The following is a 71093-nucleotide window of genomic DNA, read 5'->3' on the forward strand; positions in this document are numbered from 1 at the left end:
ATAACAACCCAAAGATTTGAATTAATTATTGAAACGGAAATTACGATTTATATAGCAACATCAATATATGACAGTCATCAAAACTTCTAACTCTATATGCGCAAAATAACAAAATTCAAGCAAAAATTACAAAATCTCTTTTCCGAGATTTAGTCTTGTAAGATTCCCTAAAATAAAAATGGTTTACAAAAAACTGACTCTACAGGTCCTTAGAACTAGTACTTAAAACCAACTTCAGAGAATCAATGAAAAATCAGACCAAAAAGGTAGAAACTGAAGAAAAATGGGTAAAAGTAACTCAGAAAAAATTTTTGTGGACGGCACTGGCGTCCAGGTAAGAAAACCACAAAACTGCACTAAACACTTTTAGCAGATCTAATGACTGAAAAATGGACAAAAGAAATACAAACAAAGACACGATTTGCAAAATGAAACCTTTTGAAAAAAATGGTACTTCACTGAATGAAATAGTTAGCTAAAAGTTGCAGCCGATATATTGATCAAAATTACGCTGCACTAAAAGGCCATCAGGAATTTATTTTTTTAGACAAAGCAATAAGATCACAGAAAGCAAAAACACATAAGACCAAATAGTCATCTTTTATGTTTTGGAAACAAGATCTCAAAAAACTTGAAAAACAGTTGCTATAAAAAGAAGCCACTAATTAGATCCACTGATCACTCAATAGTTATCGATAAAATTTGCCATTAATGAGATTAAGCGATAAAACAGCGACAAGTACATCAAAAACCAACAAAACTCATATATTCAGCAAATTTTTGAAAACGAACAGCACATGCGTCATAGAAAGCGATAGCTATGAACTGAAACTATTAACTCAATTGTTTTATGCATCCTTAGGAAACAATGACAATTGTCATTAAAGAGACGAAGAAAAAGAGCAGAAAAAAAACAAATAGACTTTAAAAAAATTATTGAAAACAAGGAGAGTCAAAGTCATAACAAGAACTGACAATGAGACAATTGAATTGGTTACTATGAGACGTACAGATTTAAAATAGGCTTATGAAGACAAAATGTCAGCAGTGTAATAAAAAAATGATAGTCAAATTGATACGGTAGTCTCCAGAAGCAATCATAGAACGGTTATTGGTAATCAAAAAGAAGAAAAATTTATTGCGGTATTTAAAGATTTCATTTCAAAACTTTAATAGCAAAAAAATTCCCAAAAAAATATGATTTTGCACAGCACGACAATTCTCTTCTTGATTGCCAGTTTTATGTTAGCTGCACCAAAATAATAGAAACTAACAAACTCACAACTCTAAAAGCGTAAAGAACAAAAAAATCTACAAGCGAATACATTTTTAGTGAAGATTCAGTGTTAAGGACTCCCTAAATTAATAATGATTTACAAAAAATACTGACTCTACAAAACCTTCGCACTAGTACATGAAACAAAATGGTGGCAATCAATGACAGATAAAGCATGAAAAGGAAAAATGAAGCAGATTGGCAAAAATCAACTCGGCAAAAAGTTTTTGTGGACGTCAGTGCCGTCAAATCTTAAAAACCACAAAACTGCATGTCAAAACAAAAAAACAAACTGTTAGCCATATTAAAGATTAAATTTTTAAAAGCAGGCCTAATGGCTGAAAAACGGACAGCAGAAAAACAAATGAGAGCAAAAATTCAAAAAGAAACTTATCGAAAACAAATTTTATATAATTAATTAAAATATTAGCTAAAATTTCCAGCCAACAAACAGATCAAAGATACGCTGCGATAGAAGGCCAACAAGAATTCATTGTAAAATTTGAGACTAAGTAATAAAATCATTAAAAAAAACAAAAACAGTTAAACAGGTAAGACCAAAAAAACAACTTTTGTTTTTCAAAAACCAGGTCAAAAGTTTAAAAGTGATCGCAATAAACTGAAGCGACTAATTAGATTCAATTTTCACTCAATAGCCTCCAATGAAATCTGTCATTATTTAGATTAGATAATAAAACAACAATTAATACAACAAATAGTAACAGAACCCAAAATCTAAGCAAATTTTTTGAAATCGAACGCCGCATACGTCATAGAAACCAATAGTTTTCAGCTGAAACGATTAATAAAACCCATGACAAGATTCATTAAAGAACCTTAGAACAATAAACACCAAGTTGGACAATCAAATCTCGTGGACTTCAAAAATTTGATTAAATTTCATGAAAATAATGAAAGTCAAAATCATAGTCATACCTAAATTTGTAACAATAAAATTGGTTAAAGTAGTTCAACCTGTGAGACCTGTCCCTAGTGACATTAACCAATAAAACAACAAAAAGTACAGCAAATACTCTCAAAACTCAAAAAAATCAACAACGAAATTTTGAAAATAAATTAAGTAATCGCTATGAAAACAACAAGTCATAAGATTGAAAAGGAATTTAGATTCATCTACGGCTCACTAGCAACCAATGATACTATCGATAGTGACACTAGGGGATGAGAAAAAATAATCGTAAAAAAAGTCGGAAAATTAATCTTTCATTAATATTTTATTACAAAAACTACCGTCAAATGATCAAAAAAAATTAGCTTCTCGTCAATGAATTCAATAAGTTGCAATTAGGCGTCAATGGAACACATTTAGATAGAATTAATAGCACTCGAAAGAAGAAAAATTAAAAACAGCAGTCAAAAAGTAGCATATGAAAAAAATCGCTTTCAAAAAGCTAATGTTTGTTCAAATATCAACTTTTCATTCCACTTCAAAGGTACTTGAACAAAAATTATGCTGCAAACCTACTTTGTTGCTACTCATTAAAATTACCACTACAATTTGGTTTCTCAATGAGGTGTATGAACCGAAAAAAAATGTGAAAATATCTCAAAAAAATAGCAGTTCAAGTCCTGAATTACAATCCAAAAACAAAGAAAGTCGTAGAACTAAGGTATCTGACCAGCAGATCAATAGAACAATGCCAGCGGAAAAGACAAAGCATCTCAAATTTGAGAAACTAAAATAGGTAAACCAACTATATAAAAACATTGCTAAAACTCTTGAAGCGTTAAACCCAAAGTCTAATTTTTATCCATTTAGGTAAACCCAATGAACCAATAACAACCTTTGTGGCCAATAAAGAAAAAAAATCGAAAAATAAGACAAATACTTTCAAAACCGCAAAATCTAAAGAAAGTTTGAAAATTTTGCAAAATTATTATTTTCAAGACCGTTTTTTGTCTATTGAGTTTGAACAGTAGCCCATCGTCAACACCTAAATAAGTTTCATTGGACCGCCGAGATCGATAGACTCAGAAAATGGCATATTTTAAAAAATTAAAAACTAATTCAAATTTATTTCAAATAATTCTAATTTCTTTAAATTTGTGATAAAATATAAAGAACCAATATATTATCTACCGAAAGAACCCAGTAACCCAATTTTTGGCTGCTGAGGCAAAATTATTATTTTCAAGACCGTTTTTTGTCTATTGAGTTTGAACAATAGCCCATCGTCAACACCTAAATAAGTTTCATTGGACCGTAGAGATCGATAGACTCAGAAAGTGGCATATTTTAAAAAATTAAAAACTATTTCAAATTTATTTCAAATAATTCTAATTTCTTTAAATTTGTGATAAAATATAAAGAACCAATATATTATCTACCGAAAGAACCCAGTAACCCAATTTTTGGCTGGTGAGGCAAAATTATTGTTTTCAAGACCGTTTTTTGTCTATTGAGTTTGAACAGTAGCCCATCGTCAACACCTAAATAAGTTTCATTGAACCGTAGAGATCGATAGACTCAGAAAATCGCATATTAATAAAAATTAAAAACAGTTTCAAACTTTCCAAAACTCTAAAAATTGGAAAATTACCAATGTTAGCTTCGCTCTTCCAATGAAAGCTAAATGCTTGCCGAGTTTTACCTGTTTATCTCGTTCGAAACTTCAAAACTAATGAAAATGTGTGATAATTCCATACAAAAGACAGAGCATCAATACAATTAAACATCTTTGGATTGTAATAATTGAATTGAACTCTAAAAAGTCGAAAAAAAACATGGAGCATCCAGAATCAGCGGAGGTCATTGTTGAGATCATTCTACAGATTAATTAACCTGTGATGGCATTGAAAGGACATCAAGAAACTTAGAAGAGTAAAATGTCAGAGGGCAAAGGAAAAACTTAGCTGAAGAACTGTAAAGTTGAAGTTGCCACCACGCTGCTCTTTCAAAGAAAACTTCAGGGAAAATCTGATAATCCAATTTATGATATCTTCTCGAGCAACCATGCATCCATTAGATGAAAAGTTAGCTCTCTCTCTCTCTCTACCACAATCAGGTTCCTGATTATCTGCAGCCTCCAGTGCAGCTCTGAGGCATATGTAATTGTATAATCTCCGTGAAGCTCTTAAATAACAAATGGGTAACAAAATGTACGAGAACCATAGAAATGGTCCCTTTTGTAAGTCCATGACTATGGATAAAATAAACCATCACGCTACGTCAAGCCATGTTCAGGGCGTTATGATTGCTCGCCAAGATCATATACAAAATTATTTCAGACTAATCGCTCGCACATTTGACACCAATCCGTCTGCAGAATGGTTTACCCCGACATCAACTCCACACAGGACGACAGATTCCTAACTACATGGAATGTGGGTCAGCCAGCAGTATTGAACGTTAAGGTCTATTATCACTTGGAACCTAGCCTTATCGCAAATGCGTCAGAGAACTGAGCCTTTACCCTGTCAGATTCAAAATTGTAGCCAAGTTGGAATTCATTTCGTTCCTATGGTTTTCGAGTTGTTCGGGGGTTTTAAGAGAGAGTTCTTAAAACTCTCAAACGGATCACCACTCTGGCTAATAAAAGACTTTTCCGGCCTGCTGGGTTTTCTCTGGTTTTCAGTAGGCCTTCTCAATCAATCTCTATTACAGCTATACGCAGGTCTGCAACCATACTTATTGCAAGAATTCCGAGAGTATAGACAGCTATCGAACAAGAGCAAGCTTTTGAATCCTTATCTCGGCCAATAGGTTGGGCGTCTTCCTCGAAATTTATTTCACCCAATGAGTGGGTACAATCAACACTATTGAGTTTTTTTTTGCTAATTTTCTGGGAAACTCATGTCCTATCGTATGAGTTTTAAATCAGTTGCGGAAAGAAAAAAATGTGGGAACAGGAGAAATAACTCATTATTTTCAAGACGGTGGCGAGGCTGAGTACAACTGATTTGAACTGAACTGATAAAGACATTAAAGATCGGTTGTGAACCAAAATTTTAATAATTTACGTCATTTGCTTCTTGAAAATAATTGGCAAAAATTTGAAAATAAATTGGGAAACAGAAACCTCAAATTTTATAAAAATCAAAAACGCAATGCAGAAAACAAGGTTGGCCATCAATTATCATAGTTATTTAAGACAAACAAGAGAATTGCCAAAAAGAAGAAAAAAATGGTCAAAAACCATTGCAGAAGGGCATCTTCACATTTTTGATGAAAAACTAAGAAATTAAAGTAGAACAACAGATAAATTTCATATTTTGGCCGTGATAGCTCACCGAAATAAACAAGCCATCTTTCAGTTAAATGAAATGCTGAAAAACAAAACCAATTTTTCGCTGCAATCAAATCTTTTGTGAAAAAGCAGAAAGCGTTAAAAACGAAAATTCGGAAACAATTTGCATTAAACTGCAATCAATTTTGCCAAAACGAATATTTCAATTATCAACAACAATAACATAATTATACGGATTTAGAGAAAATCTTTTCAAAGGTGAAATTTTATTTTAAAAAATGTTGAAAATTAGCTTAACAAACGGGGCCTATTTTGCCCTTGATTCTCATTTTCATGCCCCTAGAAACAAAATTATATCAACTGCCAAAGGTCACATAAAACCGACAATAGGAAAGAAAGAAAACGTTACAAACAACCTAACTACAACCAGAATAAATAATCCAAATCACTCGCACTCAACGCAACGTATATACAAAAAAACATTCACTCATCAAACATTAATTTCCACGGAATTTTCACCCTTTCACTCTTAGGTCAAAACGCCGCCTAAATAACACGTAGCACTTCGGTATAAAAACCCCAAGAAAATCAATACTCATCTCCAAATAGTAAAACCATGTAATGTAAACATCAAATTGACTCGTTGACCCGCTTGACGCTAATCATGATTGACACAAAAGAGCAAAAAAGAGATAAAATTGATAGAATAGAAATTATTTTCAGTTAACCTAAAATTTTCTAATTTGATGTGCGGTTTCAGTTAGATTATAAAATTTTATTTATTTCAAATTCTAACTTCAAGACTGTTAAGCTTAATACTAATGCCACCTAGCAATTGCCCCATTGAACTTTGACAACTTGCAACTCTATGAAATAGATACAGGGCTTTAACGGTTTACACCGTTTTGTTTGATTTTGCTTTTTGACCTTCGCCCTTTTCACATTATTTAACTCAATGAGTGAAAGAATTTAAAATCTATTCTGTTGAATCAGTAAGTGAAGGAACGAGTCAGCGGTGAAGGTTGAGAATTATTTAAAACGAAAGCAGTAATCGAAAGGTAAAAAGATTTAATTAATGGCAGGACCAGTCCTGAATTTCAATTCAGAGGATTAAACAAACTGAAGACAATACTATCAGACTCTTTAGAAGAGCAGCTCCCCAAATGAACAAATATTATACCAAGATTTCCACGAAAATGAACCAAAGGCTACAAAAATATTCAAAACAATTTTTTTTTAAATTTTTCTTTTATTTTTCAATATAAAAATAGGGGTTTTGAAGTTATTATATCCAGCAACGTAAACATCGAAAGTCCTTTACACAATGCTGGGAGTTGGAAACTTTGTAGACAACCACTGAAAGACAAGACAAACTAATATCAAAGTAATTAAAACCGTCAACTAAGAGGACACTTCAATATCAATTTTACTATCGTTACGTAGAAAGCGCGTATCAACTTCAAGGAGAATTTCGTGAATACGTAGAAAAACTGGCAAAAATTTCAGTATCCAGCAACGTAAACATCGAAAGTCCTTTACACAATGCTGGGAGTTGGAAACTTTGTAGACAACCACTGAAAGACAAGACAAACTAATATCAAAGTAATTAAAACCGTCAACTAAGAGGACACTTCAATATCAATTTTACTATCGTTACGTAGAAAGCGCGTATCAACTTCAAGGAGAATTTCGTGAATACGTAGAAAAACTGGCAAAAATTTCAGGAAAAAAAACAAACTGTCAAAAATTGTGGAAAACAAAGGCAAAAAATTACACAAGTAACTGGAACTTTTAAGAGAAATAACTTATGCCTAATTAGAGAGCAAATGAGACCTCTCAATTACGACAGAACAACAAAAATAGAATCTGGAAAAATCCATAAAAGCACCAATGTTTTTTTAAACAAGTCGTGCCAATTTCGTGAAAACTGTCAGCTATGAATGAAAACAATTGAATGGGTTCAAACATGACTCATAATTGAAACCAGAGATTATCAATGGTGTCAACAGAAAACGAACTGGCAGAAAATATTTGGAAATAGTACAATTCAATTAGTTCAAATAAAAGAAAAATGACAGTTTTATTTAGTCCCATCATAAATAAATCGACAGATTAAAAACAACGACAAAAAGTTGCACAATCCAAAACACTAACAATTTTTTTAAAACAAGTCCTGTCAAGGTAGTGAAAACCGTTATATATGAAAAAAACCTTTAAATTGATCAAATCTGACACGCAAGTGAGCAACTCAGAGCTCCCCATAATGACATTAAATGACAGAACAAAGAAAGAAGATTCAAAAAAAGATGAATAACAAGCAAGTTTTAATTTTTTCGAAAAAAAAGTATCAAATCCGCTAAACCGTTATTTCAATTCCAATCAGAGCATTGAGCATTGAGAACTATCATTGATGAGACTAAATGATAACCCAGCAAAAATTAACGCGAAAGCAAACAGAAACCAAAAATTTCAATATCTTCTGAAGACGAAACGCCTTTTTTGAGGGGTCTAAACAACTAAAACTACGTATTCTTAGATCAAAGCTGGCAGATTGCCGGAAAATAGCCGCAATAACTTTGTAGATCTGCAGTCTCAAAAAAAACGGTAAGAAAGAAGACAAAAAAATTGTCTTTTCATTGAAGGCTGATATGTTACATTTTGATTAAAAATCTGTATAATTTTTTGCGGCCTCTATTAGCTGCTCTCTATTAACCTTCATTTAGAGTGAATAACACATATTTGACCTTATCTCTTTGAATTAAAGTAAATAAAAGTTAATTTCAAAGTAAGGAAGTCATTGTTGTGAGTGAGGTAAGTCAAGTGTGACCAAAAATTTAATCACACAAAACTCGCTCCACTAAGAGCAAAAAATGATGTCGAGCACGCACTTCAGTTTAAATTTCATGAAAAAATGAACAAAAAGCAGATTTAAAGTGGTTGTGACGTCATATGGTCGTAACAAAAATCGCGACGACGAAATAAAAAAATAGCAGGACAAGTCCTGACGTACATTCAAAGAATTTTCATTGACTAAAAAGAAAACTAGACCTAGAACGGAACCAGAATGGATTGAGCAAACCATTCAGAAAAGTATCCGATCCAAAAAATAAAAAAGAAACAGTAAAAATCAAAGTGAAATTGCCGCATATGAACAAAAAAACCACTAGCGAGAAAGCGAAGTTTTGTTCAAACACCGTTTTCTCACTCAACTTTAGAGCAAAAAAATTTCACGCCGCAAAAGCACTCACGTTTTCGCTACACTTCCTGTTTCGGTGTGACCAAAATCACAAATCCAATTTGACTGCTAACATTATGAAAATGTGTGAACAGATCTTAAGAAAAAGACAGCGCCCCAATACACTTCAAATTTTTTGAATTGTAAAAACCAAGAGAAGGCCAATAATAGCCCCAGCTATCGCTGTGCTGCTATTAAACACACATAGCACGTTTCCATAGAATTCGTACAGATATTAAAGAGAAATGCGGCCAAAAAAGAATTTATTGCACGTGGGAAAAATTGTGCTCTCGGAACCCAAAAACCTGTTTAAGCACCTCTTTTACTGTTTTCACTTTAAAAAGTTGGAAAGTCATGAGTTCAAAACTACTCGATTTTCGCCCCTCTTACTTTTCCAGCGTGACTAAAATCACAACTTCAATTTGACTTCTCATTAACAGCAAAAGATCGAAAGAAGTGTAAACACATCTTAAGTCAGCGCACCAATACAATTCAAATTCTTTTAGAAAACAAAGCGGGGTAATTCCTGTGCTACAATTCAAAAAGTTTTTATTGACTAAACAAAAACTCGACCTAGCAATGCCTTGAAATTGATACAGAAAAAAAATACAAATAAAACCGATCCAACCCTCCAAACAACAGTAAAAACGGAAGTCAAAATGCTGCACGTGAACAAAAAGTCAACATCAAGAGAGCGAATTTTTAATCAAACACTGTTTTCTGACTTTACTCCAAAAAATGAAGCGAAAAATTGTACGCAGCAAACCCACTCGTGGTACTTCTTGTTTCAGGACGACTAAAATCTTTAATCTAAATTGGGGCGCACACGGTGGGAAGAATCTGAAAGAAAGCGCGCTAACACAATTCAAATTTGCAATAAAAGAATTGCAATAAAAAGGAGAGAGCCTAAATAATAGCCGTTGAGAGGCTGACGGCGGCTATTAATAACCCCAATAAAAGGGTTTCAGTTGTAAGCTAAGGCACATTTAGATGTGATTTTAATTGTGTTTCGTCCAATGGCAAAAAGTTGTTTGAGCAAAGCATAAATTAAACACAAAAGTTTTAACACATCAACCAATTTTTGAGTGATTACAACGATTACCTGATAAACAATAGAGATAATCACTCAGAGGTATTCTAATAGTTAGTTCAACATCATCACAAATACATAAATTTTTACGTCTTTTTTTCAGTTTTCAATATCTGATAAATTTTATCAACCAAGAATAGCTGCTCAATTTTAATTCATTTTACTTATGTCCGTTTTCACAGCCAAGCAAAACTGAACGTCAACTAAATTTTTGAAAGTTCAACACGTCATACGTCATTCCGCAAGACGAACTCAGATACGTTTCTATACATCAGGTCAATTTCTCTTTCGTTTAGTTGCGACCGGGACCTTGAGGGTTTGTCGGACTGTACTGCGGATCACTTGGACTGTATCGAGGCGCTGCACCTCCTTGATTAGTCGGCGCCCGTACATTTTGATTGCCGTAGATCGGTTGATCAAGTGGACTATCATAAGCACCCGGTCCAGTGGGAGAAGCCGGGGAGTAGTCAGGCGAGTCCGGGGAGTAGCGAGGACTCTCGGGTGAGTGTCTGGGCGAAACGGGTGAATATGCCGGAGTTGATGGTGAGTAGTGTTGACTACTTCCTGATGTCTGCTCGGGGCCGACTGGCGATTGTGGTGAATACTGCGGACTGGTCGGCGAGTACCGTTGTACGTTTCTTGACGATCCCGAGGAGCCTGGACCTCCTGGAGCCTGCGCATATGCCGGTGACTGGGGCGAAATAGCAACTGGACTTGCGGGCGAGTAACGCGGACTGGTCGGTGAATATTTAGGTGTGCTTGGACTGTACTTCGGCGTTGTCGGTGAGTATTTAGGCGATGCAGGTGAGTACGTCGGGGATTTCGGCGAATAATCGGGAGTCGAGGGAGAATACGCCGGTGTTGATGGCGAATAGTTGGGCGTAGTCGGGGAATAGCCAGCAGCTGCCGGGGACTTCGGGCTGTAAGCTGGGCTTGAGGGCGAGTACTTCGGACTCGTTGGGGAATAATTTGGAGAAGTCGGCGAGTATCGAGGACTTGATGGGGAATAGTTACTTCCGCTGCTTCCGCCTGTGTTTCCGTCCGCTCTCGGGCTGTACGTCGGTGACGTCGGACTGTAACTGGGGGAGGTGGGCGAGTAACTTGGAGATGTCGGGGAATATTTAGGGGTTGTCGGGCTGTAACTGGGACTCGAAGGCGAGTAAGATGGGGAAGTTGGTGAGTACGATGGTGAAGTTGGAGAATAGGACGGTGACATCGCCGCGTATGAAGGTGACGTTGGGGAATAGCTGGGACTCGAGGGGGAATAGTTTGGTGATGTGGGCGAATAAGCTGGCGACTTATGAGCAAAGCCGGGTGATGTCGGCGAGTAGGAAGGGCTCGTTGGACTGTAGCTGGGAGACGGCGAATAGTTCGGTGATGTTGGGGAGTACTTAGGCGACGTTGGGGAGTAACCAGTGTTGCTGGGGGAGTAATTGGGTGACGTAGGTGAGTAGCGGGCACTGCTTGGAGAATACCCAGGGCTTGTAGGAGAGTAGCTGGGACTGGTCGGGCTATACCCGGGCGAAGTTGGACTGTAATTGGGGGATGTCGGGCTGTAATTTGGAGACGTAGGACTGTAGTTCGGCGATGTCGGTGAATAACTTGGAGATGTTGGACTGTATCCCGGACTCGTGGGCGAATACCCAGGACTCTGGGGAGAGTAACCAGGACTGGTTGGAGAGTAGCTAGGGCTACCCGCATATCCTGGGCTTGTCGGTGAATATTTTGGGGAGGTCGGGGAGTATCCGGGTGACGATCCTCCTGGGAATCCAGGACTGCTTGGTGACATCGGAGACATGTGAGGCACGGATGGACTGGTTGGGCTGAAAGGGACACTTTTAAAATCAGCGAATAGTGCTAATATAAGTATAGGTAGGTTATCGTCACACAGCTAAGAGAAAAATAATTTGCCTATTCATTAACTTATAGTTAAGTTCTGCATTGCATTAAATCAAATTCTAAAAATTTAGATTTTAGAGACTTCAGTAAATTCATCACCCTAGGTTGTAAGAATAACACTTTCTTATTTCGTCCCGATAAAAAATACTGATAAAATCTGTTGCTTTTAAATTGAGCCTGGGCAACCAATAAAGCTTGTACAAAAATTAAATTCCAACCTATATGAGGGTGAATCGCCTGGTGATGGGATGTACGGACTTCCGGGCGAAGCAGGAGACGCAGCTCCTGGAGAGAAGGGACTGTAACCAGGGCTGAACCCGCTGAACTCCGATGCCGCAGAGGGCGAAAACCCGGCGGCTCCCGGCGTCATGCCACTTCCAAATGCGGGCGAAAATGGGGCTCCTGTGTTTGGATCGTACATTGGGGTGCCACCAGCTGCCCAGGGTGTCATGGCACTGCTGGGGGATCCAGCCAACATTCCGGAGAAGTGAGAACCCATACCTCCTACAATACCGAGACAAACTAACTGGCAAAATCTTGGAATATAGTTACGAAAATTAGATTATGGATGTTTCTTCTTCTTCAAAATTTGTCAAGTAATCGTATCTATTATTATAATCTCAGGCCAGGGAAAAACTGAACCTTAATTAATCTTGTTGCACGTCTTTCTAAACCAGAATTTGAACAATAATGTCAAACGATTTTTTAGAAATGTTAAACTAACGTTGCGTGATAAAAACAACGCCGCCTTTTTCTTGAATATAAGCGATGAATTATGAGAGATATGAATACTGACCAATCATTGGTATCTCCATGCCCTGTTTACACTGTTCTGGGTCCAGGATGAGATCGAACGACCCAGTTCCGATCGGAGCCAACTGTCCCAACATGACATTCTCACTCACACCTCTCACCAAATCCACTTCGCAATGAGCTGCCGCATCCATCAACACATCCACCTTAAAACCAAAATATCCACCTTCAAATAACCACTCTAAATTCATTCGGCATTCTTTGTACTGGGTAAAAAGAAACATAACCGACTAAACGTCGGAAGAATTGCTCTCGAACGACTAGTGGGAGATCTAATCAATTGCAGCCTGCTTCAGTCGGGGGGGGGGGGGGGTTGAGGGGGGAGCTTAAATAGGACTAGGAAGTTCAATAGTGGGCTTCCAATAACCACATTAGAGGTTAACATATACCACTATTAAGATTTAAAGTACAAAATGGCACCAGTTTCGGCGCACTTTTCATTTGACTTTTAGTATTAAATTGCCGCCAATTGAATTCAGCTGCTTGAAATTGTAATTGAGAGAAAATTTTAGATCACGAGAAACGCAAAAAGTCAAAGGCGTAAAAGTCACTCGAAAAGTCAAAATTGTCAAGCGAAAATTAAATTTTGCATAAAAAAGACACACACGTTTACAATAATTGCTATGAACTTCGTTCAAGAGCAATTAAATTACATTACTAGTCTAATTATGCAGAAAGCATTTTTTAAAGGCATCATAACAAAGCCCAAATTATTCACTGAATCATTTACAGAGTCCAAGTAGTCTTTGTTAAGAAATATGTTGCCAAATTTGCTTTCGAACTTTTGTTTAGACTTCTATCAATTTTCAGCTAAGATTTCTTTCAGCTTCAGCAAAATTTCAAATCGGCCAAGATGCTTCAAACACCTGGATTAAAAACTTTGGATTCACAACGGTTGACGTCAAGATTATTGGTGCCTATGTATTCCAGCCTCACCCATATTTCACTCCAGCTTCACTGTTGTAGGGCCTTCAATGAGCACTCGAAAGTCACTCTTATCATTCAAGAACTGTACTTAGACTACTCATCCTCATTTGCGCTGAGAGGTATCTCTCACGGGCCTGAGCCTGTCCTGGAATGCATGTTTAAATAGAAATTATTTTAGTTTAAATCGCTTTTTTTGTCTTTTCAATTTTCTGTTCAACTTCACCCCCATGATGTTTCATATTTTGTTCAGTTTTCATGTTAATTTTCATAACAGTGAATAATTTTCGCGCTAATGGCATTTGAATTAAATGCTCTTTGGCTGCCTTCAACAAGCCTCCAGCAGGCTTTCCAGCTAGTCCAGTCTTGACCATGTATATACGCCTATCAATGTTGATCTTTGTAATTTTAATTGTTCAAGACGAATTCAATTATTATTATTATTATTTTACACCTTTTAAACTAACGCCGAAAATAACCCTAAAACTTTTCTTGAAAAAATAACGTGTTCGTCACAAAAAAGTGTCCGGGAATGACCAAAATTCTTTCCAAAAAGTTTCAGATTCTTTGTAAGAACTGCTTACGCTACAAAAAACTATTCCGTTTTCTACAAAAGATTAACTGCAGGTTTTATTGAGGCAACTAAACTTCAGGGAAAAAATGAACAATAATATATAACAGGTATGCTATAAATAGAACGTAGTCGGCAGCCTGCCGAAATAGATGCAAAATAAACTTTCCGTCCGTAGAATACCCATAGAAACAAACATAGAACTGTGTTGGATCCGACCGACGTAATCCACAATAAAACCCATCCAGAATATTTAGAAGTTTTTCTCAAAAGTTATTCTTGAATAAACATTATAGTGTTTACTGCATTACATGCGCACACTTTACAACTTAGAGCCTTCGTTATATATACGTCCTCTATTGACCAGTGTTAAAAGTCAGAGAGTAACATAATTCATTAATGATCAAAAACTTATTACGCAACAGAGATAAAAAATTCATTGCTAGTGATCGTAACAACGATCCCTTTCACGCACATAAAAGCAGCTGGAGAGCGACATGCAATTCCCAGACCTGCAATTCACAGCGATTTCATTGACTGAACAAAAAATTAGACCTAGAATGGACTAAAAAATCGGATAAAAATGAAGAAAAACAACAGTAACAGCCAATATAAAAATGCCGCGTATGATCAAAAATCCACTAGCGAGAAATCGAACCTTTGTTCAAACTTTCCTTCCTCTACTTTAAAATTAGAGTGAAAAAAATTTCTCGCCTAAAAAACTTTTGCTTTGTCGCTCTGCACAAATTCAATCAGACCCTAGCCGACTAATTACTATACTGGATATTTAATTAAACTATTCTTCATAAAGCAAAAATGCAGAGAAAAAAGAACACGAGAAAAGCAGATCTGATAACATTTTCGTGAAAATTGCCCATGAAAAGATTGCGACTCCAAAACAACCGTATGCAGTAGGCCATATGATACAGTCAGTTCTAGTTCCCTAAGCAATTAACACCTGTAAGACAAAACAGTATAAACGTTACATAAAGAAAACTGAGAAAACGAATTGTCTATAAAATGATACAACCCAACGTCACAACTATTGGTCTGAAAAGAACTTTTAATTGTATTTCTATTTGGTCAGCGACCACCCAACACCCTTAAGACACACACTAAACTACAATTTTAAAAGGCAAAAGGAAAACCATGAAAAAATTGCAAAATTGTTAATTTATTTCACTAAAAACTACCCTATATAACATTCAACTACTAACAAGGCCCACTGAAGTTTAAACAATTGAATAAGAGAACCTATTCCGAAAAGTACAAAATCATAACAAATAAGCGGAAACAAAATCATCAAGAATAGAAAGAACTGTGACTTCCATTAGTACGCTCTTTTTTTTACAAAACCAAATCAAAACTAATACCAATTTAAAAAGTTGTCAAAACCACCAGAAAAACGAACTTCAACTAAAACACTCCCGAAGACTATAATTTTTGTGGTAGGTCTGGACGAGGGAGTTTCAAACCGCCAGCTAGAGGAGGATGAACATGATGAGTGTTGGAGATGGGAGTGGGGGGGGGGACTGAACCGCCCTTCACACCATGAAATTGTCTTCAAAAAGATTCGGTCAATCACATACTTACAATAATAAGGCGTAAGGCTCTAAGAGAGCTTCTCGGCCTTTTAAATACCTCTGGGCGCTACCTGTTGATCCCGCTTTTTAGGACGAAAAGTGATATGGGTCACACGAAAAATCAGTCAAGCAAAAAATTGCATAAAAAGACCACATTACTAATATAATTGCTACACTCTTCGTTTAAGAGCAATTAATTACGTCTTTGCGTCTGAATTTTGTTCACTAAATTGACCTAAAAACTTTTTTTTGCGTGCGGCGTTGACATTTACCTGCCTTTTAACTGACACTTAATCGACTTTGAAAACCTACTATCATCATAGCTCCTCTTCGGGTATTAAAAAGCACGATCACCGCAATATATCTACGCTCAGCTTAGAGCTTCGAAGCTATAATTAACAATACTCTTTCAACACAGCAAAACTCGTCATTGCTATATAACTCAACTAACCGTCTCTTCGAAGGAGCAGCGCATGAGGGCACCCACATCCTGTCTGTTAATTCCATGTCTAGTGATGGCCATCAAGTGACCTCTTTGGGTCATGATATCACACAAGAGAGCCAAGTGTCTGTGGTTGACATAAGAGCCATCGAATGAAATGACGTGGAACATTTCCTTCTCAATCGACTTCCTCACCGCCTCCACTCCTAGTACCTGAAAAAACACCAAGCTGCTGCAGCTAATCTAAAACGTCATTTATACAATTTACACAAATTACTAGTTTCAAATAGCGGTTATAATTTTGTAGCTCTAGCCTAACTATCAGTTTTGCAGTGCATAATTCGAAGACTCTATTCAAACGTATCTTCAAAAGTTTTGTCAAGAAAATATGGGCGCGAAAATGTGAACGACATCTTGAAATTTCACTATGACTTCAACTATGACTTATTACTATGACTTCAACTATGACTTATTACTATAGCCTGGTGAATAAATTGACGCCCGTAGACTAACACTCAGAACAACAGTAACTAATGTTAATTATAAGCCAATAATCAATATATGGTAAAGCGCTGTATGTAGAGCGAGATTGGTCCTCACCGACTTAATTTTCATATTTAATTTATACAGTAAAAACATTTCATATTTTGCCATTCATAGAAACCAAAGAACACTAATATGACGAAAGAATGGATTAACTAACCGAGAATATCTCGCAAATGTCGTTAGAAGTGGATCTTGACGGGTCAACATCCCTGTCACTCAAAACTTTGAGGAGAGCAACTCCGTCTGTCTCCAGCATCCACTCCTGAACACTCTTGATCTCCCCATTCTCTGTGATCACAGTTCGCTTCTTGTCATCTGTGGTCGGCAAGTGCATGTACACCTGAAAGACAACAGTATAGACAACAGTATCGCATTAACAGATAAGAGCCCGTAGTAAATCGCCATACTTTTTTGTGTATTGGTCAACATAAACTTGACCAGGACAAATACGTCAACGAATACAATAAAAATCACCTTGAACTTGTGATGAACAGCGCACCATAATTTAAAATTATACTCCAAAGTATCATTAGATTCATTCCTGTTACTAAACTAGGCACAGGTCACTTAGAAAAACTATCATCACACGTCTCTTCTTGTCAATTAGAGGTCTCAATTGGGTAATTTTGTCTTATCATAGCTTCCAGTACAATTGGCTTTCAAAGTTTTTTTGAAGTTTTTCAATTTTTTTTACCATTATTGAGCATCTTGAGCATCGTGTTACTCTTCAAAAGAATCAAAAACAGAATTCAGGCGAATATTCATTGCCTATTAGTGTCATTTTCTGACCTTTGAGATGGCCTCAATGCCCTGCAGTGTCATGTCAGTTAAGAGTTTAGACTCTATACACCTCAAGAATGTGTCATCCTCCATCTTGTCAATCTGCTCCTCTTGCTGAAACAATTATCTTACACGTGAAAAAAAAACATTCATAAACGAATTCAACAACTTTGAATACTTCGCATTGTTGGACTTTTTTTACAACTGCTTAGTTTAATTTCCGGTCTATGAAATGAACCCGCAGGGAAAATAACCCCCAAAATGATTGCAACAAGAACTAATCCTCACGGAAAAAAACCTCCATGCTAACAGTGAATTTCGTTCGGGATAATTTCTTTGGTTGTGATAGTTTCATATCAACGCCCATGGCGCTGTTTCGCCGTCAAGTGGTCTTTTATTTCCGTTGGGGTATTTTTCCTTCGGTTTTCTCCGAAACCGTCAATTTCATTGAAGCCTGATGTGAATATAGCATTGAATCGGGTCAATGCGGTTTAGCAATTCTTCAGATCACATAGACAGTTTAAGAACCAAGTCAACAATGAGCATTTTGAAAACCTGCTTTAAATCGTGTATCACTCTTTTCAAAGCCTTTTTGGTAATGTCTCATAAAACAAATCAGAAAACCTTCAACCTTTGATCATGCAAGTATGTAACGAATAGTTTCAGTAAAATATTGATTTTTTTTTTCATACTACAATCCTACCTCAGATTTCGTGTCACTGTTGTTGACAATTCTGATTCGCAGCACTAATTTATCAGCATTGTCGTCATTGAAGATACAATTCAAGTCATCTCCAAAGCCATAGTTGATCTTCTCTGCAATCTGTTCCATTGTCATCTTTTTGTCCGTCATTTTCTTCCTGTCCAGTTCAATGCGAAGCAGCCAGGGTGACAGACGGTCTGGGTCGAATCCAGGCATTTCGTAATAAATTGACACCCAATCCTGGAGGTAAAAGGATCATAACAGCCAGAGACCAAATTTATTCGGCTTCAGATTTCAGTTTGCATTTTTATTTGTAAATTTGGAAATTTAGAGCGCAATAAACGGGTCTTGAAATATCCCAAAACTAATAAAACCTGCTGATTAACTACCTCGCATAAGAGGAAAGACTTGAAAGAGAACAGGCAATTTATTTTACTCTAGTTCGTGATAATCTTGTTTAAACCAAAGATAAAAAATTAATTACGAAATGGACCTCAACAGTACCTGATCTTCCTCAATGACAGTACTGTCCGGTTCCGGGTCGTAATAAATGGCCGTATTAGCAGTCACTCTTTTCAGAGTTGTGTACTCCAACCTACACAGCACGTCTTTGCACTTCTCAGCGTCCCTAGCTGGCGCTCCGTGCAGATACACAGTCAAGGAGGGCGTTTTGGGTTTCTTGCTGACGTTGATGATCTCTTTCAGACGGGGTACACCCAGGGTTACGTTTTTGGCGGACACACCCGCAAAATGGAAAGTGTTCAGGGTCATCTGGGTGGCGGGTTCTCCCAGGGACTGGGCAGCCAATGCCCCCACCATCTCACCTGCAAATATGAGCATATCTGGCTGTTGTATATTGAGGACAATCAACAGGTTGCATGCTATTTTTCCTGCTTTGAGATAACGCTGACTAACAAAAAAATATATGTTTACTTCCGGATGATATTCAGGTTTTTTGCGTATTTAAACAGGCCATTGGTTATTTATTGGGCATTCATGAGGGTTTCGCATCAAAGATTTTTGCATGAAGCCGAAACAAAACTACCGAGATTCAGCGCGCAAAACAAAACTTCAGATATATTGAAATGGCAATAATTCACGGCTCACAAAAAGTCCAAAACCGCCGCAAACAGCAAACAGGCTATTAGGAACCTTTTCCAGGTACCTAGTCCTACAGGACAAAGAACTTGCCGCCCAACGACATTTACCCAAAAGATACAAAATATAACGAACCGGGAGTAGCCATAGCCTGATTGAATCTGGTTTCGATTTCTCCAATCAGCCAATCAAAAGCCTCCGATGTCAGCTTGTGCTGGAATGCCACTTTGTTACTGGAGAGGAAAGACCTCAAATGACATTGCATCAACAAAGTTGCGTTGGCTTGTGCCTCAATACTCAACCGATCGTCACCTGAAACAGATAAGAGATCGTTCTTAAGTATCTTTTTTTAATATTCTCTCATGGTTCTGGGAACTCAAAAAGCTGTTATTTTGAGCATGTTAATTCTTTCACTTCACTTCTTTTACTTTTTCTGACCTCTTAAACAACGCCAAAAAATCTAAACCTTAAACAAACTCGTCCAGAATACCACAGAGGAACATTAGATTAGCTCACAAACAAGATTTTCTATTTTCAATCGAGCGACAAAAATCTCTTTAGCCAGCTTTATATTTGACTCTGGGTTTCTTCGCCTTCTTGATTATCTTAATTTATAATTCTTTCAAAAATTCATTCCGTCCGTTTTTGCACTAAAAATTCTCCGGCATACGGGCGGTAGCTATTCACAGTCATTCAATTTGATTTTAAGAACTTATGATAATACTTAGATCAGTCCACGGTATCATTGTTACAAAAGCGGTCTGTTTTGAGCTGCCTTTTTTTGACTTTCAACTTGATTTTGAACTTTATTTTAGAAACAATCTGTACCAACCTTTGACAATGACCAATCTTTTGCACAAGTTTGATACATCCTGGACCACTTTGATCGGACTTAGATCCGAAACTTGTCGCATGTCGACATGAAATAACTTCTGAGCATTCCAGACCAATCTGGACAGGTTGCACGGCAGAACCACTTTGCTGGTCGGCTTCTCAAAAATCTGGCGGAGGAGACGCCAATCTTGACTGATCTGATCGTACTCCTGGTCAAGTACTTGTTGAGAACTGGCGTTGGATGAGATGTCACGAACAACTGTGTCGTTGAGAGCACGCTTCATTGACCTGGACAGCCAAAAAAAGTTTATTAGCCGAACTTTGCAAATGTTGCAAGAAAATAAACTTAGCCGAACGATAAAATTTCTGTTTGAACTACAACTCTTGATAACTCTCGGTTCAGATAAAAATTGTTTGAATTTATAAGATTAAAATTCTAAATCCGGGGGACTAAAAGCACGCTTAAATTAAAAATTCAAGCTTAAAAAATCACATTTGTCAAAAATTGCACATAAAGACCAGAAAGTTCTTCATAGCTTCCAATTTCATTTGAGATCAATAACAAAGAATTAACACCCTCATTCTAATAGAATAATGTCAAGACTAAGTAGAAGTTTAGCGCACCTCTCATTGTTGTAGTCGAACTTGAATCTCTTCTCCAAATTTGGTCTTGAAAGCGTGATCGACTGGAGAGACTGGAATTCGACCATCTCGCCTGCCAAACCATCCTCTCCATATCTGAACTGAATCAGGTTGTTGTTGCTGTTTCTCACAGTTCCATCGTAACACACCTTGTAAACAAAAACTGCATTCTGTCGCGAATTGCAAAACTTCCATAGATTTACACAGGTCATTTCAATTTAATTTCAAGACCACCGTAAAAATTACATGGCGATTAGTACAGGATTCTCAATAAATCTTAATATCCAGCTTACATCAACGGCACGTTTTCGAAAGAATCCCAGAGAGTCAAATTCTGTGCGTGAATCAAGCAAAGTCGAATTTAAGAGCAAAATCGCCTGAACACAAGGTGGCACAGGAATTGGGGTTGTTCAGAAAAAAACAACACAGTTAATTTACATTGAATTAGCTTAAATTTTAGATAATGGTTATACAGCGCACATAATAAATACTTAGAGATACGCGGCGTTGAAACCCATAATCAATGCAAACACACCTTTAGCGATTCCATAGCTTTGATCAACCGTCTCTGAATGTAACCAGTTTCAGCAGTTTTCACGGCTGTATCGATCAGACCCTCTCGTCCGCCCATTGCGTGGAAATAGAACTCACTCGGAGTCAACCCAGCCAGGTATGAATTCTCCACGAACCCCTTCGACTCAGGACCGTAGTCATCTTTGATGAAATGTGGTAGGGTTCTCTTTCTCAGCCCAAATGGAATACGTTTACCTTCTACGTTCTGCTGACCCACACAAGCAATGACCTAAATTAGAAGCTTAAAAATGATAAAAAATTTAACGAAAATATCAACTGACCGCACCACAAATGAAAATACTATGTTAGAACATTCTTCCTCGTGGTTCGTAGCTACCAATCGTTATTGAGAACGATCCACTAAAAAGAAAAACCAAGTGAGCACTTTGTTTGTTCCACCGGTAATTTCAAGTCCTTTTTATTTAGTTTATTTAGAAACTTGCATATGCTAAGCTCTTCTTTTTTTCAAGGACAACTATTTTTTTGACATCAATAACCAAGAAATCATGAATTATGGCTCGATAGATAGCGAACCTACTAATCAAAAATAAATTCCAGAAAGTAAAAATCGAAGCTTTTCTTCGGGCTCCCATTTCTTTCCTTTAGAAAACCCTTAGCTAAAGGAAAGCCTCAGAGTTTTCCTGCAGCTATTATTTGAATCTGTTGCTCTTACCTGTGAAATGTTAATTTTGGATCCCTTGGCTCCTGCCACCACCATGGACTTGAAGTTATTGAACTCACTCAAACTTTTCTGCGCACAGCCACCTGGAAAAAAACTCGAACCCTTTAAATAAGTTAAGACCACGATACACGCCCATTGGAAGCCTCAACATGATAAATTCAGCGAAAAGCATGTTTTTTGGCTTCAACACCGTTTGTGTAAAATTGTTCATGAAATTTTGCCTGTGTTCGTTGATAGTTTGTAGCCTTTTGACCTAGTCTCAGTAACATGTCCAATCGGCTTACTCAGCGTAAAAAGTTATTCTATTTACCATTTTTTCACGGTTAATATGTCTTAAGGTTTTAAAAAACTTTTTTAAAATACGTTTTTTTTAATTTGCCACTTTCAATCCTATTTATTTGGCCTTTTAGCGTAGTCGCAGCAAAGAGGCATGTTGCCCTCTTTTTCAAATGAATTATAACATCACCTTCTTTGCTTTTTTAAATTTAAATAATTCTTTTTAGCGTTGATACTAAGAGTTTTCATAAGCTTTGCAATTTTTTTTACAATTTCCATTTTTTTGTGGTTCACTTTGCTGTGTTGTCCGATCATTGAAATAATGGCTCACAATAACACATTAGCGGGCGTTGAAAGAGGGTGCAATTAATTATATTCAATAATTTTAGTGAAAAGATTGTGATTTTATAGGCTTCGACACCTTTTTTCTCGCAAAAATGAACTGACTTTTTGATTTTTACCTCATTTTTTGTGGTCGTATGAAATGCTGAATTTTTAAAGGTCATAATGATATAATAAGAAGGTAAAATGATGTCATTGAACAATTTCTGTTGATAGCTAATGGCTTTCATTACTTTGAATTTGAATGTTTTCAAAAAAAGTTAACTTATTTTCTAAGATTGCTGTTTTTGTTTTATGCCTACTTATTAATTATTCACAATGAAGACAAGTCCCATTTCTTTTCTGATGAAATGCAAGTCATTTGGTTTAGTTAAGTTTTTATCTGATGCTATTTTGACTTTCATTATTTTTTTTAAATAGACAATGATTTTCGGTTGTAAGTAAAGCTTGTTGGTTTTATTTGATTTTGTTGCTTGTCTTGTCTCATACTCTCCTTAATGGCAGGTGTAATCGGCCCCCTGTCTCTGTGTTTTTGTTTATTTGTATAGTGTTTTGAGATTAAAGCGATTTTTTAATGGATAGACCAATTACTTTCGAAAAAACTTCGGCTTTTTGAAAGTTTTCTGTTTCCCATTTGGTGGACAGTTAACTAAAAAACGTGGTTGATCGGGGTCGGAACATCATGTGCAATCGCACATTTATGAGCATCCTTGTCTTTAATTAACTATCAAAGTAATTCTTCTTTGGCACAAAAAATCGATCGAAAGATTTGGAAAATTAATTATTCAAAGGAGCTACAATAATATCACAAAATTGTAATGAATGAACAATACTACCAGATTCCCAAACATACCCGACAGATTGCCGGAAAATATTCACCATTGATTCCCATAAACACGATTGGGATTGAAAGAAGAGAAAAAACGAATGAAAACAAAAAGACTTTTGTACACAAACAATTTGCACAAACAAGTGCGAACTATTTTGATGTCATGTTGGAGCTGAACATCTCGTTTCGGAGTGAGACGCCACAAGGGCTAGTATCAATACCAATAAGCATTAAAGATGGTAACTAAGAACAAAGTTCGAGTAACTGGCATCTAAAATCAAGCTTTATGGGTTTATCCCGTTTCTATTTCTGATTTCGTTTTTTGATACTGACTCTGTTCATTTTAAATTGATTTTCTGAACAATTGCTGCCTAAAAACGCTTTTAGAAGAATGATAGGAGAGTGAAACTCGCTTAGAGAAGTCAAAAAGTTTTCACGCAAGATGTTGAACAAGCTGTGAATTAAGGTAAAGCGAAAAAATTTTATTCGAAGGTAAATTTATTAAGGTAAAAGCGAAGTAAAAAACATAGCAGGACAAGTCCTGATGTACAACTCAAAGAATTTTCATTAACTAAACAAAAACTAGACCTAGAACGGACTATGAGTGATTGGTAAAATCAATTCGAAAAAAAATCAGATAAGAAAAATAAAAACAGAAAATCAATGTCAAAATGCCCCATGCAAACAAAAAACGACTAGCGAGAAATGGAAATTTGGTTCAAACAAAGAACTAGGCCTAGAATGAACTATGAAGGGATTGCAAAGACCATTTAGAAAAAGAATCCGATCCAAAGATCGAGAAAACAGTAAAAATCACACTAAAATTGCCGCATGTGAACAAAAACCACTAGCGAGAAAGTGAATTTTTGTTCAAACCCCGTTTTCTCACTCTACTTTAAAATTAGAGCGAAAAAATTTCACGCCCCAAAACCACTCGCTTTTTAGCTCCATTTTCTGTTTCGGCGTGACCAAAATCACAACTCCAAAATCACAATTTATTAAGGTAAAAGCGAAGTAAAAAACATAGCAGGACAAGTCCCGACGTACAATTCAAAGAATTTTCATTGACTAAACAAAAACTAGACCTAAAACGGACCCCAATACAATTCAAATTCTTTGAATTGCAAAAAATAGGAGCGCTATAATAGCCGGCTCAGAAGCTGAGGCGGCTATAATAAAGATCATAAATGCCATAAAGCTAAGGAAATCTTAAACAATTATTGCCGTAAATTATTATTAGAGAACCCAAGTGTGGCATCAATAACTTCATCATGCAAACATTTTAATTGTGAATATTTTTTGTTTGTCACAAAAAATCTGACCATTTAACGAGATGTTTTGATGAGCAGTGTGTTTATAAAACCTTGCTCTAGTAAACAGTTGTAAAGTTTCTACAGACCTGTTTTGTCACGAGCGTCATTCAGCACTCTGTTGACTTTGTTCTCAAAAGTCTGTCTCAAAGTATTTCCAGGTGTGGGTTCCAGTTCGTCATTGTGGGCCAACTCAATGATGTTTATCACCTTTGACACACATTTAAGTCCCGTTAGCCAGTTACAAATTTTCTAGACCATCGATATGATGTTCCTAGCAATGCATAAACACTTACTTTGAAACGGTAATGATAAAAAAAGTAGTCAACTAAAAAATATTACGGATTATAGCCGACTGATTTCGGAGGTACTGATCACAAACAAAGGACCGGAGAGGGTTCTGAGCGTAACCGTTTAAACGGGAGCCAAAATAACCTAGCTAAGAGTGACGAAATAATTGCTTGAAAAAAATTAAATGTAGATCCTTTATTGTGCATGAATTGTTTTCCGGCTTTCGCATTACTCTTACCTCTTCTTTGGCTTTCTTAATCGTCTGCTGGATCTCATTGTATGTCGAGGAATCGGCGATACAGTCACCAATTCCAATTGATGCACCTTCGATCAACAAGAAGTTGTTCACCAGTTTCTGGACATTACTCAGGAAGTCACGCACTGCAATGTGGCCACTTTCCAGAGCCACAATATGTACCAGTGAGCCTGCACTTGCACCCAGGGTCTTTTTGCACACGATTCCAGATATCAGTTCTCCGTTCTCGATTAGAACCTGCAATGAAGTTACCCAAGTCATTTAAGCTCAGTATTAAAAAAGAAAAATAGGTGTCGCTAATGACAGATATCTTCTAAATCTTTCGATCAATTTTACAGAGTGATAGGCTTGGCAGAAAATACTCTAAAATCTGAGTGAAAGGATTGACGGAAGTTGATTAAAAACTTGTAGATTCATTGGAATAATCTTTAAAATATTTTTGCAATTGTTTCCAATTTTTCGAAACAGTATTACGCACCTTTGTATCACCGGGCGAGATATTCTTGTAAGGCCCGCTGTCTTCGTTGTCTGGATGTGTAGAATGAGTCCTGATAACGTTAACCCCCTCGGGAATTACCAGGGAGAAGAGCTGCTTCCCAGTCCATAGAGGTCGTGGCTTGTAGATAGCGGGAGGGGGAAGTTTTCCATCCCAGCTACTAATCCACATTAGAAGGTTCATAACCTACAACGAGTGGTTTATATTGCTCAGTTAAAAAATTTTGCATACATTTCTAAGTTCTCAATATTCTTGTCAAGACACGAGAGGATAACTCAGCACAAATCTTATATTTTTGCAAGAATTCATGAAATCCCTATTTCTTGAAACATAAGCAAAGATCTTGCAAGTTCGTACATACTGCCATTTCAAATTAAAAATCTTATCAATATATTACAGAAATGTTGTATCAAAGCGTGTGTTCACATTTTTGAAGTGGATAGCCATGTTGTTTCTCGTTGCTCATCAAATTGTTAGTTTTCCTAATAAAAATTTGATATTTCGAAGACTAAATGAAAGGTGACTTTAAACAGGATACACAGCTAATATCTTATTGTTCGTAGCAAACTGTTGTCTAGCAGAAAATAGTCGGAGCCGAGTTCAAAATTCAACGATCCAAATTAATCGTTTACAAAAAAAGCGGTTCAAAACCGTGTTTGTACAAAACATTAAGAATGTTTATTAACATAGCCGGAATAGCTAGGAAAGAATAGACCTGCGCGCCATATAATATAGATAGAAACAGATACAGATCTAAATTGAAAAAAAAAAATCGACGCCGCTCAAAAAACTCGGCTAAAAAACATTCAGCGATAAATTAATAAAGCTTGTTAAAATTCATTCCACGGAAGCCTCCTATTAGGGACCTTTACTGCACATATGATTTCCTTTGACCTTAAACAAATTCAAATTAAACTTAAGTTTTAAAGTGCAAAGTCATTTTATTGAGTGAGGTAAGTCACGTATGATCAAAATCTTATCACGCAAATAACCCAAAAACTTTCGCTTTAGCGAGTGAGAAATGACGTCACGCGCGCAAATGCCATTAGTTAATGGAATAAGTCATTCAGAAAATTTGACTTTTTCAGCTTTGCTGTGTGAACAAATGTAAAACGAAAAAAGAGCGTCAGACGACGAAACAAAAAAAACATAGCCGGAAGAATTCCGGAAGCAACTCGAAGCGTCAAAACTGCTTCGCTAACAAAACCGTAATTGCAGCGGAAGCCACTACCTTTTGTATAAAACCATTAACTCACTACCTCTCCAGGTCTGCTCTAAAAATTGGTGAAACTTAAACCACTGTCAACAAGAGAAACAAAATGCAGCAAAATTTTATATTATTGAAAACGTTTGGTAACGTTGAAAAATCCAAAATAATTAAGGTGTTCAAAAACCTGATAGTCTGAAAAAGCTGGCAAGGTTATCAATAGCCCTCAAATAATTCATGATTCTAGTCTGAAACAGATCGCGAAAGCAAACGGCAGATAATAATCTTCAAAACTAAGTTAAATCTTTTCAAAAAAAAAAAGCAGCAGAAAATTCAAAGGCAAAAAATCGTTCAAACTAATACGAAGCCAGAAGAAAGCTAGAGTAAATAGTCATAAGTAGAAAAATTGGAAGAAGCTTGCTATCAAACTCTCAGTACTGCCTTTTCTTGAATGAAAACAATTGCACACCAAAGAAACGACGAAAATCTAAGAAAAAGCTGAAATCGTTCATTTTTTACAGCCGAAAAAATCAATATACCGAAAATAAATTTAGGTGCCAGGACAAAGCTAGAATAAAACTAACTAGAATGTGAAGAATATGGGCACAATGTAAGGAACACCGTAACAAAAAGACTTGATTTTTGAAAGTTAAAAATCAATTTAAAAAATTCAAGAAAAACGAATACATTTCATTGTTCAGCATTCAAGACAGAGAAAAGATAACTAGTCATCCGACACAAAGATCTATTCTCCTTAAGAGACCAAAAAACAGGAAAAAGCAGAATTCATAAATAAAAAACATTGAAACATTTTGCAAAAAAATGGTCAAAGAACTTTAAAGTTAAGACTGTATTTATGAAAAAGTTTTAACTGTTTTCTCAAAACTTAACGCCAAAAAATGCTAAATTTTTATTGGAACGAAATTAAAGTCCCTCATGTTGCACAAAAATACTATTTCTAGTAACAATTACAACCAAAATACAAACGAAAATCTGGCAAAAATCGGAAAAACTACCAAAATCGGATTAGCATTTGTACAATTTTATGGAACAAAATTACATCGAGGTAGAAAGAGGCGTTGAGTATAAGAATTATCAAAAAGAAACTGTCATATTAACTGCTGTTTGACAAAAAGACGGTTAAAAGATCCAAAAAAGAAGAAATTAAAAGAAAAAAAGCCAAAAATTAACTAAAAAATCGAGAATTATGTGCCAATTTTCAACTTGAAACGCATTTTCAGGCTCTGCAAAATACTGTGGCATCAATTTCCGAGGTTGACATTTCAATGTAGTAACGAATAAAATTTATTTCTACAAGGAACCAAATTAAAAGCAAAAAAATTGGGCAACTTGACGAAAAAACCGCTAAAAACGGTTATCTATATGTGCAAATCAGTGAAAAACTACTTTTCAAAGTCAAAAAGTCATTCACTAACGCAGCGCATGATCAAAAAATTTCTCTCGCTTAGCGAAAATCTGTTCACCAAGACGGCTTTTCTCACTTTCGCTTTTAGGTCAAAATGCGGCGTGAACAAATCTACTTCCTGTAAAAAAAATCGAGAGAAAACCAATACTCCTCTTCGAGTCCTAAAAAAACCAAGAGCACCGCAATATAGCTACGCTCAGCTTACAGCTTTGCAGCTATAAACACAAATCAGCTTTGTAAAGATGTTGAAAACGTCAACGTAGAATATAGCCATTTTGAACATTTCATACAGCGATCATAATAACAAACAATCAACAATAACCAACGATTCGGTAGCTTAGCTTAGGATCAGCAAAAGCCAGATTACGGTCAATATTGTTCTCAAACTTTCAAGTCCCGGAAAAAAAATCTTCTAAAAAATGCAGCTCGACATGCATTTCTGTGCAAAAATTTTACAGTTTACGACAGCTAAATTGCTCCGCATTCTGTCCCCTTAACCATGCAAGCATAGCAGCTCTTAACTATTTTCCTCAAGAGCGACTTAAATTTAATATAATAGAAGAAAATTTGACCCAAACCTGATACTTCTCCAAAAACACGTCACGTTTCGTCATTTTCCTCACAGAAGTGAGTGAATCCTGCACGATTCCCATGACAGGTCTGTTTGATTGTGGAGTGATGATCATCCTCTCCACTTTACACAGTTGAGAGATCTCCGCTTTTGTTTCCACTGATTGGGGAACGTGCAAGTTCATTTCGTCCCCATCGAAATCAGCGTTGTATGGGGTTGTCACACTCAAGTTCATACGAAACGTCGACCAGGGCAAAACCTAGGAAAAGAAATCGAATGGACGTCAATTTAGAATAGTCAAGAGATTCTATAGAAAACTCAAAAAGCCAGGCAAATATGAGATTTGAAGAATCTCAAACTTCTTACAGAATAGATCCAGAATCGATTCGCTGAAGATCGGTTACTTTATACTCTGATCTTTTACGTTGTTGACACAAGAGTAAGTAATTTTTCTCAATTTAAAATTGCGAGCTTTATATAGTTAATCATGATACGCGTTGGGTTGGGGATGGGTCACAAAGGGATATATATATATATATATATATATATATATATATATATATATATATATACATATATAATATATAATATATATATATATATATATATATATATATATATATATATAATATATATATATATATATATATATATATATATATAATATACATATATATATATATATATATATATATTATATATTCCAGACTCGAGCCATCTACCTTGACTCGATGACACATCATTGACATTTTATGCAGCGTGGGCTGTCGATTGAACACGATGACGTCCATCGTCCAGTACATGTCTCTCCACTTTGTAGCCCACTTGGAGCCTCAGATCAGAAGTCCTTGGGTGATATCTCAGGTCCACTCTGTCTCCATTGTCCATTATGACATACTTGGCACCCGGGTACTGGTTTGCACCACGAGACACAAATTCCTGCATCCTACAAATACAGAAAAACTAAATCAAAGTTTTAAGAAAACGTACGCAAAGATTTTTCAACTGTCAATGACATGAAAACAAAAATATTCCACTCCCTTTCAAAAATTACGACCCTGATATATTGCTTTTTGACATGTGCTTTTTTGCCGTTATAGCCGCAGGTTAGTGAGGCCATGAGGGCTTGCATTTTATGTATTTGGTTTTCTTTGAAAGGGGGCAAAACCGATACGAGGCAAAATAAGTCAAATTTGAAGTCACCGATTTTTTAAAAAAGTGTCCATATTACTCCTCCTCGATTCGTAAAAAAATCGCCCCCGATAGAATTAAAATCGTTTGAATAAATTAAAGACGGCAATTAACGATGCAAAGTAAGTCATATTTAGGATGTTTCTAAATATCATCTTTATCAGAGACACAAGAAGTTTTACATAAATATTGGTCATTTCGTAATGGTTAACTGACTCTTCTTGAAGTCACTTAGAAATTCTGGCGTTTATCGAGAACTCCGAAGCGGTACAAGACATTGTCAAAATTTCGAAGAGACTTCTGCGGAGTCACGTAACCATGCTTAAAACACGAAACGCGTACGTTTTAAAATGACGACAATTAACTTCTGGCTAAGTAGGAACTTCTGGCATTTTAACTGCTGGCAATGTTTTAAATGATCTTACTTGTCAATGTTGAAGGGTGTAACCAATTCAGGGTATGTCAAATTAGTCGCAATGGATCTCGGAACCCCAACTTGATCGATCAAGAGATTGGGATCCGCAGTGATTACCGTTCGAGCTGAGAAGTCCACTCGCTTTCCCATCAGATTTCCTCTGATTCTGCCCTCTTTACTCTTGAGACGCTGTTTGATCGATTTGAGAGGTCGGCCCGATTTCTGTGTTGCTCTGGGAAGACCTTTAACACACGGTTACGCGTTTCAAACATATATCTCAGAGAATTCTATCCATTGTTCCGAAAATTAATCAGATCACAGGAATTTAAAAGCTCATTTAAACATTGGTTCAAGAATTTCAAGTTCCATTAACTTTCATTCTTTATTGTATTGAATTTATGATAACAGCCTCCCTCCACCCTATCAACAGTAATTCCTCTCTTCGTATATATCAAGGCCTTAATTATTAGTTTATAATTAATTAGTTATCTACACTGAAATTGTATTTGCTATAACAGAAATTTACAGATATTACGAGAAATACAGTGTTCCTTTTTTATTGGGCACTTTTAAATGAATGAGAAAAACGAATACGTGAATACTGAGTCATTGTTTTCCTGGGTCACAAAGTGCACCGATTAGTTCATTTTTTGATTTCAGCAAAATTCCAAAAAAATGAAAGAAGTTTTTGATGTCTTGTTATTTGGTTTCGTGTTGCCAGCAACCATTTTGTGAAGGATTCTGAAGATATCAACAATCGGTCATTTAACCCTTGTAACTTCTAACTCACGGATTAATTAAAGTAGCCTTAAAATTTTTCTTCAATGGCCGATTAAGAAGGAAAAAGTCCGCAGATAATTGCAACAATGAAGCGGTTATAATTTGTCAGAGAGCGAGATAACGTCAAATCATAAAGAGTCAATTCAAATTAGGGGAAATGAGGAAAACGAAATAGTCTGACCTGGAATCTCGTTGTCTGTCAGTGTGGCTACGTGGTACTGTAATAGCTTCACATTCTCGGCCAAGATGTGTGAGGCTATTCCGTTCTGCTCGTTACGGATAATCTCATTGTTGATCTTCAGAATATCCGCCAATTTATGTGTCAAATCGTCCTTAAACAGAAAATTAACTTAATCAAAAAATTTTGTCAAAATATTTTTAAAAAATGGTTGATAATTTGTTTTAAAAAGTGGGAATTTGCAGCGAAAGTTCTTCGGGTCGTAAAATATAGATACACTCTTCAAATTTTGATACTGGAGTATTACATAAGAGATCACCAAATAATTAAATTGAAAATGTAAATTAATTTCGGCGTACTTTTCATTTAACTTCTGGTGATAAACAGCCTCGAATGAGTTCAGCTGCTTAACACAAAATTAAAAAGCCGAAGGCGCAAAATTCAATCGAAAAGTCAAAGTTTAAATAATACGACAGTACACCTGCTTCATGATCTTAATTTCTAAAATTTTATCATCAGAAATTCGGCTCTTCGGTTTTCGAAATTCGGATCTATTCTGTTTCGGCCGCTCCAGCTCAGTGAGCATAAATTTTTTATGAGCCCCAGACGCACGTGCTATTTTCTTACATAGTAAGGTGCTATATAACAACATAGAATTTGTAACTGGGGGTCATAAAAAACACTGGGGGCGGAAACAGAATAGATCCCGAAATTCCTTGAAAACTCTAGCTGTTCTGCAATCGAAGTTTCTCAATCACCGCTTACATAACAATTCGTTTATCTGCCAAAAAGTTCACTCAATCGCCATAAATCAGAGAATTTAAATGCCGTACTTTAGAGCGGGCATTTAGTAAAGGTCGGAAGTAAATGTACGACGGCACAGATTCTCGATCATCCTTGTTATACCGGAGCAAAGTTAACGCTGAAACTCTCACCTGGGATTTGGCTGATCCAAAAAGAGAGACTGCGGGACGAACCGCCAGCGGGGGAACTGGCAAAACTGTAATCAACATCCAGTCAGGCCTCGCAAACCTCGGATTCATACCTGTCAATCATTACAAACGGTTTAAGTTGTAACGCAACAGAAATTTTGATTCTCAACCTAACAATCAATCATGTCGCTCGATGACTATTGAGAAAACAAATGAGACGTCGAAGTTTTTTTCGATTATGCTCATCTTGTGCTTACGACCAGTCAATCCGTTTTTTATGTCTGAAGTCTTTGACCTAGTCGAAAATCATGAAACAAATCAAGGAGTCAAGAGCTGACAGATTAGTGACGCTGCTGAACTAAATACCGCAAACATTTTTTTGGCGAATGGTTGTTTTGAAAAACTCAGAACCACTAGTATAGAACTCACCAATGATTTCCGAGTCCTCGTCTGAGATCTTTTTGAATATTTCATGGACCATCTGACCAGTAAGAGGAATCTTCTTCTCCTGCGTCTCTTCATTTATCACTTTCCACTCAGCTGTCAACTCCAATCCTGTTCGTCTGATTTTCGGTTGGTGACGACCACATCCTCCGGCCGCACCCTACAAGATAAGATTCATGACTCTCTTGTAGCTCAATGAAGTTTTCAAAGTTGCTCATAGAACACATCTATTAAATCTCTTATCAAATCCCGAAGTATTGCTTGTTTACAACCCTTCAAATGAAAAACAATTCTGAGTCAGAAAAGGTAAGCCTTTAGTCACTAACTTAGAGCCATTCAGAGCATGATTACTTGCTCCGCCAAAACCTTCACTTGGCCTATAACATATACCTATTTAAGTCAGAATACGAACAAAGTAAAGACTAGGCTTAGAATCCCAATTCTTCAAGCAGAAAGTGTCCTTTCCTTATCATAGGCAACATATTGACGGAAAATAGCCGTAATTGACCCAATCGACGTCCACTGGATTAAAACAAACATAGCCGGCAGATTGCCGAAATAGCTGCGAAAGAACAGACTTGCATGCCGTATAATAGAGATAGAAACAGATACAGATCTAAATTGAAAAATCGACGCCACTCGAAAAGCTAGGTAAAAAACATTCAGCAATAATAAAGCTTGCAATGATCTTAAAACCTTCGCTAGAGAGAGAAATGACGTCAGGCGCGCAAACACCGTTAGTGAGAGGAAGAAGTCATTCAGAGATCAGACGAGGAAACAAAAAACAAAGGACAAATCCTGAAATACAATTCAAAAAAATTTCAGTGACTACACAAAAATAAGTCCTAGAACGGAAAAAAAATCAGAAAATCAATGTCAAAATTCAGCATGTGAACAAAAAAAAACCTATAGCGATAAATTGAAAATTTGGTTCAAACAAAAACTAGGCCTAGAATGAATGATGATTGGATTGGGAGAACCATTTAGAAAAAATCCAATCCAAAAAATCGAAAAAACATTAAAAATCAAAATGAAATTGCCGCATGTGAACAAAAAACCACAAGCGAGAAAGAGAATTTTTGTTCAAACACCGTTTTCTCACTCTACTTTAAAATTAGAGTACAAAAATTTCAAGTCGTAAAACCACTCACTTTATCGCTCCGCTTCCTGTTTGGGCGTGACCAAAATCACAACTCCAATTTGACTTCAAAAATCATGAAAATTCTTTGAATTGTAAAAAACCAAGAGCACCGCAATAATGCTCCGCTCAGCTTACAGCTTCGCATCTATAAAAAGTACAACAAAAGACAGCCTAAATGTTCTAATTTAATGAACAGCTAAATAAACATACAAATTTATTTTTTAAACTGCATGAAGTTAACACAGTTAGAGAGGTGACCTGTGTAAAATGAAAACCGGGAACAAAAAGAACAGCGAATTAAAAAGATAGCAGGATAGATAAGTACTGAAATACAATTCAAAAAACTGAATGAAGAAATGAGATACCTGACTAGTCCAACAGGCCAAATGAATATTAAGAGCCGAACAGGCAAAAAAAGTTTGACAAATTTAGAGGGAAAAGCAGTAAAATTTTAATTTTGGTGTTGAGGTATTGAAACTATTTTTCTAATCAAACACACCAGAGAGCGAGAAAAAAAAATCTGGCTTCTAAGCAAAATTTTGCCAGGTATATAAAAAGAAACTGCCCAAAATATATAAAACTAATGATGCACTTAAATTTATTGGTGCTGTATTAAAATCAAAATTGTAATGCGCAAGAGCTATCTACGCAAGAGCCCAGCTGCAAGCTCAAAAGAAATTGACCACTTGCACAGGAAAAACAATGAAAAAGAATCCAGGAGCATTTGAAACATTGCAAAATCATCTCAAACTTAAATTGATTAACTTCTAAAAGCTTAATTATTGAAAATGTACATCTTGTTATAATGTTTGAAACACTACAAAAACAAAAATTTATATTTAGAAAAGGAGGGGAAAATTGGTTTCATACTTATGCAAGTGCCTTGAAAACAGTTTTATGCAGATAAAAAATATCCATTGATCTACAAGCGTCTTTCAAAACTTCCATTGGTGCTTAAAAATGACAAAGATGACAAGAACACAGAGGTTTTACAGAAGACCTCTGTGCAATAGGAACAAAGTCTAACATCTTGGCGTTGCATCAACGTCAAAAATTTTTCGGCTCAAAAACTTTGTGAAATGCCCTTTCCAACCTGATTTTAGGTGTTCCAGCAATTACAGCGCACTTAGCACTTAAAAGGTCTTCTATGGTCTGCGTAGGGACTTAAATTCTACTTAAAGCGCCCAGTCTTTATCTGTTGCTCCCGTTTCGGAAGCTGATTAAAAAAAGGTGTGAACTTCGGAATTCTCTGCATTGCAAAACATAAGGGTACCAGTCCTGACGTACAATTTGGAAAACATTGAACTCCATTCAAGATAAGAACCGCGCTTCACACCATGGAATTGTCCAGTCAAGAGTTTCTGTGAATATAATTAGAGACTAGTAAGGCGTCAGGCTAAGCCTGACGCCCCCGGGCTTTAACTGTTTATACCGTTTTTGACTAATATAATTGCTATAAACCTCGTTTGAGAGCAATGCAAAATAAGCTTAACTACCACAGGTGAAATCAGAACTCACCCTTAGAAACCAAAAATTTGATCAATATTACCACTCAAATTTGACCAAAAAGATCAAAAGGTGTGATCAGACAGTTCCCTAATGCAATTCAATTTCTTTAAAAAACTCCTAAATAGCCTTTTGAAAAGCCGACAGCTGCTATTAAAAACATAGCCAGCAGATTGTCGAAAAATAGCCTTCACTGATTTCCCTAACCCCGATTGTGATTGAAGCAAAAGAAAAGAATGAGAAAACTGATTAAAGTCAGGAACTTTTTTTAAGTTCAAACTATTTGGATTTCATTTTGTTGTTAGACTCCTCCAGTTTCTTTATGAGAATAGAGGGGCTAGTACTAATGCCAAAAGGAAATAGAGGTGTTAGCGAAGACTTATAAGAACAAAGTTCAAGTAGCGGACATGTTTTGACTGATTGCGTATTATTTTAGGTTGCTTTGCTGAGCAACTGATGTCTAAAAAGCACTTTGAGTAGAATGAAACTAGACTGAGGAAGTCAAAAAGATATCACGCAAAATGTCGAAACAGCGGCAAAATGATGTATAGATACAAATTTTTAATCGACGAAGTAGAAAACTTAGCAACACAAGTCCTGACCTACAATTCAAAGAACTTTCATCGACTTAACAAAAAACAAAACCTAGAATGGACTATGAAGGCATTGTGAAAACAATTTAGAAGAAAAACGTAAAATATTAAAATCAAAATACCGCATGTGCACAAAAAAAATTACCAGCGAGAAGGCGAATTTTTGTTCAAACACCATCTTTTCACTCTACTTCAAAATTTGATCAAAAAAATTGCACGTCACAAAACCACTAGCTTTTTTGCTGCATTTCCTGTTTCGGCGTCACCAAAATCAGCACTCCAATTTGACTTCAAAACTCATGAAAATGTGTGAACAGATCATAAAAAGCTTAGCTGGAAGACTTCCGGAAAAAATTCGAAGATACCTTTGCCAAAAAGCAGCCCGTCGAATTTTTAGTTTCTGGTCGAAATGAGCATCAGAGAAGATTATTCACTATCTTAATTGATTAAAAAATATCTAAACATAAATTTAAAACAAAGAGCAAAAATTCAGATAATGTTTCGATTTGTAAAAGTACCAAGAAAAACATTATTTCAAATACTTGACACAATTTAATTGCTCGGACAAATTCGGACATGCCAAAGAAGCATAAAACATCTAATTTTGAAAAAAAAGATTTAATTTGTAATAGAAACAGCCCACGAGCATTAAGCTAACATTCAGTTACAAGTAAAAGCAATAAAATAAGGCGCCAAAAATAGAAAATAACCTTGGAAGATGAAAATTTTGAGAGCGAAAAACTAGAAATTTAATTTAAATTTAAGTTTTTTGTCAAATTTCCAATTGCTTGTTGCCACAGAAACTATTTAATTTGTACCAAGAAATGCCCACGAACATTAATCCTGCATTCAGCTGCAAGTAAAAGCAATATAATTCGAACATTTGACCCGCCGGGATTCGAACAATTGACCGCCAGATCCATAATTCCTGCTACCAATTTTATATGAGCACCAAGCTTTACTTCGGAATGAGTGCAATAGAAATTACTCGAAAAATGAAACCCGAAAGCGTGCAAAAGCGCAAAACGGTTAAGCAAAAATTTTGCATAATAGAGACCAAAACGTTTACAATAATTCCTATGACCCCACCGGGATTCGAACCACTGACCTCTCGCTCCAAGGCCACCAGCACTAACCACTGCGCTACGAGGCACCTTATACTTTGCTGCAACCTCGGAGCCTTAGCAACTTCGGAGCCCTAGAGACCACTCAAAAATGATGAACGAAAGCCTGAAAAAATCACTTGAAAGTCAAAGAAAGCTCGAGAAGAAAAGCGCAAAAATGTCAAGCAAAAGATTTGCATATAAAAGGACACACATGTTTACAATAATTGCTATGAACTGCGTTCAAGAGCAATTAATTAGCGTCAAACTCCCTTTAATTGCCAAAACTTTAAAACTTCAATCCGAAATAACATCGTAGACATAGAAGTTAAATAAAAACGCTTGAAGCCGCACGTGAAAATAGCTTGGTTAGTGAAAATTTTTTAAACCTGCTTTTCTCGCTGTTTCAAAAGAAGGCACAAAGCTTGAATTTGTTCACTGAAACAACCGTTTACTTTTAAAACTTTATTCACTCGCGGTTTTCTTACTCGCTCACTCAAAAAACAGAAAACTATGCAGCCTCTTCGAGTCCGAAGAAGACAGCGCCTCAAAACTGTACAATAGGAGCGCAATAATTGCCCGCTGTTTTAATTGCAATAATTGAAAACTAGCTAACCAATCAGTTTCTTGGTACAAGAGCAATTGACAGACACGCAATATCAGCGACCATTTTGTCTGTGCTCGCTCTTCTGCAAACATCTCTAGTACCAACCGAAAGTAGATCACACCAGTAAATCGTGTGTTTCGTCGTGGAAGAGTTAAAAACAGTTGCATCTAATAACACTGTCTAATAGATGCAACCATATTCAATCGTTGTTATCTTGCCCAATGAGCGTCGAGCTCGAAATTGGCTATATGATATTTCAAGTACTTGACGCTAAATCTATGTAATGGCTCGTACGCAAAGAAATTTATAAACAAAAAGTCAGTCTTGCCTAGCTGAGTTGATAAAATCTAAAACAAACGATAAACATCGGACGGATAACTACGAAAAATTCAGCGTGGCAACTCCTTTATTACATACATTACTTTAGTCCCTAGTTCCATTTAAATCATTTGATTTCAAAGTCTAACTAATTACGTAGTTAACAGTAACAGTACCAAATGTCAGACAATCTCGTTAAAAATCTCGTATATACCGTAAGTGCGCTTTTGCATATAACCTACGATTTGGGAAATCATGCATATTCATACCCTCATTGATTTCTATTTCCCTATACATCGTCCAGCTTACTGAGGTCCATTTTCAAACCCTGGATCTACTTCGAAGCTGACGCTCTTAATCCTGTTCAAGGAGAAAAATTCCATTATCATTAAGTTTTTCTATAAAATCAGATTTTCATACAAAATTCATAATAGTTTCATTTGAATACAGGTACATTAGAAACACGTTTAAGAAAATCCATCCAAACAATTGTGCGGTTATCATTCGATCTTCATGCTGCCATCAATAGAAATTGCCATTCTTGTAAATCATAGCGTCCAGATGTCGTTGAATGTTCTGGAATCTGTCATCGCCAGTGTAGTTCACTTCTCCCCTTTCCCACTGGTCCTGGGTGGCAGGTCTAGGCACTCCGTCTCCAAATGACCCTTTAGGTCCAGTGCTTCCAGTTTCGCTACTGATCGGAGCTCCGCTGCTTGGCACTGAAGTTGATTGCGTAGTTTCTGAAAAACGTAATATGCCTATCAAAATCGTCACTCAGATTTTATGAATGTCCTAACTCTTACCCAATGGAGTCCCAAAACTGGAATTAAGCAATCGAAAACCTCGACAAAATGCAATTGAAATGCTCATTTTGAACGTCGTTCCTTTGTTTTGGTCAAAAACTGATCTTAGAACTCGTCAATTTTACGGACACTGTTATTATTTCGCTACTTGGAAGGACGGGGGCATCAACTTGATACTTAAAAATTAAAATTAAACCATATTTGAACTCATACTTCAAAATGAAGCATCTTTTTAAATATCTGACTCACCTCCCACAGTTTCTTGGGTGAAGAGTGGCTGCACGCTATGATTGAACACTTTCCACCACGTTCTGATGAACGGCTTTGTTGTATGAAACATGTTACTATCAGTTGCACTGCTACTTCCTCCATACACGTTATCATTCTCCGAACTGTAGCTGAAATGCCAGGGTTTGCTCGATCCCAAAAAGTGGACGACCTTCACCTGGGTTCCAAACTTCAGCAACGCTGGCAAGTAACTGTAAGTCAAATTAGCAGCCATATTGTAGACAAACGGAAGATGCCTCGAAATATCGGTTGTTGACCAGTCGCTAAAGTAGGAATTGAGTAATCCTTGGTCGCCTCCATCAAAAGAACCTTCAGATTTGGCTAGTTCCATCAATTTTCCATAGGTTTCCATGCTTGGTTTGAACACAAATACTCCAGTGTTGAACATATCGGGCCATCCAACATCGGGAGCAGCCGACAATTCTTCCCTAGCAAAGAGATCGTCAATATTTTCCACAACTAAGGTATCCGCATCCATGAAAACGCATTTCGTGTAGTGTGTCAGGGTCCAACATTGCAGCTTTGTAAATGTGATTCCGAGTTCCGGTCGAGCCATTAATGCAAGTCGAGTTGCGTCTCCGCTGTCCATCAGGGACACCTCGATCAATTCATCGAACGTCTTCTGGAGTGCCTCGCGAAGTTGGGGTTCCGGTTTGTATCCCAGAAGCACGACCAGTTTCTTGGTTGTTGCGCAATTCCTCAAAGATTGGCCGAGAACTAGCGCCCCTTTCGCATAGCTATCGTTTGTAATTAGGGTCACGTACGCTTCCGTCATTTCGAACGTCTGTCTTATTCTCGATCAATTGCCCAGACAAAGTTATTGCGAATTCGGAGTATTTCTAGTAGAATGAAATTCCTGGACTGGATTTGACGCAGATTTGGCTTGATAAACGATATCTAGTTTGGCTACTGACTGATACAGAGATAAGTATATTAACCAAATGAATAACTCAAACAGTACACAACGCTGGCGTCGTTTGCACTGGTTAATCAGGCGTAGTGTGTATTGTAGAAAGTTTACAAAGTTAATCTGAGTTTGTGATCAAACTTAGTTTATCAGTGGTTCTTTTGTTCTGAAGGACAAAATATCACGCTAGATATCCTTCACACGCACTAATTCGGTATCGAATATGATAAATTATTTACTCGATTGTGCAAAATAGGACCAGAGTCTAAGGCAAACAAAATGAATGTGTGCTCTTGCAACAAGCTCCTCAAAATTTGGCGTGAAATACTTCAGCAATGGGAGTGTAGCTAGTATATAGATGTATAATAATAAATGAATCTATACAAGCTAGACTTCGGAGAGTAACAGCTGGTATAGTATAGCTACTTCGTGAACAAATACAAATAAAAGGCCAGCAAAACGTATGAACAGAAACAGAAAGACGATTGACAATTTTACCACACAATGTTCAAAGATTATTCAGATCAAGTCAATCTTTTGATCACTATTCACCACTCCCTAATTGAGATTATTCACACGAGACAATATTTAATCTAGTACCTGTCGCTTTTCAGACCAAAATTGACCTAAAAGGTCAACTCATATTCGTTCATCACATTTACAGAAGCTGAATACAGACAACAAACCGTACAACTGCAAAGCTGAATTCTTGAAAATTATGCAATTTAACAAAGAACTTAAGGTGCTCCACATTGTATTCCATGACATATAGTCAGTCCCATAAAGTTGCAACGCTATCGAACGTCTCAAAGGTCAAAGTTCAAATTTAAAACATGCAGATATTAGCACTTTGATGTTCATTTGCTTGCCAGGAGTTTTTCGAACGTTCGCTTGCGTTGCAATTTTATGGGACTTACTATAAACTTGAAATGCTAGTTTCGAAGGTCGAAGTTCAAATTTTTGAAAAGCCTGAAGATGATTGCCTCAAGCTTATCGAACGTTGGCTTGCCTTGCCTCGTTCAACTTAGTGAAACTATAGTCTGTCCCATAAAGTTGAAATAAGCGAACGTTCGAAAACAACGAAAACATGCAATTGAGCATCAATGTGGTCATTTGAATGTCAACGTTTTGTCCATTAAGCTTTCATTCATCAAATTTTTCTACATGTTTTAAAAATTGAACTTTGAACTCTAACCTGTGGCGTTTGAAACGTTTGCTTATTTCAACTTTATGGGACGCGCTATATCATAAAGTTGAAATACGCGAACGTTCGAAGACGTCAAAAACAGGCAAAGCAATTGAGCATCAAAGTGGTCATTAATGTCTACTTTTTTTCCAATTAGCTTCTACTACTTTTTTCTGCATGTTTTAATTTTGAAGTGTTGCCCTTTTTGAAACTTTCGCTTATTTCAACTTTGTGGGACACGCTATATAGTCAGTCCCATAAAGTTGCAACGCTATCGAACGTTTCAAAGTTCAAATTTCAAATATGCTATTTCAACTTTGTGGGACACGCTATATAGTCAGTCCCATAAAGTTGCAACGCTATCGAACGTTTCAAAGTTCAAATTTCAAATATGCAAATATCTAGGAAAACACTGTCCATTTGCATGCCCCGAGCTTTCCGAACGTTCGCTTGCGTTGCAACTTTGTGGGACTTAGCTAGCGTGTCTCATAAAGTTGAAATAAGCGAACGTTTCAAAAGCCACTGGACTGATTTCAAGGGTCAAAGTTCAAATTTAAAGCATGTAGAAAAAATTGATGACAGAAAACTTAATGGAAAAACGTTGACATATTCAAATGAGCAAGTTGATGCTCAATTGCACGTTTTTGGTCTTTTTCGAACGTTCGCTTATTTCAACTTTATGGGACAGACTAGACTATAGTTTGTCCTATTAAGCCGCATCCGCAAGCGAAGAACGGTCCCAGAGGTCAAAGTTCAAATTTAAAGCATACAGAGATCAGCGCTTCGACTTTATTTGCATGCATGTCACGAGTTATTCCAACGTTCGCTTGCGTTGCGACGTTTATAGGACTAGAAATGCGTCCGATTTGTTATTTGTATGAGGGTTTTCCATTATAGCTCATTTTATTCGCTTTTTCTGCAACATGTTCTATGTTAACTTTGACCTTTATTCCAATGTTTTCAAACGTTCAGACTATAATTGCAAACTTGATAATGTGGTGTCCAAATGGAATGGCCTTTAGTCGAGAAAATGGACCGACCAATGTCGTTAAAAAATGCGAAATACCAGTAGGTATTTCAGAGCAAAGAACTGCTCTGTTCTGGTCAAAGTTCTGGAATAAAAGGCAAAGAGACAAACTTCTGGAACAACGGATTCAATAAATGGTACTATAGAAATCAAAAACAGTGCAGTCAAACCTTGTCACAGACCTTGTATACCTGTAACGAGCCTCTAATTCAACTTCGGCATGTTGCTCAAACTCAATAAGTACAAAATTAAGAAACTGCAATGACGCTGCTACAAATGAGTACCGAAAAATCTGAATGAGAGCAACGAAAAATCGAATGTGGAACACCAAGCAAATTAATAATTCAAAAGTGATCGATAGTTATTCCAGACTTTATTCCAGCTTTATACACAGCCGGTAGACTAGGGAATATAGCTAGGAAACGGCGTCGCCCACCATTTAGCAAAAACAATTGACCAACCCGTTTCATTCTGTTCACGCTTCCGTTTCATTCGGTTCACGCTTACTTGTTATGAGCAGCCTTTATTATACAGTCCTTTTCTGAACTCTAAGAGTTTACAGTACCCTTTAAAAATTGTTAAAAACAAAATGTAAAACCTCAATGCAGTTGAAATATCACAGCAAATAAGTATACCAAGATGTTAAAGGTAGATATAAGATTAATAAACCTCATCGCCAGTAATTAAAAATTAGCTGACACGAAAAATAGTGAGAATAGAAAAAAACAGGGCAAATGCAATAGGCCCACAACACTAAACCTTTAACAAAACAAACCAATTCATGTAGTAAACAAGAGTGCCTAAATCCAACAGTCAATCATTTCAGTTGCAAAGAACAATTCAATGGAAGGAATACTCTGAATTACAAATTGTCTACAAAAACCACAAAAAGCGTGCTCATTTCAATTACCAAAATACATCTAAACGCCGCATACAAGAAAAAAATTTCACATCTACTTCTTCTAAAATAGCTGTATGAACAAATTGCCCACTCTTGGCGCTCTACCAACATCACAGTAATAAATATTGTCTAAAAGGATTTCTCCAATGCTATTCGAGTCGTAAAAACTATGAAAATTTCCTTAAAGTGTAATCTTATAACCAAACAAGGCGGCTCGTTAATGTGCGTTCGCACATGATGTTCCGACCCGAGCTCATCTACATTTTTGACTTCATTGTCAACCAAATGAAGAGATAACAAAAATAGATGTTTGAATTTAAAATGCTACATTTGAAATTAATTAAACACACTAAATTCTGCCTCGATGAAATAGCAATCATAGGTTTCATTCATGTGACATCAATAACTCATCACAATAAGTCGTATGGCAAAGAAAAATACATCAAAACCACGAAATTTTTGAGAAAACCCATAGTATCAAAGTCAAAAAATTCTACAGCCTTCAACGGAAGGCATTTAATACGCTAAATTATGCCTAGATGATGTGACGACTAGGATGTTTGTCATTCAAAATTTATCAATAAGACATTACAACAAGTCATTGACTATGAAAACAACAACAAAAACAGGTAAAATCCAAAAGTTCGGTAGAAAATTGAAAGAAGAAAGTGTCGAAGCTATTTAAACCATAAGCTTTTTTTCTCTGAAAACTTTTTCAACGATCCATTGAACGTCTTCACTAAGCCAATGGGACCTATCAATATTAGGATAATGTAATACGATTTCAAAAGGAACCAAAATTACTAAAAAAATCCAAAAATTATAAAAATTATGAAAACTCGTGCACCGAAGTCAAAAAAACCAATAGTTAGAAGACAAAACCGCTAACTAGATAAATTGTTGCTGATGTAGAAAAAAAGCGGTTCTGTCATTACCGAGACTGTCTACAATCCACGAAAATAAGCTCAAGATTGATGTATGTTCAAAAATAAAAAATATTTTTAAGGTCTTAACAGCCATTTAACTCAAAAGCTTTCATAGGAATTCAATGAATACGCTCAGCTATGCCACGATGTGAATACAAAGATGTTTATGATGCCTAGGTAATCAATAAGACATCACAATATGTCTTATGACTATGAAAAAAAAACAACAAACACAGGCAAAAACCAAAATTTCTTTAGAAAAATGGAAGAAAGTGTTGAAGCCATTTAAACCATATTTTTTTCTCAGAAAGTTTTATTTATGATCATTTGAACGTCTTCACTAAAGGAAGATGTAGCCATCAATATTATGATGACGTGATAAGATTTCAAAATGAACCAATAAAACGAAATGTCCAAAAAAATTTTAAAAAAATTTGAAATCTTGTATAACCAATAGTTATTTGATAAAGCCGCCAATAAGATTAACTTATGTTGCAGTGGTATGAAGGAGTTCAATCCTGTTTTTACTGAGACGAAATTACAGTTCACAAAAATAAGTTTATGATTTACTAATTTTAAAAAAACTTTCGAAAATTTATTTTCAAAGTCTTAACAGCCATTAGCTGTCCACTCACAGCACTAGATAGGTTCACTTAATGCTCATTACCAAATCTATTGCACCTTTAGTCAACAAGTTTATGCCATAGGATTATAAAACTTTAGTAAAACCTCAATAAATCAAAATTTCATTTGAAATTACGAAATTTGAGATACGAGTCCAAAAAAAAACATGAGCGATCCCTTCGAAACAAATTTTTTGTTCATTGGGCTTCATTTGATCGTAAAAGAGGTTTATCATTAACGGAACTTCGATATTAAAAGTGTCTAGTAGTCTCTAGGTGACTTGAAAAACAAAAAAAATGCAGAATTTTCTAAAAAAAAGAGCTCCCAAACCTAATTCGAATTTTTTTTATATATTAAACTTCCCTCTAAGACTAGAACTAGTCTTTATTATCTCCTTTCGTCTATTAAAAACCTGAAATTGATTTACTTTTTGGCATGAAATCTAGTTTTGAATTAAATTTTTCATAGAAAAAACGTTAATTCGAACGAAAATTACGGTAAAAGTGAACAAAAGAACCAAATATCCAGTGTTCACATGAAACTTTAAACCTCGATAACTCCTCGAAAAAAACGAAATTCAAAAAAATCTTTGTAATTTCGAATTCTACGCTGGACGAGGTTTTTAATGATACCACGCACATTTCTCTTCGATGAATATATCGGTCGGCCAAAATTCACGAAACAAAAAAAACCCATTTGAGTATATAGTTCCTCCCCCCACAAGTGGGGTCGGAACAAAAAATCTTGGCTTTAGTAGAGCAACGAAAAGGTAGAGTAGTTTTCTAATCATCAGTTGCTGGATGACATTTCGAACAGATTTGGATTTTGATCAAGCATTATCTCACTTTGGAAAAAAAATAAGTTTGACACATGAGGCCGTAACTATAATGTTCTGTTATTTTTTCTTAAGTCTGATCCCAACAGTTTATTGTGATGCTGCTTGTTTTTGTATAAGCCTGTATAGTTGTTATATAAAAGCTTACAAAGCTTTGATTTCTACCCGCATTGATCATGTAAGTAATATGCGGCACCATGAAACTCAAGTATCATAGTGAAGCAAAAGGTTTGGTTTCGAAAGCCATAAAAATCTAAGTTAAAGATGTCTCTACAGCTATTATGAAAATGAACTCAAACTAAATAACAAGGGAAAGGGGGGGTTTAAACAGTTACCGACTATTTACATGTTCTTTTCTGAGCAGATGAAAATTTGTATGACGTGATATTAATATACTAAATTGGTCACAAAAATATAGCACCAATGGATAGAACTTCAATTTTGGTAAACTTAGTTTGTTTTGGTCTCTGATTTTTGAAGTCAATTTTTTGTTCTTTAGCTCGTCAAATGTCGCACCATTATCGCATATTTTCAAGGCTATGTGTAATTATATTCTTAATCGGAAAAATTTAGCAGAACATTTTTCATATGAATCGTGATTTGGATATCATGTTATCGCACAAAATCTCGACAAACGGAAACTACGCTGCAGCTAAACAACAAAAGCTACGCCAACTAAAAATCAACGCGAACAACATATGTAGGCAAAATTTTCCGCATTCGCTTCAGAATCACCAAAACTTACTGAATTCGACCAGCATTTTCAAGTACAAGTATTTTTAACTGAAAATTGTAGTTGATGTATTATTTCAATTTCAAACTGCAGCTGCATCTAAAATTTGCTTTAGTGTGTCTATGAAAAACTTTATCAATATATCAGCAAGAACTTTATGCTGGAAAAGAATCTTAGTGAAACAGAGACTGACATAAAAATCGGGTATCAAAAAATTGCTTCCGGTATCAGTTTCCTGTGTCTCTGCGTTCTCTCTTAGTGATTGTTCAAGTGAGTCGAATAATTCTCAATACAACTTTTACAAATTAAAAAAAATACAAATAAAATTCAATAGAATAAAATATACAACTGAATGTGTCTAATGTTTTGCGGAAAACTAGCCATTGAGAGTTTTACCATTTCCCAAAAGTCTCAATGCAAAAAAATTTCCCCTAAATTCTTAACGGATAACACGAAATTTTACAGCAATTGTAAGAAATGTAAGAATTCCAAAATCTTCCAAAAATTTCCAGGATTCGATGCAGCTGGCAAGCAAATTCAACTAACCTTTTTCTTGTTCTGGTTGTCCTGTGTGAACGGATCTTCGACCTCTGCAAACTTGTCAGTTTCGATTTCATCTCCACCCTCACACATGTTTCTGCTTTTACACATGTCGTAAATGAGAGTCATTCGTCTTCGAGGGTTACTCTTTGTTTTGGACAGAATGTCCTGCACGGCCGCACTTTCCTGTAAAAAAAAACACTTAAGTTTGTTAACGAAGTTACATCTCGAAGAGCTACGCGATTCTCGTTGAACGTTTGATTTTTTCAGTGACTGCGTAGCCTACACATCCAAATTGTAAGCAAAACCAAGATCGACTAACTTTGGACAAATTACTCTCAATCTGCCGAAGTGGCACTGCCTTTGGTTCTTGTAGCTGCTTTTGGTTCTTGTAGCTGCAACTGAAAGCATTGCATAGGTTCACCAATGGCTCTCAAGAAACCAAAATGGATCTTTGCTTAATAGGACGAAGTCTTGAAGCTGCAAAAATGACAAATGAAGACAAAACAAAACCACTAAAATATTTTGAAACGACCGCACTCCAAAATAATCCGAACAATTATTGATTGTAAGAATCCAAGATGAAACCAAACCTAGCCCCAAAATTCCTGCGCGTCCAACATAAACGCTTAATTATTCCATACTTTATCAAAAAAGATTAATTAGCAAATTTAGCAAAAAAGTTTAATTAGCAAATTTAGCAAACTATAAAAGATTCAATAAACCAAATTAATGATGCATTTTGTATAATTATTGCGTTAATTTTCGGAAAAACCGACAAAATTATAAATCCAGAAGACTCCTATAGGAAAGGAAAGTCCAACTAGCCCATTCTGAAGTTTTCAGAAAATGGGACAGCGGATGTTAGGTTTCTATTTCTGGCATATTTAGTGGTACAAAAAGCGTATTAGGAGCCATTTTTGATTTAGAAATTTAGAGAACAAAAATTTAACCAAAAGACTCGGATAAAACCAATCGACAAGCAGAAGTGTAACCAATACCAAATTTCCGCAAAATTGACAAAATTTGGTCAAAAACACGGATAATGTGAAAAAACAACGGAATTCCGACTATTAATCACCAAATTTGAAATCTCGATAACTCCCTGCAGAAAAAGAAAAAATCTTTAACTATATTACAATGCGACTCGCAATTCTCTATGATGAATAAACGGCAAAAATTTACTGAACCCCCCCCCCCCCCCCCCCCCCCCAAGTGGGTCGGAACAAGAAAGAGAAATATTAGAAATATTATTTTAGAAATACAATAGCATGAAAATGGTCATAGTAGTTTTTCTAAAAGAAACCAGGCAAATTTTAAGTCAGCGCCAAAACAACTTAGGGCAAACTCTAAAAATTAATACTGATCTTCAAGACGTAATAAGACAAACGATTGCAATAATTGCTACAAATTCTATTATTTCAAATATCCGTTAAAAAAGAATAACACTGCAGATATTGAGACTTAATTAGTTCAAAGTGATATTTTTCTACTGATAGAAAATATCGCGCCAAAAATACTCAAACCATGAGATCAATTTAAATAAAACAAAAATTCGTAGAAGATAAATCAATAAAACCATACCTAATTTCCAGTTAAACAAAAAACAAAATTTAAATTAATTTTTCGACAACACTAACATAAGCGACTAACGCCAGGTGAATTGCTCCCAAACGACAAAAGAGCAGTTGGTTTTATCAATAGATAGTTGCGCGTCTTAGGGAGGCTAGCTGTAGCTTAATTGAGGCGGGGTGAGCTTGAGGGGAAGGGGTGAGGAGAAACGGGTGCTCAGCGCGGTCGAAGATTCAGGTTTTACGGATGGGATGGGGACGAAGTGAGGGTGGTCAATTGGGGAGGGCTCATACTCCTAAGAACCACTCCTTATGATATGAAATGAATTAATCTTTTAAAGCGGGTGGAATTGAGTGGAATTGGTGGGGGAGAGAGGTCGAGGTGGGGCATATCCTCGTCCAAGAATTTATTATTATTATATTTATTTCTTTCACAAAAATGAGGGACTACTCCCGCAAGATAAATAATTTAGATGAATCATACTAGTTTAGGTTTGTTAAGTTGATTTCATTCCAGGACCGACATTTTTCGCAAAGACAGAACATAGCCGGCAGATTGGCGGAAAATAGCCGCGATAGACGCTTGTGGCCTACCATGAATTGAAACAACTAAAGAAATAAGATTGACAGATCGACCACCAGCTTTTTAGTAGACCACTAGACTTTTTGGGCTAGATTCGGACTGTCATTTTCATGAGCCACATTTGCTCTACAAGGAAAAAAACCTGATGGAGATGGTTTCAAAATTAATATTCGATACTAAAACTCAAGACCTTATTACTCAGGAATTAGGGCATATAAGTTTGGCACTGCTTAGATGCACACTATTGACCTTTAATTAGTAAATGTTCATGAAATTTAAAGTGCCATAAGTGAGTTCAGAAGTCATTTTTTGAGGTAAGTCCCTCAGTTGACCTAAAACCAGTAATGACGTCACGAACACAAATTTTAACTGCAAAGCAGTAGAAGTCCCTGAAGTCATTGAAAAACTCAATTCAAAGAAGTCAGGGTAAAACGAAACAAAAATCTGTTAGACGAAGTTAAAAACATAGCAGGATAAGTCCTGACGTACAATTCAAAGAATTTTCATTGACTAAACAACAAACTAGACCTAGAACCGATCATGAGTGAATTGGGAAAACCATTTCCAGAAAAAAATCAGATAAAAAACAGAAAATCAATGCCAAAATGCAGCATGTGAACAAAAAAGCACTAGCGAGAAATGCAAAATTGGTTCAAACAAAGAACTAGGTCTTGAATGAACTATGAAAAGATTGGGAAAATCATTTAGAAAAAAATCCGATCCAAAAATCAAAAAACCGTAAAAGTCAAATTAAAATTGCCGCATGTGAACAAGAAACCACTAGCGAGAAAGCGAATTTTTGTTCAAACACCGTTTTCTCACTCTACTTAAAAATTAGAGCAAAAAAAATTCATGCCGCAAAAGCACTCGCTTTTTCGCTCCATTTCCTGTTTCGGCGTGACCAAAATCACTAATCCAATTTCACTTCAAAAATCATAAAAATGTGTAAACAGATCTTTAAAAACAACGCCCCAATACAATTCAAATTCTTTGAATTGTAAAAATTAGAAGCACTACAATAGCCGCCAGGAATTGCTGACGCGGCTATTAATAAATGATATGGAACAAAAATTTTGGATATCGCAATTGAAATTGAACTTTCTACATCAAGTTTAAGATTCCATTTTTGAGTCCGACCGGTTGAAAGAATTTCACATTTGAATCAATGATGCTTGCGCTGCATGTAGCTCGATAGAAAAAAAAATTGCCCGTTAACTCTTTTTTTGATTTCAGGCAACACCAACCGATAACTTGACTGTCTTTGTACAATACTAATATACTCGCTGAAGTTGAACGCATAATTATTGTTTAACAATTTTGATAGCAAGAGATCTGTTAGCAAAATGTGGTAGTTGAGGGGTAATAAGTTCAGGGATCTTAGTCGTTCAAGGATTACGTTCAAGGATTTACGTCTCTTAGACGGCTTCGGTGAGTCGCATACTAAGAGACTAGTGAGCCAAAAGGCTCTAAGAGAAATTAATGCTATGTGTATATCATTTTCGAGGACAAAATTTAAATGGGTGAAATGAAAAATGGTACAAGCAGAAAAACCGCGTTAAAAAAGACCGCAGCACTGGTAATATTCTATAAACTTCCTTTGAGAGCAATTAATAAATTCATAAATAAGCAGATGAAGTATTGTTTTTCTTCATGCAAAAAAACTAAGAGACCATAGGATGAGTTGAAGAAGTCAGGCGTACATCGAGTCGAATTTTTAATCAATCAAAGATAATTCCAATGAAATCATAATCAGAAGGATTGGGGGTTATAGGTTATCTGACCACTATGCTGTGGGGGGGACTTTAATGGGATAGCCCTGTTTTAGGCCAATTTGTTAAAGAAAATCAAAAACTCAGACGAAAGCATTCAAATGTCAAGCAAATGTTTACCCCGTATCTTCACGAAAAACTTAACTATGAATAAAGCGAATCCCGGAATCCAACGAAAAAGGAATCAATGCACAAACCCGCGAAAATGAAATCAACAAATTTCGAAAATCAAATTGAACTTACTTTGACAGATCAAATAATCAAAAACCAAAAACAAAAAAAAACTGCTTAATGTCGGACAAAGTGCTCTCGAACAAAAGGCTGTGCAATTTAATTGAGAGAGGGTAGTAGGCTAGATAAATTTATGTGGGTGCATAAAATTCCAACCAAAGAGGGATTTGCTATACCGAAGCTCTAACCACTCGGCTATCAGGCCCTTGTGTTAGTTTAGCATACAATCAATTTTGCTTTAGCGACAGACAATTTAAATACATTTGCAAAAATCTAGAACTCAAGCGAGAAAAAGTTACTCGAGACGTGGAATCGATAGAATGTTCCGAAAAGGTCGAGTAAAAATTTTGCATTAAAAGATAGGTCTTTTCCGTTCGTGCCCCCGAGGCACTTAGTGGGTGCATTTTATTTGCAACCCCAGACGCATGTGCCATATTTTTGCATAAAGATTTACTATGTAATGACACGTGCTCTATAACTGGGCGATGCATAACGTACTGGGGGGGGGGGGGCACAAACGGAAAGGATCCAAAAAGACATGTTTACAATAATTGCTTTGAACTTCCTTCAAGAGCAAGGAAACGGTATCTACAGCATAGAAATGATGACTCGGGTTAAAAAGGTAATACGCAAAAAAGTAAAGGGCACAAAACTGATCCTTGTGGAACTCCCAGCGTCCTCTTCGTTTCATTTGAGAAAATTCCGATTACTGCTTCGATTCTTTCCGTTTGCGTACCTCCCAGTTACAGAGCACGTGCTATTACATGGCCAATCTTTATGTTAACGTTTGGCAACTGGGCCTGTGGGGTTCAAACAATATGCACTTGCTACGCTGGGGGAGAGGGGGCAAAACCGAAAAGATCAAATTGATCTTTGTGAGCTGTTCATATTTTTTAAGATCAAAAGCTAAAAAAAGAACTGTCCAACACTGGGTGAATATTGGCTGGTCCGGGGCCCTACCAGCACTCTTCTTCATAAAGCATTTCGTATTGTTCAAATCTAGCAATAAAATGATATTATACAGAAAGCATCGCGCCATCAGCATCGCGCGTTATGAAACAACTCGCAACTAAGATCAGCGAAAAACGCGGAGAGCCGTACGCCGACACTATAAGCTACATCCGAACGAAAATCAGCTTCGCACTTCTGAGGAGCTGTGTTCTCTGCTTGAGGGGATGTCGCGCCCTCAAGCCTCATGTTCTCAGTGAGACTTCGATTAGCGCCGTCGTGGAGGAGGGAAGGCTGCACTGAGTGCATGGCTGCTTAACTTTATTCCTTTGCTCCTTCACAAATATCTGCCGAGAAAAATGTAAAACAAAAGACAGACAGTATTAGAAAACAAACAACTAATGGCGAAAGTAGATGAGTCCAACTAACAGCCCCCCTTCTTCAACCACAGCTCCCATTGAAGCATCAACAATTTTGCCACAGCTCCCATTGAAGCATCGACAATTTCCTGAGTGTCCTTGAGGATTCTTAGCAGTTCGTATTTAGTTTGTGGGCAGATCTTATCAATATTAAAATCTTCCGCATATATAGCAGACAGGTGAAGTTTTTTCATTAAACAAGGGCTCAGAAAGAAATGGTTACGTGACTCTTCTTGAAGTCATTGAGCACTTGGCGTTTATCGAGAACCGCGAAGCAGTTCGAGATATTAAGTCAGAATTTCGAAGTGCAGAATCACGTAACCTTGCTTAAAACACGAAACACGCACTTTTCAAAATAAAGAATGTCAACGGAGGTCAACTTCTGGCTAAGTAGCAGCTTCTGGCATTTTAAATTCTGGCACTGCAGAATTTCTGCATTTTAAAATGTGCACGTGAGTGTTTTAAGGAGAGTTATGGGGTTAAGGCTTAAAAAATCATGCTCGATGTGGGAAAGGAGAAACGGATTTGATCTAAGTATTAATAGTTATTCTGGGCGCTAGTTACCTTGTCGATGAGCAGCTTCGAACAGAAGTAGCAGAAACATCTTAGCACTTTGATTGTCGTTGCAAGCCATCCAACATGGTAAACAGGACGAGCCAGCTCCAAATGCCCAAAATGTCCAGGGCAATCAAAATGATTCCCGGCACAAGTCTGACATCTCGTTCCTTTGTCAACCACTCCTTGCCGGGGATCTATCAAGCCACCCAATTTAGGTTTACCCGCTTCATATACTTCCGAATAGCGAACACCTCCGTCAACCACTGACATGGCTTTTATTTCATCCGGGCCCAATATGCCAAACTGTACTCTTCGAACAGTGCGCAGAGACGCCGAGGACTCCATCACGCCAGCGTTGCGTGACATGATTTAGATTACGACTCAATTTCAAAACGTTTATCTGAAAGAGAGAACGTTTATCTGAAATAGTGTTGCAGTGCGGGAGGGGAGGCTAGACACCTAATTAAAAGTAGTGACTTAAATTCCAACAAAACGAATGAATAGTAATAAAAAAAGACACGACAGCAAATTTAAACAGCAAACAAGTTACGACCTGCAGTCCACACAGCGACATCAGAGCCCTAGTTCGTGAGTTAAGGGAGAACAACGCTGATGGTGAAAAGTTATAGAGAATCGTCTGTAAAATGTAAAAGAACGTACGTGAGACATCAGGATAGGGGTTAAAAAAGTAAATGATGTTTTGAAAGATCAAACACTACTAGCCGTACCATTTGAATAAAAACGTGATCACGTACAAAAGGACAAAATTAAGTTTCCCTCTTTTGCGTAGCTCCATACTCTCCCTACGTGGCTCGCGCTCCATGCGTCGGCGCCCTGCAGTACAAGCGTCAATAGGAACCATTGTAAAGGAAGGGAGGCTGTTGTGCTAAATGCTCTATATTTTTTCTAATCTTGATTCAAAACCACTACACATTATACTTTAATTGCTATTTACCATATATATTTTGATTATAATTCTGTTGCTTTATTTTCTTTATCCTTTGCATCTGATGCTTCAATTTTTAACTACTCTCAGAATTTAAATACACATAGGAGTTGACTTGCTGCCCCCGAGTTGACCGACTACCCTTTTAGTTGAAGGGCTTTCTCTTAAATGGCCTCTTTTTTATTTGATAAAGGTTGTGGTTTTTGTGTTATGAAAGGTACAACATGGAGAAAATGATGATCAAACAATAAAAACTGATAAATAGCAGTTTGCATCAACTAATGAAACAGGGAAAGACAAATGAAAAATAAATTATCACAGGCTTAGGACAACTCGATCCCAACCGGCGAGGATTTATAGAGTTGCTAAAGTACATAAAAACGGTACGCAGCTTTGGCCCGTTCTGTCAATAGCCGGTAGCAGTTACGAGTCAAGTTATTCATCCCTTTGTCCAAAGGTTGCCAGTTGCAAATGAGACTAACTCGAAAGATGCCAGAGCCACTTTAGAGGCTACCAAATTGGTGGGAAATGACTAGTATCTCTGGATGTTAAAAACTTGTACACCAATGTACCGGCTGAGTAGGAAATTGAAATTGCGCTTAAGGAACTTTACTGCATTGACGAAGTTCCTAAGATTTCGAGGTCAACTATGACAAGCCTTTTCAGAAGAGCCGCAACGAATCATTATTTTAAATTTTAAAAATGAGGTACACTCAATCGGATGTTGTAGCAATGCGTGCTTTGCTTGCGGTAATTTGAGGATGAAATTTTCTGTAAAATCCTTGAAAAATCAAATGAGTGAAGGGAAAACAAATTTCTAGACATGAAGGTGCATCGTTTGTAACCTACGCGTTACTTTCCAAGGGAAAGGAGTCAAGAGCGAATCATTCAAAAACTGGTTTCATGTAAAATGCCAAGATATCAGTAACACTGAGAATGAGAACCTACAGGAAATTGAATGGATCTGTTCCTAATGCGCAGAAAAATGTACAACAGAGGACAGACAGGAATTGAAATTATTGAAGAAGAATGTGGATGACAGTGTGCACTGTCAAGAGGAACCCTCTTGAGTTTGCTAATCTTCTGCACAAAAACTTACAATTCACACTTGAGACACCCAACGGGAGTGGAGACCTAACATTCCTATATCTGAAAATAAATGTAAACGAAGATAGAGAAAGTAGCTGTCATTGGTATCAAAAACTGACTGATACTGACAGAACCCTAAATTCCTATAGCTGTTCACCGTTACAACATAAAAAAGGAAATCAAGGGACTGTAGTAGTAGTAGTAGTAGTAGTAGTAGGAGAGTCTTTAGGGTCGGAGCCCTCGGGTGTGGAACCCTTCAGTTTTCGTTTGGCACGAGTTTTTTCATTGGTTTGCAGATTCCACAGTTGCATAGAAGTCTCCAGGTGCAGCTGTCGAGTTCGTTGTAGCTTCTGTGGAAATAGTTTTGGTACATCTCTGTCAGAAGTTTCTTCGTCATTGGCTTCTCCGTTGTCCTACTGATGATGTTGAATAGCTTTGTGGCTCTGAAGAAAAAATTTTCGTCTGATTTATGTAGTCGGTGTTTGGGGAGTTCAAATTCCTGCTTTTGTCTTGTTTCGTTTTCTTTTCGCTTTGGCAGTTTGTCTTCGGGGACGTAGTAATTGCCTTCTAGGATTGAGAGGAGATAGAGGACATCGTGCATTTCCATGTACATGGAGAGTGGGAGTATTTTCAGCGTTTCGAGTCTTTGATGGTATTCGTCGTTTCCACCGCATATCCACTTTGTTGCCTTTTGCTGGATCTTCTCGATTGATTTCATGTCAGTCTTCGAAGGGTACCAGACTTGGGAGGCGTAAGTGAGTACGGGCACTACGTATCCTATGTAAGCGTTCAGTTTCGTTTCCATTGAGGTTCTGCTCGAAACATTTCGTTTGAGTGTGTAGAAGGCTTTCCACGCTTTGGTTGTTCTAAGTTGGCAGTTTGCGCTCCAAGAGAGATTTCGAGACATTACGACTCCGAGATCTTTTTGGGTGCCAACGGTTTCAAGACCTGCTTCGTCACGCTGGGCTAGATCCCCTCTGATGAGGAGAGTTTTACTTTTGCTAACATTTAGGTCCATATGGTTTGCTTTGCTCCATTTCTGTATTTCCCCGAGAGTGGTCTCGCATTCGTGTTCACCGTGGTTAATTGCTTTGAAATCATCCGCGTATCCGAAGGCCGGGATGTCTGAGATTTCTTCGGGGAGATCGTCAATGTAGATGATGAACATCAGAGGCCCCAAAATTGATCCCTGAGGTACTCCGCTGGTTACATTTCTGGTCTTTGATTTGCTTGTTCCAATTTTGACGCGTTGCGTTCGGTTTGTGAGATAGCTTTCGAGTAGTTGGAGTAGCTTTCCTCCGAGGCCAATGTTCTCGAGCTTCTGGATGAGTCTTTTGTGCGCTACTTTGTCAAAGGCTTTTCTGAAGTCAACATACAGAGTTCGAATGTCATTGCATTTTTTCGATTCAAGTTGCTGGTATAGTTCGTCTGTGAAGAGGATGAGTTGAAGTACTGCTGATCGTTTCTTTCTGAAACCGTGTTGGGAGTCAGAGAGGGTTCTTTCTATTGGTGGGTAAAGCCGTTCGAAGATGACTTTCTCGAAGACTTTTGAGACGTTCTTCAATAGACTTATTGGTCGATACTGTGTGATGTCTGCTTTGTCGTTTTCTTTGTAGATCGGGGTGATCTCACTTGTTTTCCAGCTCTCTGGGAATTTTCCTTTATTAAGGCAGGTTTGGAAGATAAGTTTGAGAGATTTTGCCAAAGCTGGGGCGTTTTTTAAGATTATATTTCCGATGTTGTCTGGGCCGCACGCTTTGTTTGCCTGGAGGCCCAACAGTTGTCTTTCGATTTCTTCTTCAGAAATTCTGAGGTAGTTGAGTCTCTGTTTTGGGTAGACTGAGGGTTCGTTGATTTTACCATCTTTGGTGAAAACGTCGGAGAAGAAGTCGTTGAAGAGATTGCACTTTTCACTATCGGTTGTGGATGTTTTCTTTGTTTCTTGTCCATTTTGCACAACATTGTAGTACATTTCATCAGGGAAGTGTTTTGATTTGCGTAGGGATTTCAGGTATTTCTGTAGATCAGACATTCGGCGGCTTTTGAAGAGTTTGTCTTCGTAGACTGCCTGATCTGTCAGGATTTGCTCATTGAGGAGTTTTTCGCGTCGTTTTATCTTTATCAGGAGGTTGAGGGTCGGTGCTCTCTCGTATTTTCTTTTCATCGTTCCGAGGATCTTGAGTTCGTGTGATGTGGCAGAGGAAATCCATGGGGGAAGGTTTGCTCGGTGCTGGGTGACACGGGGGATTAGTATCTCAATTATCTTTTCGATCCATAGGTACCATTGGTCAACAAGTTCATCGACGTTGCTGAAGCAGTAGGGTGAAAAGGGATGGTCTCTGATGTGGCTGTTAAATTCTTTCCAGTCCACCTTGTGATATGCATGTTTCACTTTGGGGGCTGGTTTCGTAGCTGATATGTCGATGGAAATGGTTGTCCGGAATGCTTGATGGTCGGAGCATCTCTTTCCGTTGATTGAGTATTCCCGTGTTAGGTTTTTGTCGACTTCGGCAAGTTCAATGCTGTCAGGAGATTGGGTGAGGCATACATCCAGTGATTGATTTCGTTTGCAAGGCAGAATTTGCTGAAGTTGGTGGGTTTCAAAGTTGTTGAGAAGCGAAAGTTCGTAGTCATCATCTGAGAGCATGCTGTTCCAATCAGCTCCAGGGAGGTTGAGATCGCCGCTGACAATTAAGGTGTAACTATCCCGTTGTTTCATCTGTTTTTCGATTTCTTCCAGGGTTTCGTGGATTTGACTGGCTGGTGCCCTGTAAGGGCTAGATTTAGGAGGGTTGTACATGCAGCAAATTACAAGTGATTCAGTTGGAGTTTGTAACGCAATCGATACACTTTCCGAGTGCGTTGTGTTTTTCAGTCTGTAGTGAGGAATGTCTTTCACCGCAATGAGAACTCCTCCGTGTTTTGAGTTATGGTTTTCAGTAGGTCGGTCAGTTCTGTGGATTGTGTATCCAGTAAGGAAGAGTGCATTGTCAAGTACATCGCTTGTTAACCAGGTTTCCGTGAGACAGAGTACATCGTAGTTCCTCTTTGCTATTTCATTGGCAAAGATTTGTCGCCTTTGGAAGTCAAGCAGACTTCGCACATTGAAACTGAGTATTTGGAGTTTGTTTATATTTTGTAGTCAATTTTGTTCCGGAGGTGAGCTGCTGCCAGTAGGAGTGACATCAACGTCAATCCATTTCTTGTTTTCTTTTTTCTGCAGTTTCAGATTGCGAATTCGCAAGTCTTTTAGGGCTATTTTCTCGACATCTATGAGGTATCTGCGCTTGATCAACAGAGCATTTTCAAGCTTTTTCTCGTCCGGACTGAGTTCTCGGCTCACGAAAATTGGTTTATCGTAGGTTGCAAGTTTGTGGGCGGACAGCAGGACAAGTCGCCGATGATGTTCACTGGAGAATTTTGCAATTATAGTTCTCGTTTTCTCATTTTCGTAGGTTCCAACGCGTTTTACATCATCCATTGGGCAGTCGATATCCATGTGGGCGAGGATTTCCTTTACTTTCAGAACATCTTCATCATAACGCTCTCTGGCGGTTTTTCCGGAGGATTCGGGAATCCCTCGGAAGCGTACCCCATCGAATGTTGGCTTTTCTCGGATGATCGGCTGTGCTGGTTGACGCACGGCTGGTTTTGTCGGCTCGGGCGGAGGGGACTTGATTTCCGCTCGGATTTTGGATATCTCAGATTTGACTTCATCGAAGCTCTTTGCTATTTCCGCCACGTCCGGGGATTCTCTGCTGGATGCCAAGTTGTCTAGAACTCGGTCTCGTTGGTTGTTCTGCACACAGTCGTTACATATGAGCAAAACATTTTGTCGGATTTCCTGTAGTCCATATATGGCTTTTTCACTCATTCCACTGCATTTCGGGGTCAGGTGCATGGAGTCGCCACACGAGACACAGTTGAACACTGCACTTTTGTTACTGATGGGGAGGGAGCACGTTTTGCAGGTGCTTTCAGGTTTTGATCGAGTCATCTCGGTTGCTTTATAAACCAGTCGCAATTCCGAGGTAACAATTGAAACCTCCGGACTCACTGACGGGTTTAGTCCTCAACCGAGGGGGTGACTTTCCAACACAGATCCGCGATCCCAAAGCAAGCTAATTGCTCCTGGATTCACAGGATTTGATAGGAAACTACGAGGAAATTACACAATTCCGCGATCCTAAGACAATAAATGTCTCCGGGTTCACAGGAAGTGTGATTTAGGGGAACGTAAGTACTATTACTGAGGTTTCCCTACTAATTTCTGATTGCGATTCTGAGATAACAAGACCTCCAGGTTCACTAACCAGAAAAAAGAAAAGAAAAAATCAGAAAAAACAGTAACTTACTCTGTTTACTCTTGCTGTTCTGCTTTCTTGCTTTCCCGCTTCTTCTTTCTGTCCTTTTGGCGTTTGTTCGGTTTCTTCTTTGCCGGCTTCTTCGATCGCTTCTTCTTGATCAGCTTTCGAAGATTTCGACAGTTTAAGAGAATAGTGGTGACCAACTTGAGATCGATGTGGGTTTCGGGGTGTACCTGGGTTAACTGGTAAAGATATTCAAAATTTGCCTGTTTTCTTCTTGAGCTCAGGTTTTTGGTAGCTTCTAGAATGAGGATGCCGGTTTGTCGGAGGTCGATGGATAAGTCAGGGGTACCAGCTCGGCGGGTGTAGACTATGGCCTCAATCTGCCCGTTTGAGTTGAGCTTCTTGAGGATTTCGATCAGTTGCTCGGGGGAGAGGGGTCGATTGTTGTTACTTCTGTGGGGGGTGATGCTATTGTTGATCACGTCGTGCCAGATGACTATTCGTTTTCGATTTAGTAGCACAAATTTGTTTTGAAACAGGTGTTGCACTGTCTTGTACTTGTCCTTCGCTCTGGGGTTGAGAGAGAGGCCAGGCTTCGAGTAGGAAAGTTGTTGAAATCTGCGTTTGTCCTTGTGATCCAAAGTTCTTGTCAGATTGGCGAGACAGCTAGCTCCAACCAGGTAAACCATGGTTTTCAATTAGCATTAATCCCATCTGAAACTATTTAATAAGTACTATAGAACTGTATATAGAACTTTCAATGCAATCAGTCACTGGCAGTTCGTCGATGTAGCTCCTAAGAGAAATCAAGAGACCTGGCCTGAAAATCAGTGTCCCATCAGTGAGTGGTCATACAATATTGTTAGTGAGATGTTAAATGAAATATTCACAAAAAATCGTTACAGCAAACCGTCTCAAAAATCAACAAGATCTCAAAACAATTAAAAGTCTCAAAAATCATTTTAAACCGATGTTTTATTTAATACAGAGGAAACATCACTCAGATTTTTGCACGTAGACTAATAAAATTGTGTGATATTCAAATCAATTTTACAACGAGAAAAAAAATTGCTTGCCCACCCTGAATTCATCTTTTGACAGGATTCCAAAAATCCACCTGTGGTTATTAAAGTTACATGTAATGGATGAAGTTCTATCTATGTTGGCCAATCCAGCCGACATGTTACCACTACTATTTAGGAGCATCAAAAACAGTTTCCCCTGTGGGATAACACCTCGTTGTAAAAACTTATGACAAAAAAAGCGATCTACAACAAAAAGCTGAAATCACAACTAAATAGGCGCGACAAAAACCGGGGAAAGGAATTGACATTGATTTTTTAGATCGAAAACTAAAAACTGTCTCTTGAAATCAAAAATTGTTTTGGTACATGTGAAATTGAAAATTTGTCAACATCATCAAATAAATGTTAACAACAGATGGAAACGAACGTAAAAATTCCACTTCAGGAAAAAGAAAACAAAACACCAGGGATTTTCAAAAACTCCGGAGAAAATATTAAACTTATTTTGGTGTAATAAACGAAAAAAAATGTTGTAAATGTGATGTTAACTATAAAATACTTTTAACAATCCGTTGTTAATTTGACGCATTTCTTAGAATTCAATTGATAGAGTCAAAGACTGGCTAGTTTCTAGATTTTTAAATGATTTTAATTGAAGATTAGGTCTGACGATGAACGTAATGTTCGACAACGTTCGTTTTCTTATGATCAATTTAATTTTTAATCAACAATTCCTTCTTCTGTACACAATTAAAACATAAACATGGCCAATGGCATTTGAGAAAACTTTTGGCTCTAGGAAAATTACAGATTTAAAAGAAAAAAAACAGTTTTAAAAGGTGACCTAAAGTGAGTGACATTGATAGACGGTAAATAGTTAGCGGCGTTGATAGTTCGACTATAACAACAGTTGTCAGCTCTACTCTTTTCTTTGTAAAACTCCAGTAGACTTTTGCTTGACTAATTATAAAGATCATTGATGTCACATGAAGTGAGTGCAGTCCACGTTGATGCAGTACTTCAAAACAATCAACAAATATCAGCCTTAGATCGTCCGCAAACTAGTAAAGCAATGAACGGAAGCTTTGCGCATTATCAACAACGTCATTCATGTACAAAATAAAAAGTAGAGTAATAAAACAAGACACTTCTTTGTGGGACATCAGATGCAAGACCATTACGGACAAATTGATGTCGATCTTCATTATAATCCCAAAATTAAAAAAAACTCTTCATCAAACCCGAACGCCTCCGCCATTTTCTCATTAATCTGTGAGGCGGATCGCAATCAGAAACTTTCCTAATATCAAAATGGACGATAACTCATGCGATTTTTGTGTCAAGATTTTTTAGAGATCGTCAAGTTTGAAATAAGATTAGTTGTCGTATAACGTCTCCTCAGAAAACCCTTTTGAGCTTTCTTGACTAAGAGTGTCACTTGTGACTTTCAAGTACAAAAATGAACAACAGATTTTCAAAAACAATAGAAAAATTTGAACGCAGGTTAATCGGACAACAGTTTTTAACGTCACTATTGTTTGTGAAGATGGTTGATATATGACGTTTTGCATTCTCTAGACCAGCTTGAGAAAATAAATTTAGTGATATTTCAAATTTTTGACGCGGTTCCTAGAGCTCAGCATATTGCTTTATCTCGGTAAAATTATTATTGCTGCTGGTATGTTTTATGGTGGGGTTCACTGTCCCGTCCATTGTGCAGATCACACCCTCTTCTTACACTCATAAGAAAGTTTTATTTCTTGATTTATAGTTTTGTTCCTCACTGGGTTCAGTTTCTTCTCCCGCAATGGCCCACGACCATGGAAGTGATACTTCGCGCAACCGTTTTCCTGATCAAACTGAAAACATTCATTGTAAAATTTCAAATCAAACTGAAAACATTCATTGGAACGCAAACGTTTGCTGCGATGGCTGCTGATGCATTCACGCAACGTTGAGTGGTTTGAAACGCTCCGCTGTTCTTCCTCCCGAACTCCAATGTCCACGATCTATTTCAATTTAGCACATGGTGATCGCAACGTCACCACTACAGCCCTACCCACTGAACACCATACAAAAAAAAACAAAAGACCATACAACCCCTTTACCGCCACAAAAAGCCCAGGTGCTTGCTGGTGATACCAATGGGGACACATAGTTGCAACAACCTCCCATAACATATCCGAAAAAACCAAAATTTTTACATAACGTTCTGGAAAACACTGCCAATAAACGCCGTTAAGATTGACAAAATTCAATAAAGAGATATCTCACTGGCTGGCAAACTTCATAATACTGAACAAAAGCAAAACCGCGCTCAAATTCGTTGAATGCTTTGATGAAATTCTGGAACAGTTTGCAGAAAAAGGCGTCAATAAAGAAGGTTGCCGCTATCAACCACATTGGTTCAATGCTTCATTGAAGTTTGCCGCTATCTTCCCCACCTGCTTCTCCCTTTCAAGATATCGACCATTGACGGGTCAGTTACCAAGACCCTTGCCCAACTCCCATAGTTATGATGCCGACGCCGCCTCGAAGAGCTTCCTCTGTGAGCTAGAGCTCTGCAGTATATATTTTGTAAGACCCCTAAAAACTGTACAAATGAAAAATCGAAACAGTTCAACTACTTCATGGAGACCGGAAAAAATTCGAACGTCATCAAGTGCCACTGGCGAACTATCATCAGAGATATTATCAGCAAACTATGCAAATAAAGGGAAAATTGTATATGAGTTGCTCAAAGAGAAATACGCGACCCTTTCCAAGTAAACCTCATTTAAATATCGTACAAAAACACGTTTGAGTCAATTCCGTACCACTCCACAATCTTTGAAAACATAAAAGCTTCGCCAGTTTAAAATGCAGCCTTAAAAACACATGGCAGCACGGGACCGTCCGGTCTAGACGCAAACAAGTGGAGACAAACATTGACTTGTCTCAAAGAAATTTCATCAAAAAAAAACAGTAGCCAAAATGGATATTCCTCTGGCAACTGAAAAAGTATCTGAAAAAATATTAAGCGTACAACGCCTGCAGACTGATCCCGTTAAAAAAAACCCTCTGGTGTTCAAACTGCTGGCGTAGGAGAAATTGTTCATCGCACCATAGGCAAACGCTTCATCAACCGAAAAGAAAACAAACTAGTCTTTATGGGCGGCAGTATACTTCTTTGCCTAGGCCACAGGTGCGGGATCGAACACGCAATTCACTGTCTGTGATTGCAATATGAAAAACCTGAAAAAAGCTGTTCTCCTAAAAGACACAAAAAGTGCCTTCAATTGCATCCACTAAAACTTGGCAATTGAAAATATCAAGAGGATTTGCCCCGCCTTGAGTTTCGTTGTTTAAAATACATAGTCAGCCCCCTCGAATTTATATGTCGCAGGTAAATCACTGCAGTCCTAGAGGGCACAAACGAAGGGGACACCATTGCTATGGCTATGTATGGATAACCCGCCCTTCGCTTGCTCAGTTTTGTGAAGAAAGCGCACGTGTCGCAAAAATAGTACACAGACGACGGAAGCGCAGTAGGACTTTTGGAGGACGTACTCTTGCTCTTCAAATAACTCGCTGAACATGGTAGCTGTTTTAGCTACACCGTGAACGCCCGAAGTGTCAGTTTTCAGTAAGAGAGGCTTCAAAGCTCTCAGTTTGATAGAAGGGACGGGAAAATTTTGACAACTACCGCGTTCTAGGATCTGTAATAAACAATGAGAGAGCCTATGAGATCTTCAAAGTAAGGAAAAAGTTTTGGCATTTAGCAAAAACATGCTCTCAAAGCGCTTATGCATGCCTCTCATGAAGCGCGCAACAAAAATTAAATTTTTAGACTACGACAGCGCCACGCTCACGGAAGATCTTCACAGACGCGGAAGCTATCATCCTAACGTCGTTCTCTGACTCTCCGGTGACTCAAATTGCGCTCCGGTTGTTTTCGCCACCAAACCGGCAGGGTAGACTTAACATCGAGGAGCCAATAGGTCATGAAACGGAGTACGGTGGTTTGCTGACCGCGTGCGCTTCTCTTGAAGATGAGGACAGAGCAAACGCTCATCTCACCCACGCACGATTAACGAACCGCACGCCTGAAAAAAGTTCAATCGCGTAAGAAGGGTCCTATAGAAAACATTCAGACCGAGCAACGCCAAGTAAATGCAATGGCTTCGGAAATAGGCACCTAGAACTGGTACGCAGCACCACCGTTTAAACGTTACTGTTTTACACTAACGAAGTCCAAATTTAGAGACGGGCTTTGCATTAGATTTATTATCGAGGGCAAAAAAAGCCCAATATTTGTCCATGTGGTAAAAAATTCACCCTATCACACTCTCCACAGTTCGAGGACTGGGTACACACATATGAAACATGTGGAGATTCGAGACAGTTTTGCTGAGATTATGCATGAACTTTGCTATGATGTCAAATTTGAGCAGTAACTTAAGTTGCTTCAAGGCGAGTTTTTTATACACAACACATCTAGAACTGATGAAAACGCACGACTAGCATTAATGCGAACGGCCTATGGGGATCCAGGTTCAGCCATTAATTTTTTGACGTGAAGATCTTTAACCCACTCACCAAAGCATGCCCGAAAATCTCCGTACATATATCATAAATCGTTGATGTGACTCAAGATTGAGCAACTAATACTTGGCATCGAGAAGAGTAAATTCCCATCGCTCGTGTTTTTCTTCCGGAAAATTAGATAACAAAGTAATCAAAACAATTAATACAGGTAATCGTTTAGGGCTCACATTTGATAGCTGGTTCAACTTCTTGAGCCAGGTTAGACTTAAACAATTCGGCAAAAAGCTAAGAATTATAGACTCAAATGGAACTTAACTACCAGCTTAAAGCTTTAAAAATTTTGACTTCACTCACTTGTTTTGTCTCATCTGATTTTATCAGCAGTTTTTATTCGTTACATTTAAAAGCCTATGATAAGTTTTCTAGTAAAATAGTTAAACTTGGGTCCTTTAAATGTTGTCTTCCCTTCTATTTGCAAATTTTTTGCTTCATATAAGAAAAATAAATTGGTGATTGCTTTTGAACAAAGAAATAAAAAATTCTCAGTTTTTGTCTATATTTATTTGGTTAATTGACAGTGAGCTTTAGTCAACTTTCTTTTGCTGTCAAAGTCCAGTTTTTGTGCTCCCCTCAACCGCAGCATCTCTCAATGAATACAAAAAAAGTTTTTTCTTAAGCTGCGCGGGTCAATCCAATGGATGGGTAGTGATCCGCTACGTAGAGACATCATTGCGATGTATATTTTTTTAAAGACAAGGCACTATATTTCTTTTAGAGCTGCGTCATGAGAATTTAATTTGTAAATAATTTATTTTTTATGAATCTAGTCCCACTTCACGCCTTTTGGCACTGCAAATACTATCATTATTGATCGGCCGTTTGGAACCACGGCCTTCTCTGAGGCATATGATAGCGCTGCGCAGATGGACAAAACTTATTCTCGTGCGTATGTACGTCATTGCGTCCGATAACTATTCGTCTTTCTCTTCCGCAATTTTTTATACACAACACATCTAGAACTGATGAAAACGCACGACTAGCATTAATGCGAACGGCCTATGGAAATCCAGGTTCAGCCATTATTTTTTTGACGTGAAGATCTTTAACCCACTCACCAAAGCATGCCCGAAAAACTCAGTACATATATCATAAATCGTTGATGTGACCCAAGTTTGAGCAACTAATACTTGGCTCCGAGAAGAGTAAATTCGTACTACTCGTGTTTTTCTGCATGTGGGTGCAGAGCCATTCGCAACGCGCACTATGAATCCAGTAGCTGGTAAAATTGCGGAAGAGAAAGACGAATCATACTCGGACGCAATGACGTACATACGCACGAGAATAAGTTTTGTCCATCGGCGCAGCGCTATCATATGCCTCAGACAAGGCCGTGGTTCCAAACGGCCAACCGATAATGAACGTAATTGCAGTGCCAAAGTGCGTGTAGTTACACTAGATTCATAAAAAGTAATATATATACAAATTCAATTCTCATGAGGCAGCTCTAAAAGAGTTATATTGTCTGGTCTTTAAAAACATATAAATCGCAGTGATGTCTCTACGTAGCGGATCACTACCCATCCATTGGATTGACCCGGGCAGCTTAAGAAAAAACCTTTTTTTTTATTCATTGAGAGATGCTGTGGTTGAAGGGACCACAGAAACTGGACTTTGACAGCAAAAGAAAGTTGACTAAAGCTCACTGTCAATTAACCAAATAAATAACTAAAGGGTATTCGATTAATTTGAGGTTAGAAGGTTAAAAATTACTTACGTGCGTACATTGTGACTTGAGAAGACACTTTAGTTTATTAATCGAGTATATTGGAGGCATGAAGCTATCAAAGCGAAAATATACAATTGAAAAAAATAAATCACAATGAAATAATGAATTAATAATTGCTTAATAGATCTATAAAGATTAAAGCAGTCCAACTTCACGCCATTGAGAACAATTGGAAATTTTCACACTATCAAGATTTTGATCTATCTCATCAAGATTTTTAAAACAATTTTTCGAAGACCAGGTTGCTAGTTTTGAAATATCTGATTTGATTTGGCAGACACTTCCATTTTTCGATGTGGCATGGAAAATAGGGTTCTAGTGAAGAAGTTGATTTTTCATGACAATTTGTTATTTAGTACGTTAGTTGACACAATTTTTTGCTCTTGGTGAAATCAGTGTAGTTTTGATTGCCTTTTCTTACCCCGGATATGCACTCTGATAGACAAAGACTGAGAAATGATTATCAAATTCCAGTTTCTTTTTCTTATATGCCGCAAAAATTTGCAAATTGAACGCAAGACAACATTTAAAGGACCCAAGTTTAACTATTTTACTAGAAAACTCATCATAGGCTTTTAAATGTAATGAATTAAAACTGCTCATAAATTCAGATGAGACAAAACAATTGAGTGAAGTCAAAATTTTTAAAGCTTTAAGCTGGTAGTTAAGTTCCATTTGAGTCTATAATTCTTAACTTTTTTGACGAATTGTTTAAGTCTAACTTGGCTCAAGAAGTTGAACCAGCTATCAACTGTGAGCCCTAAATGATTGCCTGTATTAATTGTTTTGATTACTTTTTTATCTACTAATATTGTCTGCTGGGACTCATTTCTCTGATCAATTTGTCTGCTGATGCAAATGAACTCTGTTTTTGAAGAACTATATTGTAAATGACATTCACTGAAGAAATTGCTCATTTAAGTAAATTCCATTCGAGAGTTTTTGTTGCCGTGTTTCATCTTTACCAGAACCAAAAGCCAGGCAATCATCGTCATACTGGATCAGCGTTATATCATTTTGAATAGCTGTAGACAAATTCTTGTAAGCAAAAACTCTGCAGTATATTTTGTTTAAGAGCCCTAAAAACGGTATAATTGACGAAAAGAAACAGTTCAACTACCACATAGTTACCGGAAAAAATTCGAATGCCATCAAGTGCCACTGGTGAACTATCATCAAGGATATTATCACCAAGCGATGCAATAATCAGAAAAACGGTTTATGAGTTGCTCAAAGAAAACCATGCTATTCCCTCCCAAGTAAACCTCAATTAAACAGCTGACAAAAAAACGCTTGAGTGAATTCCGCACCACTACGCAAGTTTTGAAGACATAAGCAAATCGGCGGTTTAGAATGCAGCCTTCAAAACACATGGCAGCCACGGACTGTCCGGTTTAGATGCAAACGAGTGGAGACCATTTTTCACCTGTTTCAAATAAGCATTAGCGACAAAAAAACAAAAGCGGTAGCCAAAAATGATATTCCTCTGGCAACTGAAAAAGTATCTGAAAAAAATTTTAAGCGTACAACGCATGCAGACTGATCCCTTTAAAGAAAACCCTCTAGTGGTCGACCTGCTGGTGCGGGAGAAGTTTTTCATCGCGTCATAGGCAAATGCTTCATCAAGCGAATAGAAATTAAAATAGGCTTTATGAGCGGCAGTATACTTCTTGGCCTAAGCCACAGGTGCGGGATCGAACACGCAGTTCACTGTCTCTGATCACTGTTGTTCGAAATACATAGTCAGCCCCCTCGAATTTATATGTCGGAGGTAAATCACTGCAGTCCTAGAGGGCACAAACGAAGGGAACACCATTGCTACGGCTATGTAGGGATAACCCGCCCTTCAATTGCTCAGGTTTGTCCAGAAAACGCACGTGTCGCAAAAATAGTACACAGACGACGGAAGCGCAGTAGGACTTTTGGAGGACGTACTCTTGCTATTCAAATAATTCGCTGAACATGGTAGCTGTTTTGGCTACACCGTGAACGCCCGAAGTGTCATTTTTTAGTAAGAGAGGCTTCAAAGCTCTCAGGTTGATAGAGGGGACAGGATGTTTTTGACAACTACCGCGTTCTAGGATCTGTAATAAACAATGAGAGAGCCTATGAGACCTTCAAAGTAAGGAAAAAATTTTGGCATTTAGCAAAAACATGCTCTCAAAGGATATTATCAACAAGCGATGCAATAATTAGAAGAACGGTTTATGAGTTGCTCAAAGAGAAAAATGCGAATCCCTCCCAAGTAAACCTCAATTAAATAGCTGACAAAAAAACGCTTGATTCAAATCCGCACCACTCCGCAAGTTTTGAAGACATAAGCAAATCGGCGGTTTAGAATGCAGCCTTCAAAACACATAGCAGCCACGGACTGTCCTGTTTAGATGCAAAACGAGTAGAGACGCGCGGTTTGCTGACCACATGCGCTTCTCTTGAAGATGAGGATAGAGCAAACGCTCATCTCACCCACGCACGATTAACGAACCGCACGCCTGAAAAAAGTTCAATCGCGTAAGAAGGGTCCTATAGAAAACATTCAGACCGAGCAACGCCAAGTAAATGCAATGGCTTCGGAAATAGGCACCTAGAACTGGTACGCAGCACCACCGTTTAAACGTTACTGTTTTAAAATAACGAAGTCCAAATTTAGAGACGGGCTTTGCATTAGATTTATTATCGAGGGCAAAATACGCCCAAAAATTGCCCATGTGGTGAAAAATTCACCCTATCACACTCACCACAGTTCGAGGGCTGGGTACACACATATGAGACACGCCGAGATTAGAGACAGCTTTGCTGAGATCATGCATGAACTTTGCTACGATGTCGAATTTGAGCAGTCACTTAAGTTACTTCAAGGCGAGTCCTTTATACACAAATCAAATAGCACTGATGAAAACGCACGACTAGACATTAATGCGAACCGCCTATGGGGATCCAGGTTCAGCCATTATTTCTTCGATGTGAAGATCTTTAACTCACTCATCAAGGCATGCCCGAAAAACTCCGTACAAATATCATAAATCGTTAATGTGACTCAATTTTGAGCAACTAATACTTGGCGTCGAGAAGAGTAAATTCGTATCACTTGTGTTTTCTGCATGTGGGTGCAGAGCCATTTGCAACGCGCACCATGAAACCAGTAGCTGGTAAAAATGCGGAAGAGAAAGACGAATCATACTCGGACGCAATGACGCACATACGCACCAGAATATGTTTTGTCCATTAGCGCAGCGCTATCATATGCCTCAGAGAAGGCCGTGGTTCCAAACGGCCAACCGATAATGAAAGTGATTGCAGTGCCAAAGTGCGTGAAGTTACACTAGATTCATAAAAAATAATGTATATACAAATTCAATTCTCATGACGCAACTCTAAAAGGGTTATAGTGTCTGGTCTTTAAAAATATATAAATCGCAGTGATTTCTCTACGTAGCGGATCACTACCCATCCATCGGATTGACCCGCGCAGCTTAAGAGAAAACTTTTTTTGTATTTATTGTGAGATGCTGCGGTTGAAGGGACTACACAAACTGGACTTTGACAGCAAAAGAAAGTTGACTAAAGGTCATTTTCATTTAACCAACTAAATAATTAAAGGTTGTTCGATCACTTTGAGGGTAGAAAGTTAAAAATTACTTACAAATGTCAGTTTTGACATGAGAAGACACTTTTGTTTTTTAATGGAGTAGATTGAAGGCATGAAGCTATCATAGCAAAAATATACAATTGAAAAAAATAAATCACTATAAAATGATGCTTTAATAATTGCTTATTTGGTCTATTAAGATTAAAGCAGTCCAACTTCACGCCATTGAGAACAATAGGTAATTTTCACACTATCTAGATTTTGATCTATTTTTTCAAGACTTTTATAGCAATTTTTATAATACCAAGTTGTTATTTTTGAAATATCGGATTCGACACGGCAGACATTTCCATTTTTTGATGTGGCATGGAAAATAGGGTTCATGTAAAGAAGTTGATTTTTCTTGAAAATTTGTTATTTAGTACGTTAGTTGACACAATTTTTTGCTCTTGGTGAAATCAGTGTAGTTTTGATTGCCTTTTCTTACCCCGGATATGCACTCTGATAGACAAAGACTGAGAAATGATTATCAAATTCCAATTTCTTTTTCTTATATGCCGCAAAATTTGCAAAGTGAGCGGAACACAACATTTAAAGGACCCAAGTTTTAAGTTTATTACTAGAAAACTCATCACCGGCTTTTTAATGTAATGTAGAAAAACTGCATAATAATTCAGATGCGACAAAACAATTGAGTGAAGTGAAAAAATTTTAAGCATGATGATGGTAGTTAATTTCCATTTGATTCGATAGTTGTTATCCTTTGTGCAGTTTCTTAGCGTCGAACTTGGCTTATGAAATTGAATCAGCTGTCAAATGTGAGCCCTAAATGATTACCTGCATCAATTCTTTTGATCACTT

General features: G+C 37.3%; 3 protein-coding genes across 3 annotated transcripts; all 3 read right to left on the bottom strand.

The window, feature by feature from the left end:
* Nucleotides 1-9746: 9746 nt before the first annotated feature.
* Nucleotides 9747-53379, bottom strand: LOC142351100 (DNA-directed RNA polymerase II subunit RPB1-like). The gene is given in 25 exon segments (XM_075403188.1): nt 9747-11632; nt 11927-12212; nt 12505-12667; nt 16051-16254; nt 16745-16927; nt 17377-17481; nt 18071-18310; nt 18575-18894; nt 19304-19480; nt 20001-20290; nt 20627-20793; nt 21180-21446; nt 21891-21982; nt 24746-24866; nt 25186-25440; nt 25682-25885; nt 28911-29162; nt 29626-29691; nt 29693-29849; nt 30520-30751; nt 31471-31621; nt 32403-32512; nt 32829-33003; nt 46888-47067; nt 52967-53379. Coding segments are annotated over 25 exon segments (6288 nt in total). The 5' UTR covers nt 53327-53379; the 3' UTR covers nt 9747-10101.
* LOC142351101 (glycogenin-1-like) lies at nt 38489-40675 on the bottom strand. The gene is made up of 2 exons (XM_075403189.1): nt 39164-40675; nt 38489-38851 (listed from the first exon to the last, which is right to left on the bottom strand). Exons 1-2 carry the CDS (start codon nt 39975-39977, stop codon nt 38634-38636), a joined length of 1032 nt encoding a protein of 343 aa, XP_075259304.1. The 5' UTR covers nt 39978-40675; the 3' UTR covers nt 38489-38633.
* A 1872-nt stretch (nt 53380-55251) lies between the features above and the next one.
* LOC142350533 (uncharacterized) lies at nt 55252-57795 on the bottom strand. Its single transcript, XM_075402383.1, has one exon. It carries the CDS (start codon nt 57793-57795, stop codon nt 55252-55254), a length of 2544 nt encoding a protein of 847 aa, XP_075258498.1.
* Nucleotides 57796-71093: the final 13298 nt, after the last annotated feature.

The sequence above is a fragment of the Convolutriloba macropyga genome, chromosome 12 (genome assembly GCF_964194025.1).
Source record: "Convolutriloba macropyga chromosome 12, txConMacr16.3, whole genome shotgun sequence".
Classification (NCBI taxonomy): Eukaryota; Metazoa; Xenacoelomorpha; order Acoela; family Convolutidae; genus Convolutriloba; species Convolutriloba macropyga.

Coding starts and splice junctions, on each gene's coding strand:
- LOC142351101 (XM_075403189.1), bottom strand. CDS start 39,977: ATGACGGAAGCGTACGTGACCCTAATTACAAACGATAGCTATGCGAAA. Junction 38,852..39,163: donor CACCCAAGAAACTGTGGGAG/GTGAGTCAGATA, acceptor TACGTTTTTCAG/AAACTACGCAATCAACTTCA.
- LOC142350533 (XM_075402383.1), bottom strand. CDS start 57,795: ATGTACAACCCTCCTAAATCTAGCCCTTACAGGGCACCAGCCAGTCAA.